This window comes from Telmatherina bonti (assembly GCF_933228915.1).
Source record: "Telmatherina bonti genome assembly, chromosome: 5".
NCBI lineage: Eukaryota > Metazoa > Chordata > Actinopteri > Atheriniformes > Telmatherinidae > Telmatherina > Telmatherina bonti.
In genome coordinates, this window is record NC_136623.1 from 42,489,129 (window position 1) to 42,561,217 (window position 72,089).

General features: G+C 45.1%; 1 protein-coding gene across 1 annotated transcript; it reads left to right on the forward strand.

The window, feature by feature from the left end:
• Positions 1 to 4,457: 4,457 nt before the first annotated feature.
• Positions 4,458 to 38,107, forward strand: cnih4 (cornichon family member 4). The gene is made up of 5 exons (XM_079240815.1): positions 4,458 to 4,564; positions 9,947 to 10,015; positions 12,468 to 12,580; positions 30,548 to 30,688; positions 36,860 to 38,107. The coding sequence occupies exons 1-5, from the start codon at positions 4,496 to 4,498 to the stop codon at positions 36,885 to 36,887; spliced, it is 420 nt and encodes a 139-aa protein (XP_079096941.1). The 5' UTR covers positions 4,458 to 4,495; the 3' UTR covers positions 36,888 to 38,107.
• Positions 38,108 to 72,089: the final 33,982 nt, after the last annotated feature.

Sequence of the window (72,089 nt, forward strand, 5' to 3'; positions counted from 1 at the left end):
TCTCGTTCTCGTTCTAAGCACAACTCGCTCAATTGTGACCCCCTTAGTTGTGAAACTTGGCACACACCTCAAGCCCGGTGAAAATTTTGATAATCTGGCATTCGTCGACACGCCAACGCAAAAATGCCTCGACAGCGCCCCCTAGAAACGCCAAAAATGGCCCCTAGAATGGGGTAACAAAAAGTTTAGTTTGATGTAGGACGACGAAATTCGGTACACATGTCTATCACATCAAGACAAGTAAAAAAGTCTTTGAAACACCTGTTTTCATGGCAATGGGCTGTCCGCCATCTTGGCGTTTGCTGCCATTTTTTTGCCCGTTTTTGTGATTTGGGCGCATCGCATTTGAACGAACTAGTCTGAGGCGATTCATGCTATTGGCTCCACATTCGCCATGGAGCTTCGTGACAAGATGGGGACCAAAAGTTATTCAAATCTTTCTGATAGGAGAAAGTGTGTTACCGTGGCAACCCATGGAAAAAAGCCGTCTCGCCATGAAACACGGTTCACTCATATCTTCGCAGAAATACATCCGATTGGAACCAAAATTAAAATCTTTCATATTTGGAGGGCCCTTAACGCATTGTTATATGTAGGGGGGGGGGGGGGGGGGGAGGCACATTTTCAGGGGGGCCCCTAGGGGCCTGATAGTCTACTTTGAGCTAGGGCTACCAAAATCGGTACACATGTATAAGTACCCAAGACGAGCAAGAAACTCAATTAACCACCTGTTACCATGGCAACGGGGTGTCTGCCATCTTGGTGTTTACGCCCGTTTAGCACTGTATGTGCACTGTTTTTAAACTAACTAGTGTGGGATTCATACCATTGACTTCACATCCACCCGCAAGCTTTGTGGGGAGTTCGGGTGGAGGTTTCGGCATGAGGCGAGGACCCGATGGATGCCGCTTGTGGCTTTAATTGTAGTTTTCCTGTTTTTCTTTATTATTATTCTCTATTTATTCTTACTTCTTCCGTACCTTTTTCGGCGCGTAATAACTTCAGCTGTGTTCAACTGATTTCAACAAATTTGGTATCAAAACGTTCAGCTCGTTCAGCTCATTCCTGCTTCTATTCAAATTTTTGATATCTTCAACCAATTTCAAATTATTGATCATTTTATTGGTTTTCAGCTCTCATTGAAATGAATGGGAAAAGCTGAACATTCCACAAAAACTTTAAACTCTTTCAGCCTTTATAACTTCCGCATACTTTCAGCTAGAAACTCCATTCAAACTTTAACCAAGTCACAAGAAATTCAGCTATAAAACTTCTATTCAACTTTTTGATATCTTCAACCGTTTTCGAAATATCGTAGTTTTAAAATTGTTCAGCTTTTTTGCCGATCACTTTTCGCTCTCACTCTAAAACTCCACTCTAAATTTTTAAAACTTTCCAGACCTCGAACAAATTCTCATAACTCCTCAAGATTTTGCCCTACAGACACATATTATACATCAAAACCTTGCAAATCTCCTTGGCTTTAACTCAGTCCAAGAATGAAAGGGCTGTGACCTACAGATTTTGAGCTACGGCCCTCCAAGCAACCAAAAGTCTGCTTTTTCCCCATTCAAGCTGCCATAGAGAAAGAAAACATGTCCTCTCGGCTGCACTTTTTTTTTTTTTAACTCGCTGTCATTTAAATTCAGTTAAGTCTACGATAAAATAAATTACATCCTGTGTTCCTCAAAGCCTTCTGCCGCTCACGGTGAAAGAACTATTTTGATATCTGTTATGGTTTTCGTGTAGCGTTGAGGAGTTCGGAGGGGTCACAGAGGGTCTGCGCAGCAAAAAGTCTCCCCCTCTCAGCCCCAGCGTGTCATTTTGGAACTGCAGTGGGTGAAGGGAGGGGCCGTTGTCATGACAACTAATAGGTCAAAGGTGTTCAGTGATGATTCAGCACTGTTAATACAGAGCTGTTTATGTCTCCTGTCCAGCTTAGGCCTCAACAAGAACATTTTAACCACGTTTAACTGTCTTTTACTCATTTTTCAACCGTCGTCAACTGTCTTGCACTCATTTCAGTTCAACTTTCAACCCTCTTCACCCCCTTTAAACACCATTTCAGATTTCAACACTTGTACTCATGGCTTGTACACTTCAGCGAAACGCTTCAACCAGCATTTTTCAGCCATGTTCTACTGTTTTCCACTCTTTTCAGTTCAACTTTCCACCCTCTTTACTCCTTTTAAACACCATTTCAGGCTTCAACACTTGTACTAATGGCTTCAGCTTCATATATAATTCAACTAAAGGCTTCAGCCAGGATATTTCAGCCATGTTAACTGTTGTGCACTCATTTAAGTTTCAACTTTCATTGCTCCAAATGAGATCATTGTCCACACTTCTCAGCCATTCATGGTATGAAGGACATCTCAACAGAAAAATAACGATCCTGTTGCCATTTCAATTGCTTTAACATTACACTAATAAATAAGACATTGCTGCAATCCTCTGACCTTTCTGCCACTGACTGTAAAAAGATTTTTTAGATCACTCTCATTGTTTTCTATCAGTAGACAGGAGCTCGGGAACATACGCAGTATAAATCCAGCAGGCGGTTTACTGAGCAATGGCTATTTTTAACCATTCAGGGTGATATGAAACAACCTAATTACATGCTTATACCTTTTAATTCCCAGATACATATTACACATCAAATTGTAGCTCTGTCATCAAGAAGCTGTGACTTTTAGTTTTTCAGCTACATCGCTCCAATAAGACCACTGTCTGCACCTCTCAGCCATTAATGTTGCTAATGACATCTCAACAGACACATATTTATCCTATTGGCATCTAAATTGTTTTAACATGACAGTGATAAATAAGACATTGCTGTGATCCTGTGACCCTTCTGTCACTCGCAGTTAAAAGATTTTTCAGATTTCTCTTATAGTTTTCTATCAGTAGACAGGAGTTCGGGAACCCACCCATTCTAAATCCATCAGGCAGGTTTCTCAGCAGGCTGCTTTTAATCATTCTTTTACTCATTTTTCAACCATTGTCAGCTGTCTTGCACTCATTCAAGTTCAACTTTCAACCCTCTTTCCTCCTTTTAAACACCATTTCAGGCATCAAAACTTGTACTAATGGCTTCAGCTTGAAAGTTACTTAGCAAAAGGCTTCAACCAGGACATTTCAGCCATGTTGAACTGTCTTCCACTATTTTCAGTTCAACTCTCAACCCTCTTTCCTCATTTTAAACACTATTTCAGGCTTCAACACTTGTACTAAAGGCTTCAGCTTCATAGATAGTTCAGCTAAAGGCTTCAACCACGATTTTTCAGCCATTTTTAACTGTTTTTCACTTATTTTTTGCCATGTTAAACTGTCATGAAAAGCATGAAAGCATTCACACCGCTGTTCTGCAAGAACAGCAATTTTTCTAGTTTTTATAATCTTCCTCTTTCTGCAGGTCTTCCTGGATAGAATCTGACTAAACCACCACCAGACTCTTTTCCTCTGTTGTTCCACGATGGTGGAAGGACCTGCTGAACTCTGTCCGACCTGCAGAGTCCTGATCTGCTTTAAGCTGCAGACTCAGATGTTCAAGCAGGATTTCTGCTCTTAGTTTAACCGTGTTTATCAGAGGAGCAGGAGAACTTAGCCCAGATCTTTAAAACAAATATTATGGTATGGTATGGCCGGGAGTAGCCATACTACTCAGCCAAAAGGTAAAAGGGAGTTTTTTCCTTCCCACTGTCGCCAGTGTGTTTGCTCAGGATGGGAGATTGAGTTGGACCTCCAACTCAATCTGTTGGTTTCCTTATATAGACTGTTATGAATTGGCTTTCATTATGTTTTCCTCTCTGTCTGTAAAGCGTGTTGAGATGGCATTGTCGTGATTTGATGCCATATAAATAAAGATTAATTGAATTGAATTGAATTGTATTAATTCTTTGCATTTTAACAGGTAATATTGTGGGGAAGAAGAAAAAAAAACCCAGCCTGTTGCGCTACATGTCAAGACCAGGTCCAGCTGGACTCCAGCAGTCCACCAGCACCGTCCTATGACGGTCCTACTGGTTGGAGTTCCTGCTTGTGTTGTTCTCACTCTCATATGCACATCGCTTTGGATAAAGGCGTCTGCTAAATTAATCAAATAGAATAGAATAGAATAGAATAGAATAGAATAGAATAGAATAGAGTGTGATTGAGACAGGAGTTGAAGAGGAGGTGTATGTCCTGTCGGTTTTTCAGCGGGGATGCTCTGGTTATATCTGTCCTTGCAGTACTCTGATTGGGTTTTGTATGTGGTGATTCCTGCTATTTACGGTGTAGAAAATAACCTACCTTGTTTATACCGACGGCTTGCCTGACGGTGTGTAGACTGAACACACCGTGATGGTTCGGCTATCCGCTGCTGGAAGTGTTCCGGGATGGCAGTAACTCCTCCTGTCCGCCAGGTGGCAGTAAGTCGTCTCCATATTCAATCCTAAACCAAACAATCAGTACCAACCCGGAAATAAGAATGTATGAATGAAGTTCAGGAAAAATGGAAGCAGCGGTGTTTATCTTGTCTCTGGTGGACTGCTGTGCTCTGATCTTCCTCTCTGTTTACTTTGTATCCTTTCACTGTTGATGTTTGTGTGTGAGTTGACTGACTTAACCTTCTCTTATTGTCTGAAACAACGGCGGTGTGCGGCTAACAGGCTATCATGCTAACAGGCTATCATGCTAACAGTTTCTGCAGACTGGAAACTTCAGCTGGACGGCTCTTTCCCGACCTGTCAGACCAGAACCGGAACCGAACTACTCTGCCTTGTGTCCCCTACAGATAGACCCGACGGTCAAGCTGTTTGGCCTCATATGGAAACGTCTTGATGCTTTAGGGGGATGCATAAAACCTTTCCTCTCCCTTGTTCAGGTCTGATGGCAGCATCATCACTTTCCTTTTGGTTCAATAATTATGGATCTTTATTGGTTCTTGTTGTCTAAACAGTGACGGAGATGCAACTCCGACATGTTTAAAAAACGAGGTGGAAATCTCCGGATGTCAGGTGGGAATTACGTCAAAAAACCCCCAACATTATTTAAGATCCCTGCATGATTTACACAAGTTCTGTATCCAGCTTGAGGATTTAATAAAAACACCGTCCTCAGATCCAGGGAGGAAAAAGCTTGTGGAGCTTTTAAAAAAGTTTATAGTTTTTATAACTTTGGTCTCAGGATTTCTGATGCATTCCTAAAATAGGTTACATTACCAGTTAACTCAAACAGGTTACATTACCTGGTAACTCAAATAGGTTACATTACCTGGTAACCAAAACAGGTTACATAACCAGTTAACTAAACAAGTTACATTGCCTGGTAACTAAACAGGTGACATAACCTGGTAACTCAAACAGGTTACATTACCTGGTAACTAAAAAGGTTAAATTACTTGCTAACTAAAGCAGGTTACATTACCTGGTAACTCAAACAGGTTACATTACCAGTGAACGAAACAGGTTACATTGCCTGGTAACTAAAAAGGTTACATTACAAGGTAACCAAAACCGGTTACATTACCTGGTAACGAAAAAGGTTCCATTACCTGGTAACGAAAAAGGTTAAATTACCTGGAAACTAAAATGGGTTACATTACCTGGTAACTCAAACAGGTTACGTTAGCTGGTAACCAAAACCGGTTACATTACCTGGTAATGAAAAAGGTTCCATTACCTGGTAACTTTAACAGGTTACATTACCAGTTAACTAAACAGGTTACATGACCTGGTAAACAAAACAGGTTACTTTACCTGGTAACTAAACAGGTTACATTACCTTTTAACTAAAACCGATTGTATTACCTGGTAACTAAAACAGGTTGCATTACCTGGTAACTAAACAGGTTCCATTCCCTGGTTACTAAACAGGTTTCATGACCTGGTAACTAAAACAAGCTACATTACCAGTTAACTAAAACAGGTTACATTACCTGGTAAAGAAAACAGGTTGTATTACCTGGTAACGAAAACAGGTTGCATTACCTGGTAACTAAACAGGTTACATTACCTGTTATCTAAAATGGGTTAGTTTACCAGTTAACTAAACAGGTTACATGACCTATTAACTCAAACAAGTTACATTACCTGGTTACTAAACAGGTTTCATGACCTGGTAACTAAAACAGGCTACATTACCAGTTAACTAAAACAGGTTACGTTACCTGGTAAACAAAACAGGTTGTATTACCTGGTAACTAAAACAGGTTACATTACCTGGTAAACAAAACAGTTTGTATTACCTGGTAACTAAAACAGGTTGCATTACCTGGTAACTAAAACAGGTTACATTACCACTTAACTAAAACAGGTTACATTACCAGGTAACTAAACAGGTTACATTATCTGGCAACAAACTTGGTTCCTTTACCTGTTAACTAAACAGGTTAAATTACCTGGAAACTAAAACATGTTACATTACCTTGTAACTAAACAGGTTCCATTACCAGGTAATTAATCGGGTTACATTACCAGTTAACTAAACAGATTACATTACCTGGGAACTCAACCAGGTTGCATTACCAATGAACTAAACAGGTTGCATTACTTGGTAACTAAAGAGGTTACATTACCTGGTAAGTAAAACAGGTTGCCTTACCTGGTAACTGAACAGCTTACATAACCTGGTAAACAAAACATGTTACATTGCCTGGTAACTAAAGAGGTTACATTACCTGGTAAGTAAAACAGGTTACCTTACCTGGTAATTGAACAGCTTACATTACCTGGTAAACAAAACATGTTACATTTCCTGGTAATCAAAACAGGTTACATTACCTGGTATTTAAAACAGGTTACATTACCAAGTAACTAAACAGGTTATATTACTTGGTATGTAGACAGGTTACATTAATTGGCATTTAAAACAGGTTACATTACCTGGTAACTAAAACAGGTTACATTGCCTGGTAACTAAACAGGTTATATAACCTGGTAACTCAAACAGGTTACATTACCTGGTAATTAAAACAGGTTATATTACCTGGTAACTAAACACATTACATTCCCTGGTAACTCAAAAAGGTTAAATTACCTGGTAACTCAGACAGGTTCTATTACCTGGTAACTAACCAGGTTCCATTACCAGGTAACTAAACAGGTTAAATTACCTAGTAACTAAACAGGTTACATTACCAGGTAAAGAGTCTATTATTTTTAAATGCCTTTTTATCTACTGTTTGTTTTTATTCTTATGACTTGATTTTATCCTGTAAAGCACTTTGTGTTGCCCGTGGCATGAAAAGTGCTCAAGAAATAAAGTTTGATTTCATTTTATTTGATTAATTAAACAAGTTCCATTACCTGGTTACTAAACACCTTTCATTACCTGGTAACTAAAACAGGTTAAATTACCTGGTTACTAAAGAGGTCACATTATCATTTAACTCAAACAGGTTACATTATCTGGAATTCAAAACAGGTTACATAACCAAGTAACTAAAACAGGTTCCATTACGTGGTAACTAAACAGGTTAAATTGCCTGGAAACTGAAACAGGTCAAATTACCTGGTAACTAACTAGGTTCCATTACCAGGTAACTAAACAGGTTACATTACAGGTAACTAAACAGGTTAAATTACCTAGTAACTAAACACGTTATATAACCTGGTAACTCAAACAGGTTACATCACCTGGTAATTAAAACAGGTTATATTACCTGGTAACTAAACACATTACATTACCTGGTAACTCAAAAAGATTGCATTACCTGGTCACTAAACAGGTTAAATTACCTGGTAACTAAAACAGGTTCCGTTACCAGTTAACTAAAGCAGGTTACATTACCAGTTATCTAAAACAGGTTACTTTAACTGAACCGGTTACATTACCTACTAACTAAAACAGGTTACATTACCAGTTAACTAAAGCAGGTTACATTACCAGTTATCTAAAACAGGTTACTTTAACTGAACCAGTTACATTACCTACTAACTAAAACAGGTTACATTACCAGTTAACTAAAGCAGGTTACATTACCTGGTAACTCAGACAGGTTCTATTACCTGGTAACTAACCAGGTTCCATTACCAGGTAACTAAACCGGTTAAATTACCTAGTAACTAAACAGGTTACATTACCAGGTAAAGGGTCTATTATTTTTAAATGCCTTTTTATCTACTGTTTGTTTTTATCCTTATGACTTGATTTTATCCTGTAAAGCACTTTGTGTTGCCCGTGGCATGAAAAGTGCTCAAGATATAAAGTTTGATTTGATTTTATTTGATTAATTAAACAGGTTCCATTACCTGGTTACTAAACATGTTTCATTACCTGGTAACTAAAGAGGTTACATTATCAGTAAACTCAAACAGGTTACATTATCGGGAATTTAAAACAGGTTACATAACCAAGTAACTAAAACAGGTTCCACTACGTGGTAACTAAACAGGTTAAATTAGCTGGAAACTAAAACAGGTCAAATTACCTGGTAACTAAACAGGTGCCATTACCTGGTAACTAACCAGGTTCCGTTACTAGGTAACTAAACAGGTTAAATGACCTAGTAACTAAACAGGTTACATTACCTGGTAGCTAAACACTTTACATTACCAGTTAACTTAAACAGGTTACATTACCAGTTAACTAAAACAGGTTACACTACCTGGTATTTAAAACAGGTTATATTACAAGGAAACTAAAACCGGTTAAATTACCTGGTAATTAAGCAGGTGACATTACCAGGTAATTAAAAAGGTTCAATTACCTTGTTACTCAACAGGTCACATTACCTGGTTACTAAAACAGGTTAAATTACCTGGTAACTAAACAGGTTCCATTACCTGGTAACTAAGCTGGTTCCATTACCTGGTAACTAAACAGGTTACATTACCTGGTAACTAGTGATGAGTATGGAAACTTTAAATGTGGTTGAATCTTAGGATCTATGGTGAAAACAGGATAACCAAACCAGATGGAAGTAAAGCCAGTAAATTAGTCCAGTATTCGGGGAAAATATTTCATACCCCAATGTGGGTACAGAGAAGATCTCTGCACGGTGAAACTGGATAAAATTGAACATGCTGTATCTCGGAGGGAAATTCCTGTACAGTGTTGCTCCAGAGTGCGATTCTGCTGCCAGGAATGATCTCCGGTGCTTTTCTGCTTCTGACTGGACAATGTCTCACACTGAACCTCATAAAAGTGGCTTGATGGAGGAGCTATGTGTGTGTACTGCTCTTCCTCCTGGTACTTTCTCCACTGTGTTGTGTTGAGGAGGCCAGAATAGTCTATTGCTGTCAGCATTCTTTTCTGGACATTCATCTCCTGCAGTTCTCCACCAGTTAAACCCAGCATGGATGGATGAATGATGGAATTTCCCGTGGTAAATTAAACCCTCATGGAAGAATCATGTAAAATGTTGTTTTCCTGGTGATGTACAGGCAGCAGTAAACCTCTCCCTTGTCCTTGCTTTGATCATAACTCTACTAGCTCAGCGATGGGTTTTCAATCAGCTCATTGATTTTTCCTGCATTTTTATGCTTTTCATGTTGTTAATTTGAAGGATGTGATGACAAAATATGTTTCATACCATATTCAGATTTCATTTCACATTCAGACTGTTAATCACTTCAACCAATTTCTGTGCATGTCTGGAAGTTCACCAGAAATATCCTTGAGAGTGCTTGAATTAGCCTTGAATAGATGTATGAGACCGGATTTGATCTGATCCTGGCAGAACGTTCCAGAAAGCAGGTGATGTAGAAACTATGTGAACTCTGAGTTGTACAAATCTCTGGCAAGTCTTACCCTGAGTATGTAACCACGGTAACGTGGGTCTGTTACCGTGGTTATGTGAAACCGTAACCACGGTAACGTGGGTCTGTAAGAATAGTAAAAGGTACTCTCTGACAGGGACCTATCCGAGAGTCTCCTCCACCTGAAACAGCTGCTTTCTGGAACGAGCCCCGAGTTAAACACCTGTGAGATGTTTACCTGTGTGTTCCACCTTGACCGTCAGATAATCACCTTGTCTGATCTAGAATGTGACTACATTAATGCCAGATCTTGCTGCTCCAAGCTGAACAAGGTGAGTTTCCTTCCACTGGATTCATCTCCAACACAAACTTGCCAACCATGATGTTCCAGTAAAGCTGCTGCTGCACATTTACTGGAACATCTTTATTGTCTTATCTCCATATTTACATGTTTCACACGTTTTAATTCATGTGTTTATGTTTATTTGATGTTTATTTTGTTTTATTGCTTTTATGATTTTTCTGGAAAATCTGAGAGTCGCCATGTTTGCTTCTGGTTGCCACGGTAACGTGAGTGGGTCGTGGGGTTTGGTTTGTGTAATATGTTGAGAAGAAACTGAACTGGGTTTGCTAAAAAAAATGTTTTAATATATTTATCCATGAAATACAACGACTGAACTTTGTCTCCATCGCCGCTAGAAGTCTGATAGAAGAGCCGTGTCTCAGGAAAGAGCAGTGCTGCAATTCACGACTTTATTTATTAGTCGACTCCTCAGTGACTATTGAAATATTAGGTTTTTTTATTTAGCATGATGTTGCTTTAATTATAAGGCGAATGATAATAAACACAAGAAAGATGGTACTTCGATAACAAAATGTCTCTTTTAATGAACTTTGTTGCTGAAAGGCGGGTTTACAGAAAGTAAACAAAATGTCTTGTATTATCTGACAGGAATAGTGCTCAGTCAGACATAAATCTATAAATATATCTATGTCCATTTTGTAAGGACAGGGAAAAGTTTTTTTCATTTATAATAAGGTTCAGTAAACACTTTTTAGTCTAACCCAAGGGCACATCAGCAGCAGTAAAACAGTAAATTAAACAGCATTTTAGTGAAGTACATTCAGTGGTCAGCTGCACAGTTATGCTAGAGAACATCCCAACAGTCTGAAATCTGACGGTTTTAATGACATTTATAGTTGAAAATAAAGAGTTAAGAATAGTCCAAACAAACTGAATGAAATGAGCAGATTAGCATATCCAGACTGACTTGAGGGCGGTTGCAGGGTCTGCTTTCCATGCAGAAAGGCTCCATGGTGGCTCTCTTCTTCGGACTGCATGCATTTAATCTAGAATACTTCAGTCAGGCAGTCACCGACGTTTTATTTGTGATGTCTCAGTCTGCTAGTACGGAAGCGTAGAGCTGTCATCCTCATAAAAAAAAAGTTTGGACCTTATCATGTTATAACGTGATAGTTTATTGTAAAAACGTGAAACGGATCACGCTATAACGTGATACGTTTCACATTTTTACAATAAACTATCACGTTATAACGTGATAGTTTATTGTAAAAATGTGAAACGTATCATGTATCTGAAACTTTAGATGAGTAAATTGTGTGCGGGGTGGATAGGAGATCACAAATGGCTCATTTACACGACTTGAAAGAGTTTTTCTTCATACTTGGGTTGAGACATTGTGAAATTATGGTGCTTTGGAACACTTTCGATCACATTGTAATAAATATGCGTAGTTTAAGGACCGTTTTAAAAGGCATGGGTCTGTACAGAAGGAAAAATGAGTCCCCATGACGTGGCATCATTTCTAATTAAAAACTTGAGCAGCGCGAGAATCGCTATGAATGCAAACATCATCTTAGGTGCATCCAAGTGCCATCTATCCATCCCTCCTCTACCGCTTATCGGGTTCGGGTCGCGGGGGCAGCAGCCTAAGCAGGGAAGCCCAGACTTCCCTCTCCCCAGCCACATTCGCCAACTGTGCTGGGGGGGTCCCAAGGCGTTCCCGGGCCAGCCGAGAGATATAATCCCTCCAGCGTTCAAGTGGTTATACGTTTATACAATAAAACATATCACGTTATAACCTGATACGTTTCCCGTTTTCACAATAAACTATCACGTTATAACATAATAAGGCCCAAACTTTTTATTTTATGAGGATGACAGCTCTATGCTTTCGTATGCTAGTTAGTGTAGAAGGAAATCTTACCGAGGCGAGTCAGACTTGCTTCCTCTTTAAATGCTCCTGCATCACCGACATGCTGCCATGATCACCTAGGTCTGCTTTGCAAACTTGAAGGAGATCTTTTTGTTTGCCTTGTCTAGGCTGAAACGTTCACCAACTTAAGATGTTTTGGTACGCGTTTTTGTTGCTGCCATTTCTGTGTACATTACTGCCCAGCAGAGACGCTGTTGTGCATGCGTGCGACTGACAGCAAAGATAGGATAGTGAGATTCCTCACTCCATTAGAAAAACGCATCTGGTGACAACAGTCAACAATAGAATTCATTGTCAACTATTTTATTGTCGATTTTTGTCAACAGCGTTGAGTAATCCTTGCAGCGCTTGTAAAGAGGACACTGAGTTTTGTGATTGTCTAGTGAAGAACTGATCCAGACATTAATTTTTAAGTTTTTGCCCTGAATTTAACAAAGAGCTTGTACACGTGGTTGTGCCTGGAGGCCCATTAGGACCATTCCAGGTCCTTTGTTGAGATTTTTGTTGTTATGTGTAAAGACTGATGTCTGAATGTCTTTGTATCCAGTGGGTCATTCCTGAGATGGTTGGCCAGTGTCTCTCCACGATGCTGATGCTGGTCTCCACGCACTGGTTCATCTTCCTCCTCAACATGCCCGTGGCAGCCTGGAACATATACAGGTATCGTGATACTCACACGGTTTCTACGTAGTGAATTCCTGGAAACTTCAATGGGTCTCTAATACAAACGAAAATTTCTGTCTTTCATGGTCTTCTATTTCTTAAATTTTACTGTTAAACTGCTTTTCTGGTGGTATAGGGGTATAATTGACATGCATAGTCATGTATGTGTCGACCAATGAGTAGATACTGCACCCGACATGTCAGTGGTATTTACGTGCCTATCTGATGAGAATCAGGTCATTTTCTGCTTTATGCTGCTAACTGCTTAACAAGGTGAAGGAAATCTGGGAGGATGTGTGCACTTTTTGGTTTTAACCCATAGCGGAAAATGCTATGGAGCTGTAGAAAAAAGCTGGATGAAAACAACATGGAGCCTTAATTCATGAAGATTGCCCCAGACTCCTGGTTTACAGAGATTCTCTGGGCGAGTAGAAGGTCAAATTTATGAACAGATTTTGTTCCCAAGAACAGCTTGATAAGTTGAGGTGAATAATTGTCAATTTAACACTAAACTCTGGTAAGTCAAACAGGTTACATTACCAGGTAAGTAATACAGGTTACATTACCTGGTAACTAAAGCAGGTTACATTACCAGTTAACTAAAGCAGGTTACATTACCTGGTAACTCAGACAGGTTCTATTACCTGGTAACTAACCAGGTTCCATTACCAGGTAAAGGGTCTATTATTTTTAAATGCCTTTTTATCTACTGTTTGTTTTTATCCTTATGACTTGATTTTATCCTGTAAAGCACTTTGTGTTGCCCGTGGCATGAAAAGTGCTCAAGATATAAAGTTTGATTTGATTTTATTTGATTAATTAAACAGGTTCCATTACCTGGTTACTAAACATGTTTCATTACCTGGTAACTAAAGAGGTTACATTATCAGTTAACTCAAACAGGTTACATTATCGGGAATTTAAAACAGGTTACATAACCAAGTAACTAAAACAGGTTCCACTACGTGGTAACTAAACAGGTTAAATTAGCTGGAAACTAAAACAGGTCAAATTACCTGGTAACTAAACAGGTGCCATTACCTGGTAACTAACCAGGTTCCGTTACTAGGTAACTAAACAGGTTAAATGACCTAGTAACTAAACAGGTTACATTACCTGGTAGCTAAACACTTTACATTACCAGTTAACTTAAACAGGTTACATTACCAGTTAACTAAAACAGGTTACACTACCTGGTATTTAAAACAGGTTATATTACTGTAGAGTTTTGTCCTCGTTCTCCCAGTTAAACCAAACAACCTGATTTTTAGACCCCATTCCCGCATCGCTCTTAAACACATTTTATGGTTTCTTTGAGCCGGAGCTTTTAATTATCGCAAAATACTCTCTTCAGACGGATCAGTGTGTATGAAACTAAACAAATAAAATTCCAAATAAGAGAAGTTCCTGAAAAAACAACTTTCATAGTGGCTTAACATACATAACACAGAAAATCTAAATAAAATAGCAAAATTTTGTAGCAAAATAAATATCACCAAAATAAATGACTGAAATTCAAAGTAAACAAAATAGTGTCTATTCTACCAATTAGAGGTACTCATTTTGATACATAGACAGACATCCTTATTACCATGACAGCCAACAAATGAGTTGTCTCCATAATAACACCTAAATAATCTCGTCTGAACATCAATTAAAGGAAACAACCTGAGCCCATCACTTCTAGCACAGAAAGGAAACTTAAACACAGTGAAAAGTCTGTCATGCAGATATGTTTGTGGTGTGTGTTGAGAAATTGCCTTCTCCTTGTCAGTAACATTCTTTAACATCGTGCTGGGCAGAGGGTTCTGCTCTCAGAGTGCTTTTCTAGTTTTATTTAATTTATTTTTATTTTTTTTGTCTTGTCCAGTTTTTAAGCTGGCAAAATGGATTATCTGGATGCTGTATTCTGCTGGGCAAATTTACTTTGCCAAGGGAAGCATTATAGATATAATGCTCCCCTTGATATTCTGGATTTTAGTTTTATTTTTCTATTTATTTTGCATAATTGTTTGTATTACAAAGTTTGTACCGCTGGACCGGACCGGAGAGGACAGAAGAGGGACAGAAAGAATCGAAAAGAAGAAAAACAGAAAACAACTTATAGAGGGAAAAAGAAAGAGAGAAAGAAAAAAAAGAAAGGATGAGAAAGAGAACAACCTACATACATTTGCGTGTATATAAGCACACATACACACCCACTTATATATACACACATCCATACAGCTATACACACTGGAGTTATGTTCCCCCTGCAGGAGGACGAAGCCATCAACTATCAGGAAAACCCAGAGCTCACAAGCTAGATCAGACACACAGGAAGAAAACCAGCTGCTGTTAGTAAATAAACCTGCAGACTGTGTCACATGCAGAACATACAGAGTGGAACGTGTTCAGAGAAGAGTGGTTATGCCAATGTGGCCCCGCCCACACGCAGGCAAGAGGAAGGCCCGGAGAACCCCGAGGCTCGAGCAGCTGGTGGCCGTCCCCAAGCACAGATCCCAAGCTCTGCCGGGCACCGGCCACCCAGGGCAGACAGAGTGCGGGCCCCAGGAGCCTGAAGGCAACCCCCCCCACCCCCACAGGCAGAAGGTACAGCCCACGCCGATAGACAGCCAGGACACCCAGACCGCCACTGAATGGCAGCCAGGCCGCGCCTCAGTGCACCGGTCGCGCTCCCCGGGCACCAAAGCCCTTTCACCCCGCCCACACACTCACACACTCACTCACATACATACGTGCGCACACATTCCCTCCACCCCCCACACGCTCACACCCCATAACATCCCGCCTCACACACTCCCCTCGACACACCCTCACACTCATCATACCCCCCCTACTCAGTCCCCATTCACACACTCTTCTGCTATACACTCAACCCCCCCCCTCCCCCCGGTTCCCCTTATAAACTGTCCCCTATACATGCCCACCCCTCCGACCCCATCCCTCCACCTCGCTCCACCTCTATACACCCACACACACACCATCACATACTCAACTCTACACACATACACACCCCCTAACCCCCTTCCATCTGGCCTCATATTCCTTATACAAAAGCACACTACATCATACACGGATCTATCTCATTGTGTCCCCCCTAACATGCCCCTTCCCATACCCCAGACATCCTCATCTGCTTCCCATTGCCCACCCACTTACCTGAATTATTTCACCTTGATGGCCTTTCTCACCACCCAGCACACCGTGCCCACCTCCCAACGCCCTACCTGTGTGTGATGGAGAGCGGGGAAGGAGAAGGGATTGGGGATTTTTGTCCGGAGGAAAGTGGGTTCTTCCTCCAGAAGGTGAGCCGCCAGTGGCACTAGGCACGCCCCCCATCTCCAGGGCCCGGAAGGACCAGGACAAACCGGGGACAGCCGCACTAACAACCAGAGCTCCCAGCAACCCAAACCAGGGAGCCGCCACCAACTCCAGAAGGCACCAACCAACCACACGCAAAGGGGGCGGGAAGGCAGGGAAGGGGAGGCGGACGGAAACCCCAGACCAAAGGCCCACACCCCCCACACCCGCAGGGACGCCACTACCCGAGGACATGCCACAGTCCCTCCTCGCCCACACACCAGCACATCCATACATTCCCACCATCGCCATGACACGCACTCACACACCAACACACACACACTCACAGGCACACACATCCACTTCCCAACCCATACAAGCCCACCCTCCAAAATCATCCCCCACACGTCCACACACTCCCCGATACCCAATCACACATGCACCAACTCACTCCTCCACACACTCATGCTTCACCAAACTCCCCCATACACACACTCCTACCCCACCCCAAACTAACGCACCTAGTTTTATATTTAATGAGCAACTTCATCCACGGCAGGACGGGTGGCAGATAAGACCTTCTACAGCCAGATTTCTAACCCTGTTCTCTACAGAGATTCACAATATCATAAATACAAGATTTCAGAGCAAAGTAGAGTAAAGTAGAAGGAGGCGAGGGAGTAGTAGTTTGTTCCTAAAAGATGGAAATTTCTGTCTGGATGCGGATTGGATATAAAAAGACTGACGTGGAACCGACAACAGACTAGCTCACAGTCCCAACAACAGACACCATCCATCCATCTTCTGCCGCTTATCCGGGGTCGGGTCGCGGGGGCAGCAGCCTAAGCAGGGAAGCCCAGACTTCCCTCTCCCCAGCCACATTTGCCAACTCTGCGGGGGGGATCCCGAGGCGTTCCCAGGCCAGCCGAGAGATGTAATCCCTCCAGCGTGTCCTGGGTCTTCCCCGGGGTCTCCTCCCCGAGGGACGTGCCTGGAACACCTCACCAGGGAGGCGTCCAGGAGGCATCCTGACGATGCCCGAGCCACCTCAACTGGTTCCTCTCGATGCGAAGGAGCAGCGGCTCTACTCTGAGCCCCTCCCAGATGACTGAGCTCCTCACCCTATCTCTAAGGGAGAGCCCGGCCACCCTGCGGAGGAAACTCATTTCAGCCGCCTGTATACGAGATCTCCTTCTTTCGGTCACGACCCACAGCTCATGACCATAGGTGAGGGTAGGAACATAGATCGACTGATATATCGAGAGCTTCGCCTTCTGGCTCAGCTCCTTCTTCACCACGACAGACCGGCGCAGAGCCCGCATTACTGCAGACGCCGCACCGATCCGTCTGTCGATCTCACGCTCCATCCTTCCCTCACTCGTGAACAAGACCCCGAGATATTTAAACTCCTCCACTTGAGGCAGGACCTGACTCCCGACCCGGAGAGGGCAATCCACCCTATTCCGACTGAGGACTATGGTCTCAGATTTTGAGGTGCTGATTCTCATCCCAGCCGCTTCACAGTCGGCCGCAAATCGCTCAAGTGAGAGCTGGAGATCACGACCAGATGAAGCCAACAGGACCACGTCATCCGCAAAAAGCAGGGACCCAATCCTGAGGCCACCAAGTCGGATCCCCTCAACCCCTCGGCTGCGCCTAGAAATTCTGTCCATATAAGTTATGAACAGAATCGGTGATAAAGGGCAGCCTTGGCGGAGTCCAACCCTCACCGGAAACGAATCCGACTTACTACCGGCAATGCAGACCAAGCTCTGACACCTGTCATACAGGGACCGGACAGCTCGTACAAGGGGGTCCGGTACCCCATACTCCCGGAGTACCCCCCACAGGAGCCCCCGGGGGACACGGTCGAATGCCTTCTCCAGGTCCACAAAGCACATGTAGACTGGTTGGGCAAACTCCCATGCCCCCTCCAGGACCCCAGAGAGGGTATAGAGCTGGTCCACTGTTCCGCGACCAGGACGAAAACCACACTGCTCCTCCTCAATCCGGGATTCGACTATCCGGCGGACCCTTCTCTCCAGGACCCCTGAATAGACCTTACCAGGGAGGCTGAGGAGTGTGATTCCCCTGTAATTGGAACACACCCTCCGGTCCCCCTTCTTAAAAAGGGGGACCACCACCCCAGTCTGCCAATCCAGCGGTACTGCCCCCGATGTCCACGCGATGCTGCAGAGGCGTGTCAGCCAGGACAGCCCCATAGCATCCAGAGCCTTAAGGAACTCCGGGCGGATCTCATCCACCCCCGGGGCCTTGCCGCCAAGGAGCTTTTTGACCACCTCAGCTACTTCAGCCCCAGAGATAGGAGAGTCCACCCCTGAGTCCACCAGCTCTGCTCCCTCATGGGAAGACGTGTTGGTAGGATTGAGGAGGTCTTCGAAGTATTCCCTCCACCGACCCACAACGTCCCGAGTTGAGGTCAGCAGCACCCCATCTCCACTGTACACAGTATTGATGGAGCACTGCTTCCCCCCCCTGAGCCGCCGGATGGTGGACCAGAATCTCCTCGAAGCCGTCCGGAAGTCTTTCTCCATGGCCTCGCCGAACTCCTCCCATGCCCGAGTTTTTGCCTTGGCAACGGCCGAAGCCGCATGCCGCTTAGCCCGTCGGTACCCATCAGCTGCCTCCAGAGTCCCACAGGCCAAGAAGGCCCGATAGGACTCCTTCTTCAGCTTGACGGCATCCCTCACTGCTGGTGTCCACCAACGAGTCCTGGGATTACCGCCACGACAGGCACCAACGACCTTGCAGCCACAGCTCCGGCTGGCCGCCTCAGCAATAGAGGCACGGAACACAGCCCATTCGGACTCAATGTCCCCCGCCTCACCCGGGACATGTTCGAAGCTCTGCTGAAGGTGGGAGTTGAAGCTCGCTCTGACAGGGGACTCAGCCAGACGTTCCCAGCAGACCCTCACAACACGTTCGGGCCTGCCAGCTCTGACCGGCTTCCTCCCCCACCATCTGAGCCAACTCACCACCAGGTGGTGATCAGTTGACAGCTCCGCCCCCCTCTTCACCCGAGTGTCCAAGGCATGTGGCCGCAGGTCCGACGATACGACTACAAAGTCGATCATCGAACTGCGGCCCAGGGAATCCTGATGCCAGGTGTACATATGGACACTCTTATGCTGGAACATGGTGTTCGTTATAGACAATCCATGACGAGCACAGAAGTCCAATAACAAAACACCATTTGGGTTCAGAGGGGGGGGGACCATGCCTCCCAATCACTCCCCTCCAGGTCTCACTGTCATTGCCCACATGAGCATTGAAGTCCCCCAGCAGAACAATGGAGTCCCCAGAAGGAGCTACCTCCAGCACTCCCTCCAAGGACCCCAGAAAGGGTGGGTACTCTGAACTGCTGTTCGGTGCATAAGCACAGACAACAGTCAGGACCCGTCCCCCCACCCGGAGGTGGAGGGAAACTACCCTTTCATCCACCGGGGTAAACCCCAACGTGCAGGCACCAAGCTGGGGGCTGATGAGAATGCCCACACCTGCTCGGCGCCTCTCACCATGAGCAACTCCAGAGTGGAAGAAGGTCCAGCCCCTCTCGAGGGTACTGGTTCCAGAGCCCAAGCCATGCGTCGAGGTGAGTCCAACTATATCTAGTCGGAACCGCTCAACCTCGCGCACAAGCTCAGGCTCCTTCCCCACCAGAGAGGTGACATTCCACGTCCCTAGAGCCAGCTTCTGCAGCCGGGGATCGGACCGCCAGGGTCCCCGCCCCTTGCTGCCGCCCAGCTCACATTGCACCCGACCCCTATGGCTCCTCCCGCAGATGGTGAGCCTACGGGAGGTGGGGCCCATGTAACCCTTTCGGGCTGAGCCCGACCGGGCCCCATGGGCGAAGGCCCGGCCACCAGACGCTCGCTCTCGTACCCCGCCTCCAGGCCTGGCTCCAGAGGGGGGTCCCGGTAACCCGCGTCCGGGCAAGGGAACATTCATGCCCAGGTTGGTCGTCATCATAGGGGTCTATGAGCCGTGCTTGGTCTGGTCCCTCCCCTAGACACCTGTTTGCCATGGGTGACCCTACCAGGGGCATAAAGCCCCCGACAACATAGCTGCTAGGATCTTCGGGACGCACAAACCCCTCCACCACGATAAGGTGACGGCTCAGGGAGAGGAACAACAGACACCGACACAACTAACTCATTCCTGCAGGAATCAGGATAAAGAATACAGAATAAAGAATAGAGTCAACGAGCAAAAACAGCAAAAGCAGCTTCAAGTAGAGACAAAAGCTCATAATAAACTCCAGACCAAATGCTGCAGCAGGTATTTATCTGTGGAACATCATCCGGCCATAGTTCCCCCAGATGTAAGGAGATCAGTGCTGCTGTTGCCAAGCAACATCTGACACATAACTGATGACTGACACAACATCACACAGTTTTATATGGTTATGGATATCCTTATAGGGACATAAGATGAGCGATATCAGGATATGAGATGTTGGTCATATTGCCCGGCCCTATTGTGAAGAAAGATTCATGTTCACAAACACACGTTTGTGTTTAAATAATGTGAATGCCCATGGGGCATTCACATTATTGAGTTCCTGTTCTTTATATCTTCTTCTTCTTCTTATTATTATTATATATTATTCCGCCAATTTTTGCAATGCTACTAGTCCTGCACTGTTCAAGTCACTTCAATCATTCAGATCTTAAACTGTGCAGTTCCTTCAGGACATGTGTGCTACGTTTTTTTCTATTTTAAATCTTTGTAGTTTTTAAGATATTTAGCATTTTGTAAAAATTAATTCAGCCTTGTGATTGGATGAAAGTCCTTCAAACCCAATCCAGATTGGACATTAAAAAAATTCAGCTTGGCGATTGGTCAGTTTTTGCATAATGAGCTGAAGACAGCTTCAACGGGGGTTTGGAGCTCTGCACCGGTTTGCAGTGTCCGGTTCGTCTTGGTTCCGGTCGCCAGTGTCTTTTCTTGCAAAATCTTTAAAATGCTACTCCTCCTACACCGTTTGTCTCACTTCAATCATTCAAGTATCAAACTCTTCAGCCCATTCAGGAGATATGTTCTACAACTTTTGGTCTTTGTAACATTTAAACTTTTCAAGTTGGTCATGTTTTTGTATACCACTATACACTTGTGTCGCAGTGGCCCTGATAAAGCAGTCCGCAGCTCATTATGCACAAAAATAAACCAATTTCTGAGTTGAATTTCTGTTTTCTCCAACACAGAGGAGACTGTGTTTTCTTCTTGCACAGAGACTGGACAGTAGACCTCTTCAAATTTGACCTTTTTCATCAAACATATACGAACTGATATTATTCCCATTCTCCAAGGTCTAAATAAACTAAATATATCATTTACTTTGATCTTGGACCTTGGCTATGCCTGCCTCATGAGCCATGTAGTTTTATTTTTGACGTTTTTCAAAAACAATGCAAAATTTGGGACATTATGTCCTTGTTTTCATTGTAGCTTCCCAGAGGTTGATGCTGTAGCACTGAAAGTTGTACCAAATGAAAGCTAATAAAATGTTCTTGCATATGGTTGTAAACACATTAACAACAATGTAAATTTGAACTAATTTTATTTAGGTGACACCTAAAGAGTAGTGAGCCAGTCACATTTCACTCCAAGAGCATCAAACAGAAAGTGAGACTCTGGGCCTACCAGGTCTGTAGCTGTGTTGAGGACAGGAGGTCCTCAACAGGAGGATCATAAGCTGGAGTTCATGTATGCTGTGTCAGCTGTGATTGTTACACAGTGACTTGTGGAGCCTCTGGGAAGCTGTAACTCGAGGGTGTTTCTGACACCTGAGCTTCTCCTTTGCAGATTTGGTCACGCTAACATGTGAACTGAACAAGTTGAATGACACCAGTTCCTTGGTCAGATACCAGCTACCATTTTCTTGAGAAAATGGTCATAGTCATGCTGCTTGTATTGTAGCACAGCATTTATTCATTTTCTGAATCCAAGTAAGGGTTCCAGTCCATGTCGTCAGTCTATCACAGAGCCAACAACCATTCACAATATAGAGTAATTGGTGGGAGGAAGCCCGAGTACCTTGAGAGAAGCACAGAAGAACAGTACAGAGAGAATAGCTGAGGATTGAACCAGGGATCTTGTTGCTGTGAGGCCACAGTGCTAACCACTACGCCACCGTGCAGCCCTTGTATGGCCGCGTGTTCTTCGTAAGCTGGAGGTCATGGACAGCTGTGTCAGCAGATAGCTGCGTCAGATGTGACGGTTACACAGTGGCTGGTGTAGAATAGCTTTTATTTGGTACAACTTTCAGTGCTACAGCATCAACCTCTGGGAAGCTACAATGAAAAAAAACAAGGACATAATGTCCCGAATTTTGCATTGTTTTTGAAAAACATCAACAATAAAACTACATGGCTCATGAGGCAGGCATAGCCAAGGTCCAGGACCAGAATAACTGATATATTTAGTTTGTTTAGACCTTGGAGAATGGGAATAATATCAATTTGCATATGTTTGATGAAAAAAGTCACATTTGAAGAGGTCTACTGGACAGTTTGTACAAGGGGGTCCGGTATCCCATACTCCCGGAGTACCCCCCACAGGAGTCTCCGGAACCAGAAATGGTCCAACTTCATTTGCAGGTCTGAAAAAGTTGGTTTCTGAATATTTTTTAAGGAATAACTGAATTATTTATCAGCCTTTTCATATAAAACCATAAGAGATGATGATGTTTGACTCACAACGACAAACATGTTTACTAGAAAATACTATTTACAGAAGAATTAAATAAAGCTGTGTTTGTAATAAACATTTTGTTTGATCACAACCATATTCAGTCAGGGCTCATGTCTTCAACATTTTTGCTCTGTTATATTTCTTCCTGTTCTGAAGACCCAGGTTTTCTTGTGGCCTCCCCCAGTTTGGATTTTCTCTGACAAACAAACAAATTAATGAATTATTTGATTTTTGTTCCCTGAAGAGATTACTCACGCATTTACAAATAACAATTTTTTTCTTTTCTCGTTCCATCATGCCAACATACAACCCATAAATATATATAGATGCACACATTGTCATCTATACAAATACATGCATACATACATACATGCATACAACACATACCTCAAGCTAGCAAAATAAATAACATGATGCATTTTTAGTCATTATTATATATAAGTTGACAAGTTTTCTTCTATTCCAAGTACTATATACATAATATGATATAGCAAACACATGGTTATCAAACAACCATTTAATAATATCACTGTCCAAATACATACTTAGTGTGTTGATACCATATCAAAGAGTTTTTTGTAAATTGTAAAAAGGACAGTCTGGATTGTTTTAAATTAAACAGTAACCTATGTCATAATTCCCAATTCAAAATTTAGTGGCTTTCCCATTTTCCAAATCAGTTTTGTCCAAACCATTAATATACTGAGCTGAGACTAGAATGTGTTCATGGTATCAGACAGTTCAACTTTTTCTCACAGCTGTGGATCTTTTTCTCCACGTGAACATAGCAGTAAGATTTAGTCAAATAAGGAAAATATGAAAGTCCTGGGTTGTTTTTTTAAATTATGACTTTAAACTGGGGGTGGGACTATTAAAAAGATTAATCTAATTAATTGTAGGCTTTGTAATTAATATCAATTAATTGCATTTTAATTGAATAATGTTTGCCCAAAAAAGCAACATGTTTTTCATTTAAATGGATTTTAAGGAATGAAGTCAAATGACAGTAAGAAATTAATATAATAAACTCAAACTCTATTACTGTCTGGAATTATCTATTCTAACTTTTAATATGGTAAAAAAAAAGAAATAGAAAACATCCAAAACTGAACAGACGTTTAAAAACTGAAGTTAAAGCATAATTTCAAATACTTTAACAGCTGCAGCTCCAGTTATTCTCTAATTAAAGCTGGAGTAGGTAATGTTAGGGAGCTAGCAAGATGTCAAAGTTCCACCCTGTCTTGGCTCCTCCCCCTTTGGTTTTGCTCCTGGGATGATCAGAAGCTTTTTTCTTACATCCGCCAAGGAGGTTATGTTTTTATTGGCGTTTATCTGTTTTTCTGTTTGTGTTCAAGATAACTCAATTTATTTAAAGGCCTTTGTGGAGGTTTAAGCTCTCTGAGTGTTTTTCTAGTTCGCAGCTTTTTCCACCAACGATTTTCTCTTTCTCGGCTGTTTAGCGGGAGGAGGCAAATAAACCTTCCGAGTTTGCCTTCCGAGTTTCTTCTTCACTACTTTGTATTTCCATCCTAACACGCTGTTTATATGCAGGGCGTGGCTATCAGGTATGCGCTGCTGGAGGGGGAGGAGGGGAGCCGGGAGAAGAAGCTACGAAATATAAGAACTGAACAACTCCATTTGGGTCGGAACGTTTGGATTGGTCAGAGTTTTTACAGATTTACAGTAAACTGAGGGGTCTAACTATATTTGTTATTGTTCATGATTACAGAATGTATAGACTACTATCAGGACGAGGAACCACTTCACCCAGAGGAACATGTCTCTCAGCTACATTACCTACTGGAGATATAAGAATCTACGACATGTTAGAATCATTTTAACTTTATAAATGTTTCATCCACATTAACAGACATTAATATCTGACAGTAAACAAGCATGAATTAACAAGCGTCTACTTCAGTCTGATCATGCAGCAGAGGTGATAAACTCCTGCTCTGACTGCAGTGTGGAGCTGCATGAGCACCGAGCTACATGTGTTATTTAGGACGGAGGAGGTGTTGCTAATGGAGAAAACTCGGCTGTGTCTCAATTCGTTAGTGCATAGTGTGCACTACGCACTTTTCTCTGTAGTGTGCACTACGGTGGGTTAGTACTGTCCCAAATGGAACATGGACGTAGTGCACTAACCGGTAGTGACGAACTCATATTTGACCACAATTATTCTGCCACCAAAAGTAAAACAAAGCGCTAAATTACGAGAATGAATTTGCTTCTCTCATGAAACTCCATCGTATTAAGGGTGACGAAGGGTCCTCCTCTGATTGGCTGAACATGAGTTGGTACGTATATTTATTTATTTCTAACGTGTATGACCCGCCTGCATACGTACCCAGAGTACCTGTTGCCAGTCCCGCTTCATTGTTGGCTCATCGTTTCAGAGACGGTTCGTCCCACTAAATTCTTTTTAGGAAGTTGTAATAAATAAATGAACAAATCCAGCAAACATAACTTTATGTATCATATCATCATATATTATGGCCTACACTAGAGTGATCCATCTCAGTTGTTAACTATATAAAGCAACATCAGACTGTCATGTGTCTCTGCATGTCTCCCTCAGGCTTATTAGTATAATAAAGTGCAAATCAAAACACTAATAAAACAGCTTTTAAATATGCACAGATATTTTCAGTATAAAATGTCCTTTACATGAAACACGTGTTTTAACTGGTGTTTACTCTGATGCTGTGCACATCTGGCAACAGGAAAGGGATTATAAATGATAATGTAGGGAATGTAATGCTGTAAAGAAGATGCTCAGACACAGAGATGCAGCAAAGTTGTTACAGAAACATTTTATTGAATCCTTTATTGAATCTCCTCCTGCTTGTAGCGGTCCATCTTCCTCATGACGCTCCTCAGGCAGCCTGTCTGAATCCACCTGCAAGCTCGCTTCACCTGCTGCCTGTCAGAAGCCAGGTGTGTGTGGAGAGGTCTTTCAGGATCCTAGAGACCAGGTGGAGGTCCGTCTTTCAGGACCCTAGAGACCAGGTGGAGGTCCGTCTTTCAGGACCCTAGAGACCAGGTGGAGGTCCGTCTTTCAGGATCCTAGAGACCAGGTGGAGGTCCGTCTTTCAGGGTCCTAGAGACCAGGTGGAGGTCCGTCTTTCAGGATCCTAGAGACCAGGTGGAGGTCCGTCTTTCAGGACCCTAGAGACCAGGTGGAGGTCCGTCTTTCAGGGTCCTAGAGACCAGGTGGAGGTCCGTCTTTCAGGACCCTAGAGACCAGGTGGAGGTCCGTCTTTCAGGATCCTAGAGACCAGGTGGAGGTCCGTCTTTCAGGGTCCTAGAGACCAGGTGGAGGTCCGTCTTTCAGGATCCTAGAGACCAGGTGGAGGTCCGTCTTTCAGGGTCCTAGAGACCAGGTGGAGGTCCGTCTTTCAGGATCCTAGAGACCAGGTGGAGGTCCGTCTTTCAGGGTCCTAGAGACCAGGTGGAGGTCCGTCTTTCAGGATCCTAGAGACCAGGTGGAGGTCCGTCTTTCAGGATCCTAGAGACCAGGTGGAGGTCCGTCTTTCAGGATCCTAGAGACCAGGTGGAGGTCCGTCTTTCAGGATCCTAGAGACCAGGTGGAGGTCCGTCTTTCAGGACCCTAGAGACCAGGTGGAGGTCCGTCTTTCAGGATCCTAGAGACCAGGTGGAGGTCCGTCTTTCAGGATCCTAGAGACCAGGTGGAGGTCCGTCTTTCAGGATCCCAGAGACCAGGTGGAGGTCCGTCTTTCAGGATCCCAGAGACCAGGTGGAGGTCCGTCTTTCAGGATCCTAGAGACCAGGTGGAGGTCCGTCTTTCAGGATCCTAGAGACCAGGCGGAGGTCCGTCTTTCAGGATCCTAGAGACCAGGTGGAGGTCCGTCTTTCAGGATTCTAGAGACCAGGCGGAGGTCCGTCTTTCAGGATCCTAGAGACCAGGCGGAGGTCCGTCTTTCAGGATCCTAGAGACCAGGTGGAGGTCCGTCTTTCAGGATTCTAGAGACCAGGTGGAGGTCCGTCTTTCAGGATCCTAGAGACCAGGTGGAGGTCCGTCTTTCAGGATCCTAGAGACCAGGTGGAGGTCCGTCTTTCAGGATCCCAGAGACCAGGTGGAGGTCCGTCTTTCAGGATCCTAGAGACCAGGCGGAGGTCCGTCTTTCAGGATCCCAGAGACCAGCTGGAGGTCCGTCTTTCAGGATCCCAGAGACCAGGTGGAGGTCCGTCTTTCAGGATCCCAGAGACCAGGTGGAGGTCCGTCTTTCAGGATCCTAGAGACCAGGCGGAGGTCCGTCTTTCAGGATCCTAGAGACCAGGTGGAGGTCCGTCTTTCAGGATTCTAGAGACCAGGTGGAGGTCCGTCTTTCAGGATCCTAGAGACCAGGTGGAGGTCCGTCTTTCAGGATCCCAGAGACCAGGTGGAGGTCCGTCTTTCAGGATTCTAGAGACCAGGTGGAGGTCCGTCTTTCAGGATCCTAGAGACCAGGTGGAGGTCCGTCTTTCAGGATTCTAGAGACCAGGTGGAGGTCCGTCTTTCAGGATCCTAGAGACCAGGTGGAGGTCCGTCTTTCAGGATCCTAGAGACCAGGTGGAGGTCCGTCTTTCAGGATCCCAGAGACCAGCTGGAGGTCCGTCTTTCAGGATCCTAGAGACCAGGTGGAGGTCCGTCTTTCAGGATCCTGGAGACCAGGTGGAGGTCCGTCTTTCAGGATCCCAGAGACCAGCTGGAGGTCCGTCTTTCAGGATCCCAGAGACCAGGTGGAGGTCCGTCTTTCAGGATCCTAGAGACCAGGTGGAGGTCCGTCTTTCAGGATTCTAGAGACCAGGTGGAGGTCCGTCTTTCAGGATCCTAGAGACCAGGTGGAGGTCCGTCTTTCAGGATCCTAGAGACCAGGTGGAGGTCCGTCTTTCAGGATCCCAGAGACCAGGTGGAGGTCCGTCTTTCAGGATCCCAGAGACCAGGTGGAGGTCCGTCTTTCAGGATCCCAGAGACCAGGTGGAGGTCCGTCTTTCAGGATCCCAGAGACCAGGTGGAGGTCCGTCTTTCAGGATCCCAGAGACCAGGTGGAGGTCCGTCTTTCAGGATCCTAGAGACCAGGCGGAGGTCCGTCTTTCAGGATCCTAGAGACCAGGTGGAGGTCCGTCTTTCAGGATCCTAGAGACCAGGTGGAGGTCTGTCTTTCAGGATCCTAGAGACCAGGTGGAGGTCCGTCTTTCAGGATCCCAGAGACCAGGTGGAGGTCCGTCTTTCAGGATTCTAGAGACCAGGTGGAGGTCCGTCTTTCAGGATCCTAGAGACCAGGTGGAGGTCCGTCTTTCAGGATTCTAGAGACCAGGTGGAGGTCCGTCTTTCAGGATCCTAGAGACCAGGTGGAGGTCCGTCTTTCAGGATCCTGGAGACCAGGTGGAGGTCCGTCTTTCAGGATCCCAGAGACCAGCTGGAGGTCCGTCTTTCAGGATCCCAGAGACCAGGTGGAGGTCCGTCTTTCAGGATCCCAGAGACCAGGTGGAGGTCCGTCTTTCAGGACCCTAGAGACCAGGCGGAGGTCCGTCTTTCAGGATCCCAGAGACCAGGTGGAGGTGCGTCTTCCTAAAGGCTCTGGAAGGAGGTGAAGTACATCCACCGTCCTCCACAACATCTGCATGAGCAGCGGTGTCCTTCTGGAGCCAGATGATGATGATGATGATGATGATGATGATGAAGATGTCAGGAGGGCAGCTGGGGAACAACCAGCAGGAGAACCAGCAGCATCTCCAGGAACCGTCTGTGAGGCTGATGAGAGGCAGAGGATGGTAATGATGTGTTACTCCCCAGATCATGACTGCATTTATATCTAAACAATAAATAATTTGGCGAATGGGAAACAAATTGTGTGTCTCTATATGATGAAGATCTACAATGAACTTCTCTTTACATTTTTCTAATATAATTATATATTTGTAATGATTCATTTATTACCATACACAAAACACACGAAACATTCAGTAAATATTACATGACACCAACTACAACGTAAACTAAACACACACACACACACACACTCACTCGATGGATTTTCAATCAGAGACAGACGAGGTGGAGCCATGCAGAAGAAAGTTACACACTTTGCATTCTAATAATCAAACCAACTAAATTCACTACTATGTTTATTTTATATCTATATTTTCTCGTTCAGTCTCAGCAGTTCAGATCTGACGATACGATGCAGATTTATGGCATCAGTGGTAACCATAGTAACGGACCGCTCTCTAAAAACTGGCGCTATATCGGTATTAATAGTTTACGGTATAAACACCACAATGCTTCATCTGGACGTTCAACAAGGATGAATGAACATACAGAACCTATAACATTCATCATTTATAACACATATAACCTGTATACGTCCACTACAGCAGATAAAAACTGCTAACAGTGTGCTAAGCTACGGTGCTAACTACCGAGTCTGACAAATGGTCAGATCCATAACTGTCGTCAGGCTGCAGTATACATCACAATCATAACGGAATAATTTAATACTTACATTTATACAAATGAATCCTCACTTGGACCGGTGTTAAACTCCGCCATTATTTACCTGGTAAACTGATGGAAAGTCCATCCTCTTCCGCTACGTCAGCAAAATGGCGTCCATTTAGTGTGCGAAGTGTCCATCGTTCCACACTGCATTTATGGGCGGGTTTAGGGCAGCATCCGGGTACTTTCAGTGCACTGAGTTTTTGCACAAAAGTCAGTGTAAACGCACTGAAATATAGTGCGTGAAGTCGTGTTAGTGCGCTGAATGAGACACAGCCCTACACTTTCTTATATTGTTACTCACCAGGAGTCCTGATACCGCCATAAAAAGACACTAGGCTTGTTGTTGCTCATTTTGTCTTTAAAGGGCTCCTATGATGGTATTTGGAGTTTTCTGAGCTTTCTACAGTGTTACAGTGTTGAATCCTCATCAGACATGTGAACGACACTTTTTTGTCACCTAAACGCATGTTTGAGTTTGAGTTTGAGTTCCAGCACTCTCTCTGTTTGGTTTCCATGGCGACGGAAAATGCGTCATTTTAGAGTTTTTTCTACGTGGAAATCCTTGTGACGTCCCGGGGGATAAGGTTCGGTGATTGGTTACCTTCTACTGGTTAACAAGGGCATGTACAAATACATCAGGCGGGTGGAAAACGTGGGATAAAGTTATTTCCAACGATGGCTGGTGATTTTACCAAAGAGAGACATCCTGCTGCATTCGTTGCTGTGGGTTGCTGTTTTCCACTTCGTTTTCAGGCTCTGATTCAGGTTCCAACATGTAGGGCTGTATGCTATGTGTTGACATTGTAGTTTGGGTTTTTTATTGAGTTCATATGAGCCTAATCCTTCTGTTTATGAGACGTTACAATGACGGTGAAAGCAGGTGCGGTGCGCGCTCCCGATGTAGTGCAGTGGCGGGAGGCGGGGCTTAATGCGGAAGAGTCTCAATCCACTCGTTTTGCCCACAGGCTGATCTGACAGCCTACGGAGAGGGTCGGTCTGAAGTAAATAAAGCCATTTGTGACAATAACTCCATCAATCCCAGCCCTTCTGGTCTCAGAAATAGAAATAAATTAGCCTGAAATGCACAGAATAGTTCCACTTTAAATAAACTCACTGAAGGGTCGGAAAGATCTCTAAATATAGTGCCAATTATATTTTGAGACATCAAGGAGGTACCGTGTGCATCAACATAATCGGTGTACCAGGAAATTGTGACAAAGGTTCCAGGATTAAATTCTGTAATTTTTGAACGTGTTAATGTTTCTGTAATTAAATAATTGTAATTAGCTTGTTAAAGTCCAACCCCTTAATTTAAACTTTTCTAAAGTTATCTGTTGCTGCTTTAATCAAACCTTCCAGAAATCATCCAGAGAGCCACATCTCTGGTTCCTGTAGACAGGAATATTGTCTCACCAGTTGGACTCTTCTCATTCCTGCAGATACGTAAAGGTTCCTATGGGAAACATGGGCGTGTTTGACCCCACTGAGATCCACAACCGAGGTCTGCTCAAGTCCCACATGAAGGAAGCCATGATTAAACTGGGCTACCACCTGCTCTGCTTCTTCATCTATCTGTACAGGTAACCAGTCTCATTCACACAGACGATAAAGTCTGGAGCCAGTCCAAAGTCTCTAGAGTTGTACTGTAAAGTGTAGAACTTTATTGTAACATTAGACCAAAGTTAGACCAAAAACAGTTTAAATTTCTTTGTCTGAGCTATTATTTCTTTATGTAGTATTCAGGAATAATTTTCTCGGGTCCTTTAAAGACTTTCCAAAGCTCTTCTTTGGATGTTTCTATTCTATTCTATTCTATTCTATTCTATTCTATTCTATTCTATTCTATTCTATTCTATTCTATTCTATTTCTATTCATTTAGCAGACGCTTTTATCCAAAGCGATGTGCATTTGAGAATGAGAACAACACAAGCAGGAACTCCAACCAGTAGGACCATCATAGGACGGTGCTGGTGGACTGCTGGAGTCCAGCTGGACCTGGTCTTGACATGTAGCGCTACAGGCTGGGTTTTATACCATAATATTTGTTGTAAAGATCTGGGCTAAGTCCTCCAGCTCCTCTGATAAACACGGTTAAACTAAGAGCAGAAATGCTGCTTGAACAGCTGAGTCTGCAGCTTAAAGCAGATCGGGACTCTGCAGGTCGGACAGAGTTCGGCAGGTCGTTCCACCATCGAGGAACAACAGAGGAAAAGATTCTGGTGGTGGTTTAGTCCCACGTAGTCATGGTAACGGTAGGCGTCTTCCACTGGTAGAGCGTAGCTGTGGAGAGGGAGTGTAGCTCTGGATGGAGGAGTGAAGGTAGACAGGAGATGTTTGACTTATTGTTTTGTAAACCAGAAGCCGAGCTTTGAATCTGATGCTCTGCAACTGGAAACCAGTGAAGTGTGATTAACAGCAGAGTGACATGAGCCCATTTGGACTGGTAGAAGACCAGACGTACATAGGCCTGTCGCAATAAGTCAATTATCACACGATAAGAAAAAATGTGCGCAATAATTTTGCTAGATGCAATAATTTTAATTTTTCTCTATTTTCTTTCTCCAGTGCCACATTTGTTTTGATACAATATTAACTAAACATGGCAACACAACAAGCTTCCTTCTGCACATCAACTGCAGTGACCCCAGCTGGGGAAAAAAGACCTTAACAAACTTCCTGACAGTCCACAATCTGTGTTTAACCAACAGATAAAATAGAGGTTGGGACGGCGTGGTTGGTAACCTGGGACGGCGTGGTCGGTAACCTTGGACGGCGTGGTCGATAACCTGGGACGGCGTGGTTGGTAACCTGGGACGGCGTGGTTGGTAAATTGGGACGGCGTGATCGGTAACCTGGGACGGCGTGGTTGGTAAATTGGGACCGGGTGGTCGGTAACCTGGGACGGCGTGGTCGGTAAATTGGGACGGCGTGGTCGGTAACCTGGGACTGCGTGGTTGGTAACCTGGGATGGCGTGGTTGGTAAATTGGGACGGCGTGGTCGGTAAAGTGGGACGGCGTGGTTGGTAAATTGGGACGGCGTGGTCGGTAACCTGGGACAGCGTGGTCGGTAACCTGGAACGGCGTAGTCGGTAACCTGGGACGGCGTGGTCGGTAACCTGGGACGGCGTGGTCGGTAACCTGGGACGGCGTGGTCGGTAACCTGGGACGGCGTGGTTGGTAAATTGGGACGGCGTGGTCGGTAACCTGGGACCGGGTGGTCGGTAACCTGGGACAGCGTGGTTGGTAAATTGGGACGGCGTGGTCGGTAACCTGGGACCGGGTGGTCGGTAACCTGGGACTGCGTGGTCGGTAACCTGGGACGGCGTGGTTGGTAAAGTGGGACGGCGTGGTCGATAACCTGGGTCCGGGTGGTCGGTAACCTGGGACGGCGTGGTCGGTAACCTGGGACCGGGTGGTCGGTAACCTGGGACGGCGTGGTCGGTAACCTGGGACGGCGTGGTCGGTAACCTGGGACGGCGTGGTTGGTAAATTGGGACCGGGTGGTCGGTAACCTGGGACGGCGTGGTCGGTAAATTGCGACGGCGTGGTCGGTAACCTGGGACGGCGTGGTTGGTAACCTGGGACGGCGTGGTTGGTAAATTGGGACGGCGTGGTCGGTAACCTGGGACGGCGTGGTTGGTAAATTGGGACGGCGTGGTCGGTAACCTGGGACAGCGTGGTCGGTAACCTGGAACGGCGTAGTCGGTAACCTGGGACGGCGTGGTCGGTAACCTGGGACGGCGTGGTCGGTAACCTGGGATGGCGTGGTCGGTAACCTGGGACGGCGTGGTCGGTAACCTGGGATGGCGTGGTTGGTAAATTGGGACGGTGTGGTCGGTAACCTGGGACCGGGTGGTCGTAACCTGGGACGGCGTGGTTGGTAAATTGGGACGGCGTGGTCGGTAACCTGGGACCGGGTGGTCGGTAACCTGGGACAGCGTGGTTGGTAAATTGGGACGGCGTGGTCGGTAACCTGGGACCGGGTGGTCGGTAACCTGGGACGGCGTGGTCGGTAACCTGGGACGGCGTGGTTGGTAAAGTGGGACGGCGTGGTCGATAACCTGGGTCCGGGTGGTCGGTAACCTGGGACGGCGTGGTCGGTAACCTGGGACCGGGTGGTCGGTAACCTGGGACGGCGTGGTCGGTAACCTGGGACCGGGTGGTCGGTAACCTGGGACGGCGTGGTCGGTAACCTGGGACCGGGTGGTCAGTAACCTGGGACGGCGTGGTCAGTAACCTGGGACGGCGTGGTTGGTAACCTGGGACCGGGTGGTCAGTAACCTGGGACGGCGTGGTCGGTAACCTGGGACGGCGTGGTCGGTAAAGTGGGACGGTGTGGTCGGTAACCTGGGACCGGGTGGTCGGTAACCTGGGACGGCGTGGTCGGTAACCTGGGACGGCGTGGTGGTCGGTAACCTGGGACAGCGTGGTTGGTAACCTGGGACGGCGTGGTGGTCGGTAACCTGGGACCGGGTGGTCGGTAACCTGGTACCGCGTGGTTGGTAACCTGGGACGGCGTGGTGGTCGGTAACCTGGGACGGCGTGGTCGGTAACCTGGGACCGGGTGGTTGGTAACCTGGGACGGCGTGGTTGGTAACCTGGGTCCGGGTGGTCGGTAACCTGGGACGGCGTGGTTGGTAACCTGGGACCGGGTGGTCGGTAACCTGGGACGGCGTGGTTGGTAACCTGGGACCGGGTGGTCGGTAACCTGGGACCGGGTGGTCGGTAACCTGGGACCGGGTGGTCGGTAACCTGGGACGGCGTGGTTGGTAACCTGGGACCGGGTGGTCGGTAACCTGGGACCGGGTGGTCGGTAACCTGGTACCGCGTGGTTGGTAACCTGGGACGGCGTGGTGGTCGGTAACCTGGGACGGCGTGGTCGGTAACCTGGGACCGGGTGGTCGGTAACCTGGGACGGCGTGGTTGGTAACCTGGGACCGGGTGGTCGGTAACCTGGGACCGGGTGGTCGGTAACCTGGTACCGCGTGGTTGGTAACCTGGGACGGCGTGGTGGTCGGTAACCTGGGACGGCGTGGTCGGTAACCTGGGACCGGGTGGTCGGTAACCTGGGACGGCGTGGTTGGTAACCTGGGTCCGGGTGGTCGATAACCTGGGACCGGGTGGTCGGTAACCTGGGACGGCGTGGTCGGTAACCTGGGACCGGGTGGTCGGTAACCTGGGACGGCGTGGTCGGTAACCTGGGACGGCGTGGTCGGTAACCTGGGACCGGGTGGTCAGTAACCTGGGACGGCGTGGTCGGTAACCTGGGACGGCGTGGTCGGTAAAGTGGGACGGCGTGGTCAATAACCTGGGACAGCGTGGTTGGTAACCTGGGACCGGGTGGTCAGTAACCTGGGACAGCGTGGTTGGTAACCTGGGACGGCGTGGTCGGTAACCTGGGACGGCGTGGTCGGTAAAGTGGGACGGCGTGGTCAGTAACCTGGGACAGCGTGGTTGGTAACCTGGGACCGGGTGGTCGGTAACCTGGGACCGGGTGGTCAGTAACCTGGGACGGCGTGGTCGGTAACCTGGGACCAGGTGGTCGGTAAAGTGGGACGGTGTGGTCGGTAACCTGGGACCGGGTGGTCGGTAACCTGGGACGGCGTGGTCGGTAACCTGGGACCGGGTGGTCGGTAACCTGGGACGGCGTGGTTGGTAACCTGGGACGGCGTGGTGGTCGGTAACCTGGGACCGGGTGGTCGGTAACCTGGTACCGCGTGGTTGGTAACCTGGGACGGCGTGGTGGTCGGTAACCTGGGACGGCGTGGTCGGTAACCTGGGACCGGGTGGTTGGTAACCTGGGACGGCGTGGTTGGTAACCTGGGTCCGGGTGGTCGGTAACCTGGGACGGCGTGGTTGGTAACCTGGGACCGGGTGGTCGGTAACCTGGGACGGCGTGGTTGGTAACCTGGGACCGGGTGGTCGGTAACCTGGGACCGGGTGGTCGGTAACCTGGGACGGCGTGGTTGGTAACCTGGGACCGGGTGGTCGGTAACCTGGGACCGGGTGGTCGGTAACCTGGGACGGCGTGGTTGGTAACCTGGGACCGGGTGGTCGGTAACCTGGGACCGGGTGGTCGGTAACCTGGGACCGGGTGGTTGGTAACCTGGGACGGCGTGGTTGGTAACCTGGGACCGGGTGGTCGGTAACCTGGGACCGGGTGGTCGGTAACCTGGGACGGCGTGGTTGGTAACCTGGGACCGGGTGGTCGGTAACCTGGGACCGGGTGGTCGGTAAAGCCATGCTGCCCTTTGATGTTGTTAAAAGGTTTCACAGCCGGTATGAATCGCCTGGATGAACATTCATGTTACAAACAGCAATTCCACAACTTTACGACATGAAAAATGACATTTTACTATTCTACCTCTGGTCAGGTCCAAACATGTCCGCCTATATGACCACAGACTATGTAACTGTGTTACATTTAGAGAGCAGATGTTCCAGATAACCACGTTGCCAACCCCCAGGGGAAAGCCTGATGTGTTTCAGCAGACTGGGGACTGGATAAGTCTTGTCTGCACATCCAGCTAAATTTTGTTTAGAAACTAGAGTGTGTTGATCTTTGAAAGGGGGTGAAAATGACAACAATAATTGCTTGACACAATATTATCGTTTATTGCAATCATTTCTGAAACAATTAACTGTGTCGCAAAATTTGTCACCGTGACAGGCCTAGACGTGCCACACACATTCTGGATCATCTGCATCTGTTCTGCCGTTTGTTCTGTTCTCTGAACAAATTATTCCACAATGCTTCAATAACATTGCGGTCGGGCTTTTTCATCTATGAGATTGAAATCAATCTCATCAGACATTACAGCTAACTTATTTAAATGAACACTAGATAGTGTTAGGATGAAGGGTTTTCCACAATATCAACAAAACCAACCTCAGTTGGTTCACACTACAAAACCTTACAATAACCAAAAAAAAAACCAAAAAAAAACCAAACAACAAAGGCCAACTGCAACGTTCAATAACCGCAGCCACAACAAGACTCTTTCCAGTCATAAGAATCCTAGAGAGCAAGCTGGTCTACACTATCTACAGCTGCCCTTAATGTTCATTAGGAGCTTGCTTAAATAGTGAAGCTCCAGTTGGCCAGCCGAGGAGTGGGCCAATCACAGTCAGGTGTATCCTGTGCAGTCAGCCAATCGCGGAGGTGTGATGGCACAGTTTGTAGAAGTCTGGTAGAGTCAGTCCTGGATTCTTTACATAAGAGGCAGAGGCCTGGGGCCGTAACAAATGCTTTTAAGTCTTCCCAGGTTACACTAAGTAACCACCTTGTAGTTCAAGCATGCACAGACAGAACTTTCTCATCAGAATGAGTGTATACATGATTATTTATTTATTTATCTTTAAAAGATGTAAATCACCCCTCTACATCAATGTTCTGATTGAAGCCAATGGGATTAGCTGATGCATTTTTATTCTGATTAGACATCAACTGTAGGATAAAAAAAAATGCTGCATGTAAACATAGCTATTGATGCAATGGCTACTTAACAAACACACGATTAGAACCAGTGTTGTGTTTGATACATGATCTTGACTTTAGGCCAGGGATACATGCTGAGAAAAAGGAAGAAAAATGACTCAATCTCTTTCTCATCTATTTTTGTTTGTTTTTTCCAAAGAAAAAACAAACAAAAAGACTTTATAGCTCCAGACTTTAGGTCTCATCTGTGTAATGATAATAATAATGATGAAGATGATAACAATATTAACACATATATGTTTTCTTGTACAGCATGATCCTGGCTTTGATCAATGACTGAAGCTAAAAGTGAAACGTCTCACTCCAGCTGCCATCGCCTGAATCTGCTGATCTTCTGCTCCAATCAAATCCCTCAGAACACCAGCAAGAAACAGTCTGTAAAAAATCAGTTTGGGCACAATGATATGCTTTATATTTCATCTTTCAGCACCTAAACTCCCTGGACATAAAGAAGCCACTATCTTCTATACAAGTACCAGATAACAGCCAGCCAATCAGACTGATTGGACATACGGAACATTTTGGACTTACTTGACGGCAATTCCTTGTCAGAACATCCTGGTAGAAATCTAAAAAGTAAAGACGAATTACATCTAACGGGAAACTTGGAACCATCATAGCTGAACTTTATAATGGTAAATTTTATTGATCAGTCACATGGTGTCATGGTTGTCATGGTAACATCCCAGTGAATCTGCAGTCTGAACTGGGATGATTCAGAACAATTTTGCCAACAGTCACAGAGTGAGCATTTTTGTCTTCAAGATGAGATAGATGTTGTGTCACAGCAATGTTTCCGTAGTAAAACCAATAAACAGCTTGTATTTGTGTGTTCGGATCTATGAATCTAACAGCATTTTATAACCCTTCCCTTATCTTACACACACACGCTCCAATCTGTGATCAATTAGGCCAATTTTCCCCTTGCTCTCCAGTCAGGAAACATATGATCAGATCAGTATTTTCTGTACATTCAAGCTTTAACACTCCATTTTTACCTTTTCCTGTTTCATCTCTTCCCTGCTCTGACATTTTACCACTTACTCCAATGTTGGAAAGAAAAACGACAGAAAAATTAAAAGTAAACTTTCACATGAAGTCCCTAAGAGATGTGATCTAAGTAGCCTGTAATATGATGCTCTGTATGTTCTCAGGTGTTTCAACCAGACCAGTCTGTAACATATGTTCAATTCTTTAGTCTACTGGAAAAAAAACCCAGTCTCAGGATGATCTACTGAGTGCAAACCAGTTTTTTACTAAAAGAAAATCAGCTTTCTAGTGGGGAAAAAAACAGGTTTCTACTGGATGTAAATCTATTTCAAACATATACTGGGAACAAAATAACTTTCCACTAGAAGAAAACTAGTTTTAATGGTGTACTGAAAGAAACAGGTTTTAACTGAAAGAAAACCAGTGTCTAAATAATCCACTAGGGAAGAAAAACAGTTTGTGAACAGCTCGTGTCTGGTTTTGTGTTATTGGACAGAAAAGTTTCTAAATAAAAACATTTGAATTTCTTTATGTGTTGATTAATGACTCCAATCTATTTATCGATCCATCGATTTATTTAGCTGGGGGCTTTAGGCAGACCAACATAAAAACAGTTCTCCAACATTTCCACCAGTATATTGATTTTGTAACCACGGAGAAGAACACATTGGCTTACACCAACATTAAAGAGGCCCCCCACCTGGGCTCTTCAGACCACCTATCTGTCATGCTAAAACTTACAACACAGGCCCTTGCTGATCAGCATAAAGCCTACAGTGTAGAAGAAGATTTGATTCTCTATTCTGTTCTATTCTACTGTCATTTAGAAGACGCTTTTATCCAAAGCAAATTACATATGAGAGTGAGAACAACACGAGCAAGAAATCAAAGAGTAGAGGACATCATAGCAAGGTGCTGGTGGACTGCTGGAGTCCAGTTGGACGCCCGGCTTGACATGTAGTGCTACTGGCTGTTTTTTTCCCCCAACCCCACAATATTACCAAGGTTAAAATACAAAGAATGAATATTTGTTGCAAAGAACTGGGTTAAGTTCTCCAACTCCTCTGACAAGTATGGTTAAACTAAGGGTGTATTCACATAAGGATAGTCTGCTAGACTGTCTAATTGGGGACTTTGTAGGGGGTGTATCCATGCAGACCGAGATCGTGTTCATGCTGCACTTTGGTCAAACTAGTCAGACCATTAGAATAATATATTCCCATTCTCACCAGAGGTGGCGCTGCACTAGTATTTAACAAAAGAGAGGACCAGACCGGCGTGAAGAAGAAAACTCTTGTTTCCTCCACCTGCCAGTTAAACATGGAGACCAAACTATGGCTGTTTTGGGTTTTTATTGTGTCTTATGCAAGTATACTGCAGAAATCCACTGCAACAATGGACGCAGTATGAACACCAGACGAGGCAGAGGACCCTTAACGCCATCGCTATGTAGTTACCCATAATGCAATGCTACGCCAAATGCAGGAAGGGACTTCTAGTCTGCTTCCAGTATTTGGTCTGCTTGAAACGGGCCAAGACCTGCGTTTGTAGGCCGACCAAGTCTGCTTCTTTGGTCCCAAGCGAAGCAGGCTTTTTGAGCAAACAGACTCTGATTTGAATCAAAAAGGCTGATGTGAATGTGCCTTAAGTGCAGAAGTGTTCCTTGAAGAGCTAAGTCTTCAGCTTGCTCTTAAAAGTAGGTAAGGACTAGGCAGATCTGCAGGTACGTAACATGCTAAAAGTACATTACTCAGCCTTCAAGTCTGGCGATGAGGAGACAATGAGGAACAACTTGAATCAGGCTATCAGACTGAGTGTGCTCACAGTAATAATAAAAAAAAAAAAAAAAATCCAGGAACATTTCCATGATTCTACCAACTCCAGGAAGATGTGGAATGACATACAGGCTATCTCCAACTACAAGACAGCTCTTTTGCCTGCAAATGAAACTGATGAGAACTTCCTAATTTAAATAACTTCTCTTGGAGGTTTGAGGCACTAGACCAACCAACTCTGAATCCAAATTCTTCCGAAAACAGTTTCAACCCAACTATGTTCCTATCTGAGCAGAAACAATCTGAAGAGTTCCAGTCAGGATTTAGAGCTCATCATAGCACAGAGACAGCACTGGTGAAAGTCTAATGATCTTCTCATGGCCTCAGATAAAGGACTTCTGTCTGTACTCATTCTTTTAGATCTCAGTGCTGCATTCGACACTATTGATCACAATATTCTGCTACAGAGGCTGGAACATGTTATTGGGATTAAAGGGACCGCATTAGACTGGTTCCAGTCATATTTATCTGATTTCAGTTTGTAAATTAAAATGATGAGTCTTCCTCACACACCAGGGTAAGTCATGGAGTTCCTCAGGGCTCTGTACTTGGACCAATACTTTTCACATTATACATGCTTCCCTTAGGAAATATCATCAGGCAGCATGGTATAAATTTTCATTGCTATGCAGATGACACTCAGATCTACCTCTCCATGAAGCCAGATGAAACCAATCAGTTTCTTAGATTACAAAGATGTCTTACAGACATCAAGACCCGGATGACTGAATTTTCTCCTTTTAAACTCAGACAAGACAGAGGTCATTATTATTGTGATTTAATAATTATCTCGTTGGAGTATTTGAGGTCACACAGCATAAGAAACAGTTATGGTCAAGATGACATAAAACCAGATGTAACTGGTTACAATGGTAAAGCTGTCAGCCTCTGGTGATAAACAACATTCTAGACGAGTCATGAGTTATTATCACAGGCAAAGCCCTGTCTGGGAAAAAGTGTACTTTCATTTAACTGTGTGTTAGTAAGCAGGACAGAGGAGGGGTATGAGAGAGTATTAGAGAGAGGGACAGAGAGCAGGTAGGGGCTTTTTGGCCGGGTCTGCGTCGTCTCCCCATGTCCTGTAAATATGTAAAATAAGGGCAGAAACCCTGATTATAGGTAGTTCCATAGTCAGAAACGTGGCACTAGAGACACCGGGGACCATAGTCAAATGCATTCCTGGGGCCAGAGCGGGTGACGTCGAATCGTATTTGAAACTGCTGGCTAAGGCTAAACGTAAATACCGTAAGATTGTAATTCACGTCGGCGGTTACGTTACGCCAACGTGAATTACAATCTGGGGTTACCATGGCTGTGGTTTGATGCACTGGCCTACTGACTTGGGAGATATTATGAGGTATGTAGTGATAGTGGAATAACCAGTCAGTTCCTGGAACGGAAGTTGAGTTCTGCGAGGGAGGGAAAAACATCTGCCAGCCACTGTTCCCAGCAGGGAACAGTTCAATTCCCCAGCGTGGCAGGCAGTGTCATCCCCAGGGAGTTCGTGTGAGGGATGTTGGCGCAACAAATGCCGTTAACTGACAATAAAATGTAATATTGTTTATTGAAAAAGGGGGAACTGAGGAGGACAATGAAGACAAACTTAGGTGTATGTGGGTCAACAGTGTCAGCGACAAAGTGGGCCTGACATCCACCAGCCACGGGATAGGGAACAGTTCAATTCCCCAGTGTGGCAGGGGATGCCAGCCCCACAATGCCGCACACAAATCTGTTTGGGGGTGAGTGGAGGGTGACAAGCTATTTAGAAGGAAAAAAAAAAAAAGGGAAAGAAATTTTTTTATGGGTCTATGTTGAGGCCATATGGAGTCAGTGTTAGTAATGTGTGAATCCAGTGTTTTTATGCTCTCTTCCGCTGTCTGGTGGTCCATCTATCATTGGATTCCAGTCCGGAGATTGTGAGGTATTGTATGGAGTGAGATTGAAAATGATTTACCAGGGGAGTGGACAGTCTACCTTCCCTAATGTTATAGGGTTATGGTTAGGGTGAAAGGATTGGGCCCCCCCTTTCTCTCTGAAGAGGTTGGGCAGAGCCATCCCCCGGCGGAAAGCACCATAGGGTTAGGGTTGGGGTTGGGGTTCAGGGTTACCATGTTTATGGTTTACGACACTGACCTACTGACTTGGAAGTTATTGCAAGGGGTATAGTAGTTGTGTAGTGGTTAGATATTGAATACTAGGTAGTGTGGTTAACCATGTTGGTGGCAAAATGGGGTGGGAATCCACTGGCCAAGCGAGAGGTTCAATCTCCTGGTCTGGCGGAGGATGCCCGCCCCGAGAATGCTGGAAAAGAGTGGATGGCAGTGCTGCCATTCAGAGAGAGGGCAACATTTTTATTTATTTATTGTTTTTTTGGAAAACAGAAGAGAAAAGTAAATTATCACTAAAGACAAGGTAGTTCCCTCCAAGGACTCCAGAAAGGGTGGGCACTCTGAACTGCTGTTCGGTGCATAAGCACAGACAACAGTCAGGACCTGTCCCCCCACCCGAAGGCGGAGGGAAACTACCCTTTCATCCACCGGGGTAAACCCCAACGTGCAGGCACCACGCTGGGGGCTGATGAGAATGCCCACACCTGCTCGGTGCCTCTCACCATGAGCAACTCCAGAGTGGAAGAAAGTCCAGCCCCTTTCGAGGGTTCTGGTTCCAGAGCCCAAGCCATGCGTCGAGGTGAGTCCAACTATATCTAGCCGGAACCGCTCAACCTCGCGCACAAGCTCAGGCTCCTTCCCCACCAGAGAGGTGACTTTCCACGTCCCTAGAGCCAGCTTCTGCAGCCGGGGATCGGACCGCCAGGGTCCCCGCCTCTTGCTGCCGCCCAGCTCACAGGGTGCTCCTTCTGGGGACTCCATTGATCTGCTGGGGGACTTCAATGCTCACGTGGACAATGACAGTGGGACCTGGAGGGGAGTGATTGGGAGGCATGGTCCCCCCCCCTGAACCTAAATGGTGTTTTGTTATTGGACTTCCATGTTCACCGTCAAGCTGAAGAAGGAGTCCTATCGGGCCTTCTTGGCCTGTGGGACTCTGGAGGCAGCTGATGGGTACCGACAGGCTAAGCGGCATGCAGCTTCGGCTGTTGCCGAGGCAAAAACTCGGGCATGGGAGGAGTTCGGCGAGGCCATGGAGAAAGACTTCCGGAGGGTATTCTGGTCCACCATCCGGCGGCTCAGGAAGGGGAAGCAGTGCTCCATCAACACTGTGTACAGTGGAGGTGGGGAGCTGCTGACCTCAACTCGGGACGTTGTGGGAATACTTCAAAGACCTCCTCAATCCTACCAATACGTCTTCCGATGAGGAAGAGCTGGGGGACTCAGGGGTGGACTCTCCCATCTCTGGGGCTGAAGTCGCTGAGGTGGTTAAAAAGCTCCTTGGCGGGAAGGCCCCGGGGGTGGATGAGATCCGCCCGGAGTTCCTTAAGGCTCTGGATGCTGTGGAGCTGTCCTGGCTGACACGCCTCTGCAGCATCGCGTGGACATCGGGGACAGTGCCGCTGGACTGGCAGACTGGGGTGGTGGTCCCCCTTTTTAAGAAGGGGGACCAGAGGGTGTGTTCCAATTACAGGGGAATCACACTCCTCAGCCTCCCTGGTAAGGTCTGTTCAGGGGTCCTGGAGAGGAGGGTCCACCGGATAGTCGAATCCCGGATTGAGGAGGAGCAGTGTGGTCTTTGTCCTGGTCGCAGAACAGTGGACCAGCTCTATACCCTCTTTGGGGTCCTGGAGGGGGCATGGGAGTTTGCCCAACCAGTCTACATGTGCTTTGTGGACCTGGAGAAGGCATTCGACCGTGTCCCCCGGGGGCTCCTGTGGGGGGTACTCCGGGAGTATGGGGTACCGGACCCCCTTGTACGAGCTGTCCGGTCCCTGTACGACAGGTGTCAGAGCTTGGTCCGCATTGCCGGTAGTAAGTCAGATTCGTTTCCAGTGAGGGTTGGACTCCGCCAAGGCTGCCCTTTTTCACCGATTCTCTTCATAACTTATATGGACAGAATTTCTAGGCGCAGCCGAGGTGTTGAGGGGATCCGGCTTGGTGGCCTCAGGATTGGGACCCTGCTTTTTGCACATGACGTGGTCCTGTTGGCTTCATCTGGTCCTGATCTCCAGCTCTCACTTGAGCTATTTGCGGCTGAGTGTGAAGCGGCTGGGATGAGAATCAGCACCTCCAAATTTGAGACCATGGTCCTCAGCCGGAAAGGGTGGATTGCCCTCTCCGGGTTGGGAGTCAGGTCCTGCCTCAAGTGGAGGAGTTTAAATATCTCAGGGTCTTGTTCACGAATGAGGGAAGGATGGAGTGCGAGGTCGACAGACGGATCGGTGCGGCGTCTGCAGTAATGTGGACTCTGCGCTGGTCTGTCGTGGTGAAGAAGGAGCTGAGCCAGAAGGCGAAGCTCTCGATTTACCAGTCGATCTACGTTCCTACCCTCACCTATGGTCATGAGCTGTGGATCGTGACCAAAAGAAGGAGCCGTATACAGGAATGGGTTTCCTCCGCAGGGTGGCCGGGCTCTCCATTAGAGATAGGGTGAGGAGTTCGGTCATCCGGGAGGAGATCAGAGTAGAGCCGCTGCTCCTCCGCATCGAGAGGAACCAGTTGAGGTGGCTCGGGCATCTGGTCAGGATGCCTCCTGGACCTCCCTGGTGAGGTGTTCCAGGCACGTCCCTCTGGGAGGAGACCCCGGGGAAGACCCAGGACATGCTGGAGGGATTATATCTCTCGGCTGGCCTGGGAACGCCTCGGGATCTCCCCCACAGAGTTGGCAAATGTGGCTGGGGAGAGGGAAGTCTGGGCTTCCCTGCTTAGGCTGCTGCCCCCGCGACCTGACCCCGGATCAAACGGCAGAAGATGAAGATGAAGATGAAGATGAAGACAAGGTAGTTCACCATGTTGCTGGCAGAATGGGGCAGACATCCGCCAGAGGGACCTGGTTCAATCCCCTGGCACAGTGTAAGATCCCCCCCCCACACCAAAACAAAGGGGAGTACTGCCATCCAAAGAAAGAAATGTTTTATCTGGAAAGAAGGGGAGGGGAATTATAATGTGGGTGAATGTGGTACAGTGAGTAATGTTGCTGGCAAAATGGGGTGGACATCCACCAGGTGAGCCAGAGGGACCATTTCAATCCCCCAGCTCAGTGGCAGACGCCCACCCCATAGAACTGTGACTGAAGGAGAATGCTGTCATTTGGAGGAAGAACCATTTTATTTGAAGACATAAGGGGAAGAGGTAAAGTATTGCTGAAGATGCTAATGCGAGTAGTGTTGCTAACGAAATCAGGCGGACATCCGCCAGGCAAGCCGGAGGGGCCTGGTTCAATCCCGTGGCACGGTGGGAGGTGCCTGCCCCAGAGAACTGTGATGAGAAGGGGAGCGCTGTCATTTGGAGAAAGTAACATTTTATTGGAAGACATAAGGAGAAGAGGTAGAACATGACTGAGTATGCTATAGTGAGCAATGTTCTTGGCAGAATGGGGAGGACATCCACCAGGCAAGCCAGAGGGGCCTGGTTCAATTCCATGGCATGGTGGGAGGTGCCTACCCCAGAGAACTGTGATGAGAAGGGGAGTGCTGTCATTTGGAGAAAGTAACATTTTATTGGAAGACATGAGGGGAAGAGGTAGGATATGACTGAGTATGCAACAGCGAGAGAAGGTGCAAACAAAAGGAAGAAGTTTGGGTGGGGAATTGGGTTTGTGAGGGACGGGGCCAAGTTCTCGTGCTGTGGAATAGCCAGGAAGGGTAGGGGCAATAGGGGTAGATTGTGTTGAGGGGTAGGATGAGTCCAGGTCAGGTTCTACAAGGGAGAGGTCAGTGGTGAGGTGCACAGATGGTAAAGGAGGGGAATAATTGGGGTTAGGGGAGGAAAGAGGGAATGGTTAGAGTTAGAAGCGGGGGGCAGGTCAGGGGAGTGTTGGGGGATGGAAAAGAGAGGGGAGGGAGAAAGGGGGTTAGGGGCGGATGGAAGGGGTGGGGAATGATTGGGGTTAGAAGAGGGGGGCAGGTCAGGGGAGTGTGTGGGGATGGAAAAGAAAGATAAGGAAAACAGAGGGTTAGGGTTTGGGATAGAGGGAAGGGGAGGGCTATGAGAAACCATAAATACAGATGTATGTGTGAAAGGGTCAACAATGCTGGTAGCAAGGTGGAGTGGACGTCCGCCAACCACGCAGGTGGGAATGGCTTGATTCCCCTGCGTGATGGAAGACGTCCACCCCAGAGAGCGTGAGGCCATTTATGAAGAGGATTTTTACTTTTTTTTTGGAAGTGGGGGGCTGATAAAGACAATGACTATAGAGAATGTGTGATCATGTCAATAATGTTGGTCGCAAGGTGGAGCAGACATCTGTCCACCATGCAGGAGGGAATAGATTGATTCCCCAGCATGATGGAGGATGCCTGCCCCAAAGGAGGGAAAAAAGATGGGGGGGGGATGTCCAGCTTATTTCGGAGAAAACAAAACAAAAAAAAATGGGATTGGGGGCCATGTTGAGGCCATATGGTGAGTGTTACTTGTGCATGAATCCAGTGTCTTTCTGCTCTTTTCAGTTGTCTGATGGTCCATCTATTGTTAGATTCCAGTCCAGAAATTCTGAGGTGTTGTGTGGAGTGAAACTAAAAGTGATTGACCAAGGGGTTGGACAGTCTACCTTCCCTAATGTTGTAGAGGTGTTGTTTGAGACGGATGAGGATGGAATGCTGTGTTTCGCCAATATAGAGTTTATTGCAGAGTGTGCAAGTGATGACATAAACCACGTTCCTGGAGGACAATGAGTAGGTAGCTGATATTGGGAGGCTTTTACCACTATGGGAGTTGGTAATGAATTTGTGTGGTGTATAAGTGACTGTGTTCATGATGAGTACGTTTATTTTCTGTAAAGGCGGAGTGAAACAAGAATGTCCTGGAGGTTTGGATTTCTTCTGTATGCTGTGATGAAGCTGTGATTATGAAATGGAGGGTGTTTGAGTCTTAAATTATAGAAGTTTGTTTTGATTCTCCTGTGGAAAGGGGTGAATAGATGGGAGAAGGTGCTGATGAAAGGGAGGAGTCTAGGCGATGAGTTGGGTTGTTCAGGGAAAGGGTGGGTGTCTTGTTGAAGGGTAGGGATAGAAGAGGTAGGGTTGATAGAGGTAGGTGATATGAAGTCTGTGGTTTGGGAGTAGGGGGAAAGATGGATTGACAAGGAGGGTAGTGGTAGGGAAGGGGAGTGGTTAAGGTCGGGAGAGGAGGGCATGTTGGGGAAATGGTTAGGGTTGGAAAGCAGTGGTAAGTGCAGAGAAGGGGATTGGAGTATTTCTCGATGACTCCCCCTGAATCAGTTCATTAACCGAAACAGTTTGAGTAGGGAGCCAAAGGCAATGCATGGGCCATCGCTTGTCACTCTGGGCTCCATTTCTCTGTGTGGTTCAACAAGGCGCATATCATGGTTGTGTCGGACTTGCTTTTTTGTTTTTAAGAAGTATAATATACAATATTTTGGCCAGTATAAGGTGAGTTGTTTTTTTTTTTTGGGGGGGGGGGTATTTTCTCTGTTTTAAGGTTCTTTTTCCATTGCTTGATATTGGTAAGTATTTTTGGTCTTTTGGTTTAGTTTTTAGTTATTAATATTGGTTTTCTTTTACATTCATTTTAGGACACATCATCAGTAGTGGACCTCGGGATCACAGGGTGTTTCAGCCATTATCACTAGACACCCTCCCCCAAGGAAGTCCCTGCCGAGGTTGATCAAGCCCCGGAGTGTGTCCCGTCGCCAATTGGGGTGAGAGTTGTTTTAAATTTTCACATTTTCTTGTGTTGCTTTAAAGTCTTTCAAATATACATTTGTATCTTTTTCTTAGTTTGCTCAAGGATTAATACTTAGGGTTATGCAAACGTTACTTGCTAGGGTAACCAATTGAAGAAAATATGTTAGGTTTAGGGAAGTATTACAGGGTAAGAGCGTAAGTTCTAAAAAAGTTTATTAGGGTTAGGGTTAGGGGGCATCCATTGACTTAACATTGAATTTGGAAGAAAATTCCAGATTTGTATCTAGCCCATGCATTTTTTTTAGTTCCAAATTCATAACTTGGAAGTAAAAGTTGAAATGAATTTTTTTGGCCTGTAGGTGTCAGTGTCCACCAATCAATGAACAAATGTAGAAGGAAACTTTAAGGGGGGTGTTTTAGGGTCCCGGGGTACGATTTTGATGGGGATTTTTTTGAAGATCCTCTTGGGACCCCCCCAGAGTAGATCTGGCAGGGAAAGGGACCTTCAGGGGCCCTTGGGACACCCAGGGGCCCCAGGTGCTATTAGCTCAAAATTGATCAGTGGTTAGGGCCAATTTGTTTTTGGGCACTCAGAGGGCTCCATCAGAGGGCCCGGAATGTGAAAATTTTTTTCCGCTGGATTTGCTAGTTTTTCCAGGAGGAGCCGCCAAAATTGCGAAAAAAATGGCAACACCCGAGCTTGAAGCCGAATGGGTCTTCTGGATGGGGATGCCACTTTTGGGCATTGCTCAGGGCCCTCTTGAAACCCCTTCAAGAGTAAGCCGGCGGGCTTGGTCCCAAAATTTTTTTTCTTTTTCCCAGGTTTGCACTCCAAAGGGTGTCAGAGTCTGTAAGTCTAAGGACTTAGGGCTAGGGTCCAGGGCAATTTCAAATTTGGCCCCTGGGGGCCATTGATGTGTGGGTGCTGAGAGGGTCTCAGGAGATAGTCGAGAACGGTGGTCCTGGAGTACTTAGTTTGGGAGCTCGAGGGCTCCAAAGTTGCAGGGGCCAAACTTTGCAGGCCTGTAGCTCGGACACGGAGTGGGGTTTTTGGATGCAACCTGTCACAGTTGACAGGTTGCATCGCATGCAACACTGGCTTGTAGTGCTCCAGGGTCCCTCTGAGTCCTGTCCTCGGCTGGGGCCCTACGGGCCCAGGGGCTGAGATATGAGGGTCCAAATTTGGGCCGGTAACATTGCGGGGGAGGGGCCCGGGGCCCCGGGACCTCGGTTCCTGGTAGAGGTGCCCTAGTGGGTCTAGAATGCACTGGAACGGGTCCCCTGCCGCACTTGCACTGGAAACCCAGGGCCTCCAAAAATCTCAATGCCAACTTGTCAGGGGAAAAAGAGTTCTTTCTGACCTCTGAGCTGCCCAAGAGGTGCAGTATGACTCCCGGACAGGAGGTGGGATGTGTGGCCCAACGTTTTGGCCAAAAGAACGAATTAATTCCTAGAGCGAACAAGTACTTCCTCCTTCATTCCCCATATGGGGTGTTGTAGTTTTTGCCCCCAGGGATGGACTTCCAAATTTGTATCTACTGAATTTATGTGGAATAGATACAAATTTGGAAGTAAGGTTCGGGGGTCTTTGAGGGGTGGGGGTCCACTTCTAAGGTCCAGATGATGGGGTCTCGGAGTCAAAGGGCACGGGCTACTACTTCCAAATTTGTATCTATTCAATGGATGTGCAAAAGATACAAATTTGGAAGTGAGGTTAGGGGGTCTTTGAGGCGTGGGGGTCCACTGCTGAGGTCCAGTCGATGGGGTCTCGGGGTCAAAGGGAACGGGGCTACTACTTCCAAATTTGTATCTATTCAATGGATGTGCAATCGATATAAATTACGAAGTGAGGTTAGGGGCTGTGTGGAGCACTCCCCCTCTACCCCCCCATTGAACTGCATCGGCACCCTATTGGTCCTCACAATACTGCAGCATAGAGCATTTTGTCTTCCCACCAGTAGGTGGTGCATGTGAGTCACCTCTCTGCACACAGGAGGGAGGGGGGGTCACATCCTGGAGGAGAGTAAGCACTTCCCCTTTTCAGTCAGCCGAGCACATGTTGAAGAGCAGAAGATGGCACGTTGTCTGGAGCCAGAGACGACTGGAGCCAGAGAGTGTTGGCACTGCCAACACTGCCCCCAACATCCCCACAAGACTTGAGAGGAATAATTTGGACGTGAAGGACAACATAGGAGGTGAGTTTTATCTGTTTTTCATACTTTGAACATATTGTTTGACTGCCACAGGCAACATATGCTAGCTTGTGCAGGCCTGCTAGCCTGAGCAGGCCATGTGCAGGCTCATAGCTTAATTATGTGGCTTGCCTTTGAACCTTAAGGACAACATAGGAGCTGAGTTTAGTCTATTTTTCATACTTGGAACATATTGTTTGGCTGCCACAGGCCACATGTGCTAGCTTGTGCAGGCCTGCTAGCCTGAGCAGGCCATGTGCAGGCTAGTAGCTGAATTATGTGGCTTGCCATTTGCCACTACCACTTGCTACTACTACTTTGTTAGTCTGCTGCTTGCTCCAGACACAGCCCTGGATGTCCAAGCTGAGCTGTGTATCTTCACACTCAGAGATACTCCCAGCTCGGACCTCCAGGCCCTGAAACAGAGCTTGGTACCCAGAAAAAGAGCTCTGTTCCTGGGTAAAGAGTTCCTCACCTCAGCCTGGAGCTCTGGGCCCCGGAGCAGAGCCTCATGCCCAGAAAAAGAGCTCTGTTCCTGGGTCAGGAGTTTCAGATGAAGGCCTGAACCTCCACAGGTCCTCCAGTTGTCCTTCACGGCACCTCCAGAGGTCCAGACAAGGACAACTTGAAGTCGCATGGTAAAAGATAGGAATCTGGAAGTCAATGTTAATAGATAGGAATCTGGAAGTCAATGTTTACAAATTTGTTTACGAATATGTCCAGAGGTCCTGGCCCGGACCTCCAACAGTCCTCCAGACATCCTCCAGATACTGAGCTCTGCTACTTTGCCAACAGGTTCTTTTGAAGACTTAAATCTGTTCTCCCACTTGCCATTTTCCCCACAGGTCTAATGAGTCAGCGCACCCTTCTACCATCCCCCACTTCCTCCTGCTCCCCCAATACCTCCTTGTCGAACAACACGAGCTCAAGCCCGGAAATGAGTCCGGACAAACCGGGCCGGGAACCGGTTGAGATGAGTGAGGAGGATGCCAGCAAGACCACCAAACAGCAGGCCCCTGAGGGGGATGCCAACAACACCAAACTGCATGGCCCTGAACCGGATCGTAAAGTGGGTGAGGAAGACACCGTAAATACCACTGGACCATCTTGCCGCTATAAGACTGTAATCTGTCAAACTGGTTTGATGCAGAAGAGACTGGGAACCAAGGAAACCAAGGACCAAGGAAAGCAGCCCTGATGCCGAACAAAACTCACCACCACTGCAGTCCCTTCATGAGCCCGAAGAAGGCCCGAACCACGTTCAGCCAGGTGGTTGACAAAACAGCCCCATTCAGCCAGGTGCTCGACCAAACAGCCCCGTTCCAGTCGTTAAAGCAGGGGATGGAGGGTCAAAGAAAGATGGGAAAAGGTCTCGGTAGAGTCAAACATGACCCGGCCACAAATCCACCTTGGTGAGTGCAGTTTTCTTTAACTGTGACTTCGAAATATTCTGCATGTGCAATGAAATCTGAAAGGCCTAGATTTGAATCTCCATCATTACATACTTTGGTTGCTAGTGAGCTAGCTGGCTGGCTAGGTTGCTATCTGAGCAATGTTGGAGATATATGGAAATAGATGGTATTTTGGAAGTCAGTGTCAATAGATACAAATTTGGAAGTGCCATTGCATACCCTGGTTTTTAATGAGCTAGCACACTGGCTGGATCGCTAGCTGACGAATGGTGGAGCTGAAAATGTGTCCTCGTTCCAGGTTTGAATCTCCATCATTGCATGCCTTGGTTGGGAACAAGCTAGGTTGCTAGCTGAGCAATAGTGGAGATGAAAATCTGCCCTTCCTTTGGAAATAGATGGTGTTTTGGTCGTAAATGTTAATAGATACAATTTTGGAAGTTCAATGTTAATACAGTTTTGGAAGTTCAATGTTAATAGATAGAGTTTTGGAAGTTCAATGTTAATAAATACAGTTTTGGAAGTCAATGGTTTTTCAATGTAAATAGATACAAATTTGGAAGTCAATGTTAGTAGATATTATTTTGGGAGTCTTAGTTTGTCAATGTAAATAGATACAGTTTTGGAAGTTCAATGTTAATACAGTTTTGGAAGTTCAATGTTAATAGATACAGTTTTGGAAGTTCAATGTTAATAGATACAGTTTTGGAAGTTCAGTGTTAATAGATACAGTTTTGGAAGTTCAATGTTAATAGATACAAATTTGGAAGTCAATGTTAATAGATATGATTTTGGAAGTTTTAGTTTTTCAATGTAAATAGATACAAATTTGGAATTTGGAAGACCCCGATGGGCGAAACGGGGCCCTCAGAAGCAACTTTTTGGTCAGCATGCCCGAAAAGGCCCCCCGACGCGACCCGCAAACCTCCGGCCCGGGTGGCGCCCGTGACGGTGCCGGCGGACCCGTTGGAAGAGCCAGTGGACAGTCCTGTTTTTGCTGTGTCTTTTTGGACAGGGGGGGACAGAGGAGGGTCCCAGAGGGCCCAAAATGCTTCTGTGTCATGCTGAAAGGATGCTTATCGCAACTGAGGTGGAGCGGTGACCGTAACGCCTTCTTGGGGGCATTGAGAGGGAAAAACACACTCGACCAGTGCAAAGGGATTGGAAATGTCCAAAGTGTCCACTTTGAATCCTTTGCGCTGGGCACGGGCCCCTGGCCTCCAGGGGCTCACCTTTGGGTCTAGGATGCTGAAATTTGGACACGGGGATCCTGATAACATGCCCGACCAGCGTGCAAAGTCTCGTCCAAATTGAAAATGTTGACGATTTTGGATCATGTCAGGACATGGTCAGGGGCCCGTCAAAGGGACCAAATTTTCAGCGTTGTGCAAACTCGACCAAACTCTGGTAGGAGGAAGAGGGCCTGTTGGAAGGCATGTATGCCAGTTTTGAGGCAGGTTGGACAATCAGGGACCAGATGGGAGCGTGATAAGGGAAAACGTTAAATTTCCATCCACTTCCAATCCCTTATCATTGGGGGCCAGGGTGGCCATGTGGACAGTGGCCATTTCTCAGCCATACATTGTCCTAGGAGGCTGAACCTCATGGGGTAGACTCAGGAGAGCTCCACCAGGTTGCCCTGTGAATCCCAGCTTCCTAGAACACAATGTGGCTGAGAAAAGGATTCTGTCCACAAAGCTTCCCTGGGCCCCAGTACTAAGGGATTGGAAGTGGACAGATTTGGACAGTTACCCTTACCAGTGTCCCATTCTGTCCCCTTTGGTTCTGGAGAGCTGTAATTTGGACAATACACTCCATTTAGTGTGCAGATAGTGTGGTTAAAGTTACACTGAAATCAGAAAACTTTGAAAAATTGACCCAATATTCACCAAGTCACAAGGGTCAATTTTTTAAAGTTGTCCAAACTCAGTGAAACTCATACAGGAGGACACAGGCACATAACAGAGTCCCAGTGTCAATTTTGGGCCCTCTAAGACAACCAAGGACTAGATGGGAGCAAGGTAAGAAAAGAGGTCAATTTCTGTCCACTTCCAATCCCTCATCATTAGGGGCCAGGGTGGCCATGTGGACAGTGGCCATTTCTCAGCCATACATTGTCCTAGGAGGCTGAAACTCACAGGGTAGACCCAATAGAGCTCCGCCAGGTTGCCCTGTGAATCCCAGCAACATAGGAATAACTGTGACTGAGAAATAGCCTCTGTCCATTTGGACCCCCTGGGTACCAATACTATGGGATTGGAAATGGACAGATTTGGACAGTTACCAATGTCCCATTCAGTCTCTTTGTCCAAGAAGGCTGACATTTGGACAAGAGACTTCATTTGGTGGTCAGATTATGTGGTCAAAGTTATAAGAAAATCAGACAACTTTAACATTTTGGCTAAAAGTTGACTAAAAAGTGCTCAGGTCCTCAGAAGAGTCGAATTTTCCGAGTTGTCCAAACTCAATTAAACCCATAGAGGACAACAGGGGCCTAGAGCAGAGTGCAAGTGCCAAATTTGGGTCCTCTAAGACAACCAGGGACCAGTTGGGAGCAAGGTAAGAGAAGAGGTGTATTTCTGTCCACTTCCAATCCCAATGCATTGGGGGCCAGGGAAGCTTTGTGGACAGAGGTCATTTCTCAGTCAAAGTGTGTCCAAGCAGGCTGAAACTCATGTGGTCCTAGAGGGTCCACCCTGTGAATTTCAGCTCAGGATTCACTTAAATGATGGAGAAATAGCCCCTGTCCACAAAGTCTCCCTAGTTCCTAATGTTGAGGGATTGGTAGTGGACAGATTAGACATTTGCCTTACCACTTTGTACAAGAGTATGTACATACAATAATCATACAAAGACAATCTGTTCCTCATTTAACATTTATTCACACAACTTACTGTAAATATAACTTTACTATTTAACAACAAACACTAGCTATACACACTATTTAATAACTACAACTAACTATATACACTATTTATGGTATCTCAACCTTCTTTTTGTCATTTCAGTCTTTTTTTGCAGCCTGCTGGACCGCCTAGTATGGGCTGATACGGACGGAGCAGGCCCTGCTCTTGCGTAGCTGTGGACCCTCCTTGCGGAGCTGCGGTGGACCCTCCTTGCTGGTGGTGCTGCTGCTGCCGCCGCCACCTGACTTCTTGTAGGGGATTTCCCCCTCCTCACTGCTGCTGCCGCCGTCACTGTCCCTCTGCCGCTTCAGTGATTTGGTGCCAGATGGACCGGCCTGCTGCTCCCCCTCACCTGGGCTTTGCTCCAGAGAGTCCGCAATAATTTTGCGAGCCTGTTTATAGCCACACCCAGGAACCGGGCATCTTGACTGGTGAATATTTATGCGCCCTGATGCCAGGCTGCATAAAATTTTCCTTTATGTGACATTGGTCACAGACTCCGTTTGCTTTAGGTGTTTTGGGAGGTTGCTATATGCCCGGTGGCACAAAGGACAGGTGCTCGACTGAAAGGAAAAAAGCACACATTGAGCAACCTTTACATTCCCCATTCTGTTGGAAAAAAGGAAGCCTTGCACTTTCAGAAACTGTTGGAATTATTCTTTTAAGCCAAGAAATCACAGAGTTGCGCGCGAGGAGCTGTCCAGTGCTGAGCACCTCGTGCGCTTGAGCGGTGGGGAAAAAAACTAGCCCAATTTACTGAATTTCCACAGTCTGTCCTGGTCAAACCTGAATGTTCCTCATTCTGTTGGAAAAAAGGAAGCCTTGCACTTTCAGAAACTGTTGGAATTATTCATTTAGGCCAAGGAATCGCGGAGTTAAGGTGAAATGAAGTTGCGTGTCCAAAACGCATTTCGAGACATTTAATCTTTAAAGCCCCTGTGCGTTCTCTCCTATTACGCTACAACATGTCAAAAAACTTTTAAAAGTACACATGATAAACTTTTGAAAAGGTCAGAAAATCAAAGAGACAACACTTAACCATGACTGCTCACTCGGACGTCTCCTCCAGAATGCTCCTATCCTCTTCGCGCACTTCCAGAGTCTGCTCCTCCCCTAATTGAAACAGCAACAGATAAGACAGTTAGCCAATCATATTCGAGGGGTTCATGTGAACACTGCATGAGCACAGCATGAACACAGCAGAAATATGACATCATTTCAGCATGTCATTTTGAAATCAATTTTGAAGCAATTAAAGTTCTGGAAGGGAAAACACTGACCAGTGGCATCCATTATTTTATAGATCCTCCTCCACTTTCTCCTCTTAACCCAGCCATTACGCTGGAAAGTGGTCTCAGTATACCATCCTTAACATGAGGTACCAGGAACCCTGTTGTTTCTATTGTTAAATTGTATTTATTTATTTAATTAGTATAAGCCCTAGACAGCTCCTGCACAAAACCACAAAGAGTTAATGCAGAATCAAAAGTGAGGGGTATAAATTCATAGCACCCAACGAGACACAGGTGACTTAATGAACCCAGCTGAACTAATCAGCACAGGTCAAAGAGTGAAGGAAATTGCCCTGGGAAACTTTGTCCAATGGCAATCCATTTCTATTAATTTTAAGCATGATTTCCACTATCAGAAGGGATTACAAGTGGACAAAGTGTCCATAATCAATCCCTTTCTATGACCATTAAAAGGGATTGCCATTGAACACTTTGTCCAATGGCAATCCCTCTCCATTCATAGTCGGATGGATTTTTCACCATTAAAAAGGATTGGAAGTGGACACTTTGTCCACTTTCAAACCTTCTCTAATAAGTTTGAGGTTGTTTCCACAAACAGAAGGGATTGGAAGTGGACACATTGTCCATTTTCAATCCCTTTTAATGATGAAAAGCCATCCGACTATAAAAAGAGAGGGATTGGAAGTGGACAAAGTGTCCACTTCCAATCCCTTTCTATTACTATTACAAGGGATTGCCAATGGACACTTTGTACAATGGCAGTCCCTTTCTATTCATAGTCGGATGGATTTACACCATTAAAAGGGATTGCAAGTGGACACTTTGTACAATGGCAATCCCTCTCTATTCATTGTACACTAGCTGTCCCGCTCTATTGATTCGAGGGGGACTTCCACCATTAAAAGGGATAGCCAGTGTACAAAATGTCCACCGGCAATCCCTTTGTATTGCCATTAAAAGGGATTGGAAGTGAACAAACTGTCCACGGGCCATCCCTTTGCATTGCTGTTAAAAGGGATTGGAGGTTGACATTTTGTCCACCGGCAATCCCTTTGACCTGTCGGTAAGGGGGGATTGCAAATGGGCTCAGGCGTCCACCCCGAAACATGAATGGGAGGTATTTGGGGGGTGTCAAAGCGTCCATCTCTGAGCCCGTTGGAAGTATGCCTCCCGGTGTAATTTGCACGCTACTGAAGACGGTCGGGATGAAGTTTTTCATTTTTAACTCCCTGACTGTACGACCTTCGGGTTTGGTCCATAGACCGACGCGTGCGCAGAAGCAAGACGCACGCGTAGACCCCCTTGTTCGATTTTTAGGACCTTCGGGGGCCGCGGCAAGCAAGGTTTTGTGGTGTCCAAAAACCCTCCCTTTACCCCATTGAAAGGGATTGCTCGTGGACGGTCGTCCGGGCCAAAGTGCTAAGAGGGGGTTAAGGGTTAGGGTTAGGGGCTGCCCATGTATTTATGAGAATCTGACATAGGGCCCACATTTTCATCAATTAGACGCGGTCATGAATTCCAAAATTTGAATTTTCACGTACCAGCAGGGGGCGACAGAGACCACGTTTTTTAAGGCTTAGATGAGAATCTGGAGTCAAGGGCAGCTTTGGCAAGGCAGTTGCGGTTTTTGCGCAGTTTTTTTTTCTTCAGGACCGTAGCTGGGGCCTGGTAGAGGACTCGTGGGCCCACTGGGGCCCATTTAGGGCCCCGGCGCAGGATTTCAAATTTCGGACGTTTGAATTCCTGAGTTTGGCCTGTGGATCCCGGTAGAGGCCTGTGAGTCGATCGGGCCTCTGCAAAATTGCGGTCCTCTGACCCACGCCCTCGGCGCTAGGGGGCGCCAAAGGTGCGAACGATGGACCTTTGAAGGGCCGTATCTCGGGACCGGAAAGGAGTTTTGGGACAGGTCCAATGGATTTTGGCAATGCTCTAAGGCCCCTCCGAGACATGACCAACAACCGGGGCCCCGAGGTCCCAGAGGCCAAGATAGCGACCCTAATTTTGGAGTTGGGGTTGGGGAGGGGGTCTGGAGACTCGGGGTTTGGGCTATGGGTAGTGCTCCTTGATGGGGTCTTGCTCCCCAAAAATGAAGGCTGTAGGGCCCTCGGTCTATGAGCTAGGCGGCGCCAAAAAGTTGGCAAAATTGGACCTTTGAAGGGCAACACCTCGGGACCTGGAAGGAGTTTGGACTTGGGGTCCATGACTCTGGGGAGTCCTCGGGGCCCTGTTTGAGGCCCCAACAACATGTTGGAAGTTGGACAAATTTGTTTTTCTGCCCTGTGCCTCGACATGGTCTCAGGGCCTTTGGACCTTCATCCTTCGTTTTCTGCATGGACCAAATTTGAGGTACCACACAGGAAACGTCCAGAGCCCTGTGATTGGAGGTCCTGGTAATGCCTCATGAGAGGGTCTCACACCCTAAAAATCAAGGCTCTAGGGCCGTTGGTCTAAGGCCTAGGGGGCACCAAAAGTGCAAAAAAACGGACTTTTGAAGGGCCATATCTTGGGAGTGGAAAGGAGTTTTTGGATGGTTCCAATGGGCCCCTGCAAGTTTCCAAGTCCCCTCCAAGACCCGACCACCAGCCGGGGCCTCTGGGGCCCAGATCCTAACCCTAATGTCAGGTTCAGAATCAGGCTTACAGAGGTGTCTGGGAACCTGGGCTTTGGGCCTCTGGTAGGGCCCTGTGAGGGACCCCAAAAACCAAGGCTCTGGGGCTGTTGGTCTCATAGCTAGGGGGCACCAAAACTGCAAAAAACAGACTTTTAAAGGGCCGTATCTCTGGACTGGAAAGGAGTTTTTCAATGGGTCCTATGGGCCCCAGCAAGGCTCGGAGGCCCTTCTGAGAACCACCTGTGAGCAGTGGCCCCAGGGCCTCTGGGGCCCAGATCCTTAGATCAGGGTCAGCATTGGGTTCTCAGCATTGCCGCTCACTGCAGTTTTTTGAAGTGGCCAGAGCCAGGCAATGTAAAAAGATGGAAATGTGTCCTGCTTCCAGATTTCAATCTATAAATAAAGGCCTTCCATAGATGAGAATCTGGAACACTTCCAGCCTCCCTGCCTGCTTGAGGTGAATTTTGCCTTCCATATTTCAATCTAAATGAATGGCCATGTAAATAGATGGAAAAGTGTCCTCCTTCCAGATTTCAATCTATAAATGAAGGCTGTTGTGTTAAAGATGCCCCTCTGCTCCCCCAGCACTATGAGTACTGAGACCTCACCCACCTCTTCTTCCCAACCTTCAAACTCCTCCTCCTGCTCATCCCCGTCAACCACCACAACCAGCCTGGACAGCTTAACAGAAGAGGATAAACGCAGAGAAGAGAACACACTCCTGCTGGAGACCGGCAGTGATGCCACAGAGCCTCCTCCGTCCTACTCATCTCAACAATCTGACATCTCAGAGGGTGACTTTCAAGACTGGGAGGAAAAGCCCAGCCCCCCCCCCCCCCCCCTTCGGCAGGAGACCAGCTCTCCCAACTTAAAGCGATGGGGGATCATACAGCTGCCTTGCAAGGTAACTGAGATGAGTTCGTCCTCAACCGCAGTGATCCCGCCTAACGAGGAAGGCTCATCCCAAGCGGACATGGAGGGAGGCAGCGAAGGCCTCGCTCGCCCCCAACGAGAGATCACCCTCTTGCCCTGGAAGAAAAAATTGGTGAAGGAGCGTGGCCTGCATGACAATGACCCGGAAGAGGATGATGAGTGCACTTTCAGCATCGATGGGAGCCAGCCTTGTTAAATTGTCAGCTCCGTGCTAAAAAGTGCTCATTCGTGTTGTTCTTATTCTTTTATATATGTAAGAAAGTTTTGGATATTCAGCTGTGCCTGTGTGGCCAGCGACACATGTTGTGTGAAAAAAGCTTTAAATAAAAAAACCTTTGCTAGCACCGATGTTTGACTTTGGCAACACTAAGCAAGTGCAAGCCTCCCAGCCTGCAGGGGGCACAGGTGAGTTTGTCTGCTTCCAGATTTCAATCTATAAGAATGGACCATCGTAATAGATGAGAATCTGTCCTCATTCCACATTTCAATCTATGAGAATGGGACCATGTAAATAGATAGAAATGTGTCCTGCTTCCACATTTCAATCTATAAATGAAGGCCTTCCATAGATGAGAATCTGGAACACTGGCATCCCTGCCTGCAGGGGGAGCTAGTGAGTTTTCCCCCATTCCATATTTCAATCTATAAGAATGGCCTATGTTAATAGATGAGAATCTGTCCTGCTTCCAGATCCCAATCTACAATTGAAGGCATTCTGTAGATGGGAAAATGGAAGCTAGCCCTAACCTTAGCTAATTGACTAACCAATTGGTTTTGAGCCAATGAGCCCCTCCCTGTGACTCTTGGCTCCTGGACATAAGGGGGCGCCGGTTATTTCCTGTACCCAGATCTGCACCTCCAACTCCCCGCCAGCAGGGAGTGCCATGGGTTTCCTGTACAGAGGTGTGCACCACCAGCCTCCCACCAGCAGGGGGTGCACCTTAAATTCCAGTGAGGAAGACAAAGCACTTCATTTCCTGTTCGCCATGTGAGCACATTGTTGGATGGAGGCAGGTGGCCAGGAGAACGGAGAGTGCCATAGAACTGAAAAAGTTAAGGACAACGTTAAGAAAGGGAAGCAGCTGTATTTGATTCGACAGAGGTAAGTTTTTGAAGTATTTTGAGGTGATAGTTTGATGTTTATTGGAAGAGTTGATGGTGGGCTAGAATGTAAGCTAAAATGCTAAAGCTATCAGGCTGATCAGTATGATAGATGAGAATCTGTCCTGCTACCAGATTTCAATCTATAAATGAAAGCAGTTTGTAGATGAGAATCTGGAAGCATTGCCTTCTCCGGCTCTGCAAGGGGCAGCAGCGTCTAGTTATGCTTGCAGGCCTCCCAGCCTGCAGGGGGCACAAGTGAGTTTGTCTGCTTCCAGATAACAATCTATAAGAATGGCCCATATTAATAGATGACAATCTGTTCTGCATCCAGATTTCCATATATTGCATTACATACTTTGTTAGCAGCTAACTGGCTGGCTTAGTGTGCTAGCTCAGTATTGAAATAGATGGAAATCTGTCCTGCTTCCAGATGTCGCTATATTTGAATGGGCATGCAAATAGATGGAAATCGGTCCTCCTCCCAGATTTCGCTATATTTGAATGGCCATGTTAATAGATGAGAATCTGTCCTGCTTCCAGATTCCCATATATTGCATTACATACCTTTCTGGCTAGCAGCTAGCTAGCTGGCTTAGTGTGCTAGCTCAGTATTGAAATAGATGGAAATCTGTCCTGCTTCCAGATGTCGCTATATTTGAATGGGCATGCAAATAGATGAGAATCTGTCCTGCATCCAGATTCCCATATATTACATTACATACCTTTCTGGCTAGCAGCTAGCTGGCTGGCTAGTGAGCTAGCTTGGTATTGAAATACACTATTCACAAAAAGTTAGGGATATTCAGCTTTTGGGCGAAATTTCACAACAAGCCTAAAATGCATTCAAACCTGTACAGGTGAACTTAATGTGATCTTCTCTAAGCTTTTAAATGCACATGTCCAACTGTTAAATGTTTCAATAAATTTTGCACAAGTTGCTGTTCTCTAACAAGGAGCTTAAAGGCAAAAATCACGGCAGGTGTGTGATCCTTGAATTGACCAATAAATGTCTTGGTTCAATTAGAGCTGGTGTTTAAACAGTTGTCCTCATCATGCTGTTCACATTTTGACATCATGAGACCATGATGACACCTAACAATGGAACAACAGTCCCTTGCCATTGCGATGCTTCAAACAGGACGTTCTCAGACAGAAGTGGCCACTGAGCTTGGAGTGTCACAGAGTGTCATCAGCAGGTTGCAACAGAGATATGGAGAGACTGGAAGAGTCACAGAAAGGCCTAGAAGTGGACGTCCTTTGGCCACATCCCGTGCTGATGACCGCTACATTGTGAACACTGCCCTGAGAAACCGGATGATGAATGCCACTCAACTCCAGGTACGTTTAAGAGAGGTGAGAGGCACCCAAGTGTCACGTCAGACCATTCGAAACCGTTTACATCAGCGTGGTCTGCATGCTACACGACCTGCACGGGTACCTGACCGCACCACCAGGCACAGGCATCATCGTCTTGCATGGGCCAGGGAGCATTTACGCTGGACAAGGAACCAGTGGGCCTCAGTGATGTTCTCTGATGAAAGTCGATTCACACAGAGCAGAAATGATGGCCGGCAACGATGTTGGAGATGTCAGGGAACTAGCTTAGTAATGAAATAGATGGAAATTTGTCCTGCTTCCAGATTTCACTATATTTGAATAGCCATGCAAATAGATGGAAATCTGTCCTCCTCCCAGATTTCGCTATATTTGAATTGCCATGTTAATAGATTAGAATCAGTCCTGCTTCCAGATTTCCATATATTGCATTACATACTTTTCTTGCTAGCAGCTAGCTAGCTGGCCAGTGTGCTAGCTCAGTATATAAATAGATGGAAATCTGTGCTCCTTCCAGATTTCGCTTTATTTGAATGGCCAAGTTAATAGATGAGAATCTGTCCTGCTTAAAGATTTCCATATATTTCATTACATACTTTGTTTGCTAGCAGCTAGCTGGCTGTCTAGTGAGGTAGCTTAGTATTGAAATAGATGGAAATCTGTCCTGCTTCCAGATTTCACAATATTTGAATAGCCATGCAAATAGATGGAAATCTGTCCTCCTTCCAGATTTCGCAATATTTGAATAGCCATGTTACTAGAAGAGAATCTGTCCTGTTTCCAGATTTCCATATATTTCATTACATACTTTGTTTGCTAGCAGCTAGCTGGCTGTCTAGTGAGGTAGCTTAGTATTGAAATAGATGGAAATCTGTACTCCTTCCAGATTTCGCTATATTTGAATGGACGTGTAAATAGATGAGAATCTGTCCTGCTTCCAGATTTACATACATTTCATGACATACTTTGTTTGCTAGCAGCTAGCTGGCTGGCTAGTGTGCTAGCTCAGTATTGAAAGAGATGGAAATCTGTCCTGCTTCCAGATTTCGCTATATTTGAATGGCCATGTTAATAGATGAGAATCTGTCCTGCTTACAGATTTCCATATGTTTCATTATATAATTTTTTCTTTTCTGGTAGCTAACCGGCAGGCTAGTGAGCTAGCTTCGTGATGAAAAAGATAGAAATCTGTTCTGCTTCCAGATTTTGCTATATTTGAATTGCCATGTTAATAGATGAGAATCTGTCCTGCTTCCAGATTTCCATATATTGCATTTCATACCTTTCTTGCTAGCAGCTAGCTGGCTGGCCAGTGTGCTAGCTCAGTATATAAATAGATGGAAATCTATGCTCCTTGCAGATTTCGCTATATTTGAATTGCCATGTTAATAGATGAGAATCAGTCCTGCTTCCAGATTTCCATATATTGCATTACATACTTTTCTTGCTAGCAGCTACCTGGCTTGCCAGTGTGCTAGCTCAGTATATAAATAGATGGAAATCTGTGCTCCTTCCAGATTTCGCTTTATTTGAATGGCCAAGTTAATAGATGAGAATCTGTCCTGCTTAAAGATTTCCATATATTTCATTATACTTTGTATGCTAATAGCGAGGTGGCTGGCTAGTGAGCTATCTTAGAATTGAAATAGATGGAAATCTGTCCTGCTTCCAGATTTCACAATATTTGAATAGCCATGCAAATAGATGGAAATCTGTCCTCCTTCCAGATTTCGCAATATTTGAATAGCCATGTTACTAGAAGAGAATCTGTCCTGCTTCCAGATTTTCATATATTTCATTACATACTTTGTTTGCGAGCAGCTAGCTGGCTGTCTAGTGAGGTAGCTTAGTATTAAAATAGATGGAAATCTGTACACCTTCCAGATTTCGCTATATTTGAATGGACGTGTAAATAGATGAGAATCTGTCCTACTTCCAGATTTACATACATTTCATGACATACTTTGTTTGCGAGCAGCTAGCTCGCTGGCTAGTGAACAAGCTTAGTATTGAAATAGATGGAAATCTGTCCTGCTTCCAGATTTCGCTATATTTGAATGGCCATGTTACTAGAAGAGAATCTGTCCTGCTTCCAGATTTCCATATATTTCATTGCATACTTTTTTTTGCTAGTAGCTATCAGGCTGGCTAGTCAGCTAGCTTAGTAATGAAATAGATTGAAATCTGTCCTGCTTCCAGATTTAGCTATATTTGAATGGCCATGTTAATAGATAAGAATCTGTCCTGCTTCCAGATTTCCATATATTGCATTACATAATTTTTTTGCTGGCAGCTTCCTGACTGGCTAGTGTGCTATCTTATTATTGAAATAGATGGAAATCTTTTGTCCTTCCAGATTTCACTATATATGAATGGCGATGTTAATGGATGAGAATCTGTCCTGCTTCCAGATTTCGCTATATTTGAATGGCGATGTTAATAGATGAGTATCTGTCCTGCTTCCAGATTTCTATACATTGCATTACATACTTTTTCTGCGAGCAGCTAGCTGGCTGGCTAGTGTGCTAGCTCAGTATTGAAAGAGATGGAAATCTGACCTGCCTCCAGATTTCACTATATTTGAATGGCCATGTACATACATGAGAATCTGTCCTGCTTCCAGATTTCCATATATTTCATTACATACTTCTTTTTTTTTTTATCTAGCAGCTAGCCGTCTAGCTAGTGAGCTAGCTTAGTAATGAAATAGATGGAAATCTGGGCTCCTTCCAAATTTAGCTATATTTGAATTGCCATGTTAACAGATGAGAATCTTTCCTGCTTCCAGATTCCCATATATTGCATTACATACTTTTCTTGCTAGCTGCTAGCTGGCTGGCTTAGTGTGCTAGCTCACTATTGAAAGAGATGGAAATCTGTGCTCTTTCCAGATTTCGCTATATTTTAATTGCCATGTTAATAGATGAGCATCTGTCCTGCTTCCAGATTTCCATATATTGCATTACATACCTTTCTTGCTAACAGCTAGCTGGCTGGCTAGTGAGCTATCTTAGAATTGAAATAGATGGAAATCTGTCCTGCTTCCAGATGTCCATATATTGCATTATATACTTTGTTTGCTAGCAGCTAGCATGCTGGCTAGTGAGCTAGCTTATTATTTAAATAGATGGAAATCTGTCCTGCTTCCAGATTTCCCTATATTTCATTACATACTTTGTTTGCCAGCAGCTAGCTGGCTGGCTTAGTGTGCTAGCTTAGGATTGAAATAGATGGAAATCTGTGCTCCTTCCAGATTTTGCTATATTTGAATGGCCATGTTAATATTTGGAAATCTGTCCTGCTTCCAGAGTTCGCTATATTTGAATGGCCATGTTAATAGACGAGAATCTGTCCTGCTTACAGATTTCCATATGTTTCATTATATAATTTTTTTTTTCTGGTAGCTAACCGGCAGGCTAGTGAGCTAGCTTCGTGATGAAATAGATAGAAATCTGTTCTGCTTCCAGATTTCGCTATATTTGAATTGCCATGTTAATAGATGAGAATCTGTCCTGCTTCCAGATTTCCCTATATTTCATTACATACTTTGTTTGCTAGCAGCTAGCTGGCTGGCTCACTGTGCTAGCTCAGTATTGAAATAGATGGAAATCTGGCCTCCTTCCAGATTTAGCTATATTTGAATGGCCATGTTACTCGATGAGAATCTGTCCCGCTTCCAGATTTCGCTATATTTGAATGGAAAAGTTATTAGATGAGAACCTGTCCTGCTTCCAGATTTTGCTACATTTGAATGGTCATGTTAATAGATGAGAAGCTGTCCTGCTTCCAGATTTCCATATAACTCATTACATACTTTGTTCACTAGCAGCTAGCTGGCTGGCTAGTGAGACAGCATAGTATTGAAGCAGATGGAAATCTGTTCTGCTTCCAGATGTTGCTATATTTGAATGGGCTTGCAAATAGATGGAAATCTGTCCTCCCTCCACATTTCGCTATATTTGAATGGCCATGTATATAGATGGAAATCTGTCCTGCTTCCAGATTTCGCTGTATTTGAATGGCCATGCAAATAGATGGAAATGTGTCCTGCTTCCAGATTTCCATATATTTCATTATAGTTTGTGTGCTAGCAGCTAGCTGGCTGCCTAGTGAGCCAGCTTAGAATTGAAATAGATGGAAATCTGTCCTGCTTCCAGATTTCCATATATTGCATTATAGACTTTGTTTGCTAGCAGCTAGCATGCTGGCTAGTGAGCTAGCTTATTATTTAAATAGATGGAAATCTGTCCTGCTTCCAGATTTCCATATATTGCATTATAGACTTTGTTTGCTAGCAGCTAGCATGCTGGCTAGTGAGCTAGCTTATTATTTAAATAGATGGAAATCTGTCCTGCTTCCAGATTTCCATATATTGCATTATATACTTTGTTTGCCAGCAGCTAGCTGGCTGGCTTAGTGTGCTAGCTTAGGATTGAAATAGATGGAAATATGTCCTGCTTCCAGATTTCGCTATTTTTGAATGGCCATGTTAATAGATCAGAATCTGTCCTGCTTCCAGATTTCCATATATTTCATTACATACTTTTTTTTTTTTTATCTAGCAGCTAGCCATCTAGCTAGTGAGCTAGCTTAGTAATGAAATAGATGGAAATCTGTCCTGCTTCCAGATCTCGCTATATTTGAATGGCCATGTTAATAGATGAGAATCTGTCCTGCTTACAGATTTCTATACATTGCATTACATACTTTTTCTGCGAGCAGCTAGCTGGCTGGCTAGTGTGCTAGCTCAGTATTGAAAGAGATGGAAATCTGACCTGCCTCCAGATTTCACTATATTTGAATGGCCATGTACATACATGAGAATCTGTCCTGCTTCCAGATTTCCATATATTTCATTACATACTTCTTTTTTTTTTTTATCTAGCAGCTAGCCGTCTAGCTAGTGAGCTAGCTTAGTAATGAAATAGATGGAAATCTGGGCTCCTTCCAAATTTAGCTATATTTGAATTGCCATGTTAACAGATGAGAATCTTTCCTGCTTCCAGATTCCCATATATTGCATTACATACTTTTCTTGCTAGCTGCTAGCTGGCTGGCTTAGTGTGCTAGCTCACTATTGAAAGAGATGGAAATCTGTGCTCTTTCCAGATTTCGCTATATTTTAATTGCCATGTTAATAGATGAGCATCTGTCCTGCTTCCAGATTTCCATATATTGCATTACATACCTTTCTTGCTAACAGCTAGCTGGCTGGCTAGTGAGCTATCTTAGAATTGAAATAGATGGAAATCTGTCCTGCTTCCAGATGTCCATATATTGCATTATATACTTTGTTTGCTAGCAGCTAGCATGCTGGCTAGTGAGCTAGCTTATTATTTAAATAGATGGAAATCTGTCCTGCTTCCAGATTTCCCTATATTTCATTACATACTTTGTTTGCCAGCAGCTAGCTGGCTGGCTTAGTGTGCTAGCTTAGGATTGAAATAGATGGAAATCTGTGCTCCTTCCAGATTTTGCTATATTTGAATGGCCATGTTAATATTTGGAAATCTGTCCTGCTTCCAGAGTTCGCTATATTTGAATGGCCATGTTAATAGATGAGAATCTGTCCTGCTTCCAGATTTCCCTATATTTCATTACATACTTTGTTTGCTAGCAGCTAGCTGGCTGGCTCACTGTGCTAGCTCAGTAATGAAATAGATGGAAATCTGGCCTCCTTCCAGATTTAGCTATATTTGAATGGCCATGTTACTCGATGAGAATCTGTCCCGCTTCCAGATTTCGCTATATTTGAATGGAAAAGTTATTAGATGAGAACCTGTCCTGCTTCCAGATTTTGCTACATTTGAATGGTCATGTTAATAGATGAGAAGCTGTCCTGCTTCCAGATTTCCATATAACTCATTACATACTTTGTTCACTAGCAGCTAGCTGGCTGGCTAGTGAGACAGCATAGTATTGAAGCAGATGGAAATCTGTTCTGCTTCCAGATGTTGCTATATTTGAATGGGCTTGCAAATAGATGGAAATCTGTCCTCCCTCCACATTTCGCTATATTTGAATGGCCATGTATATAGATGGAAATCTGTCCTGCTTCCAGATTTCGCTGTATTTGAATGGCCATGCAAATAGATGGAAATGTGTCCTGCTTCCAGATTTCCATATATTTCATTATAGTTTGTGTGCTAGCAGCTAGCTGGCTGCCTAGTGAGCCAGCTTAGAATTGAAATAGATGGAAATCTGTCCTGCTTCCAGATTTCCATATATTGCATTATAGACTTTGTTTGCTAGCAGCTAGCATGCTGGCTAGTGAGCTAGCTTATTATTTAAATAGATGGAAATCTGTCCTGCTTCCAGATTTCCATATATTGCATTATAGACTTTGTTTGCTAGCAGCTAGCATGCTGGCTAGTGAGCTAGCTTATTATTTAAATAGATGGAAATCTGTCCTGCTTCCAGATTTCCATATATTGCATTATATACTTTGTTTGCCAGCAGCTAGCTGGCTGGCTTAGTGTGCTAGCTTAGGATTGAAATAGATGGAAATATGTCCTGCTTCCAGATTTCGCTATTTTTGAATGGCCATGTTAATAGATCAGAATCTGTCCTGCTTCCAGATTTCCATATATTTCATTACATACTTTTTTTTTTTTTTATCTAGCAGCTAGCCATCTAGCTAGTGAGCTAGCTTAGTAATGAAATAGATGGAAATCTGTCCTGCTTCCAGATTTCGCTATATTTGAATGGCCATGTTAATAGATGAGAATCTGTCCTGCTTACAGATTTCCATATGTTTCATTATATAATTTTTTCTTTTCTGGTAGCTAACCGGCAGGCTAGTGAGCTAGCTTCGTGATGAAAAAGATAGAAATCTGTTCTGCTTCCAGATTTCGCTATATTTGAATTGCCATGTTAATAGATGAGAATCTGTCCTGCTTCCAGATTTCCATATATTGCATTTCATACCTTTCTTGCTAGCAGCTAGCTGGCTGGCCAGTGTGCTAGCTCAGTATATAAATAGATGGAAATCTATGCTCCTTGCAGATTTTGCTATATTTGAATTGCCATGTTAATAGATGAGAATCAGTCCTGCTTCCAGATTTCCATATATTGCATTACATACTTTTCTTGCTAGCAGCTACCTGGCTTGCCAGTGTGCTAGCTCAGTATATAAATAGATGGAAATCTATGCTCCTTCCAGATTTCGCTTTATTTGAATGGCCAAGTTAATAGATGAGAATCTGTCCTGCTTAAAGATTTCCATATATTTCATTATACTTTGTATGCTAATAGCGAGGTGGCTGGCTAGTGAGCTATCTTAGAATTGAAATAGATGGAAATCTGTCCTGCTTCCAGATTTCACAATATTTGAATAGCCATGCAAATAGATGGAAATCTGTCCTCCTTCCAGATTTCGCAATATTTGAATAGCAATGTTACTAGAAGAGAATCTGTCCTGCTTCCAGATTTTCATATATTTCATTACATACTTTGTTTGCGAGCAGCTAGCTGGCTGTCTAGTGAGGTAGCTTAGTATTAAAATAGATGGAAATCTGTACACCTTCCAGATTTCGCTATATTTGAATGGACGTGTAAATAGATGAGAATCTGTCCTACTTCCAGATTTACATACATTTCATGACATACTTTGTTTGCGAGCAGCTAGCTCGCTGGCTAGTGAACAAGCTTAGTATTGAAATAGATGGAAATCTGTCCTGCTTCCAGATTTCGCTATATTTGAATGGCCATGTTACTAGAAGAGAATCTGTCCTGCTTCCAGATTTCCATATATTTCATTGCATACTTTTTTTTGCTAGTAGCTATCAGGCTGGCTAGTCAGCTAGCTTAGTAATGAAATAGATTGAAATCTGTCCTGCTTCCAGATATAGCTATATTTGAATGGCCATGTTAATAGATAAGAATCTGTCCTGCTTCCAGATTTCGCTATATTTGAATGGAAAAGTTACTAGATGCGTATCTGTCCTGCTTCCAGTTTTCACTATATTTGAATGGCCATGTTACTAGATGAGAATCTTCCCTGCTTCCAGATTTCCATATATTGCATTACATAATTTTTTTGCTGGCAGCTTCCTGACTGGCTAGTGTGCTATCTTATTATTGAAATAGATGGAAATCTTTTGTCCTTCCAGATTTCACTATATATGAATGGCGATGTTAATGGATGAGAATCTGTCCTGCTTCCAGATTTCGCTATATTTGAATGGCGATGTTAATAGATGAGTATCTGTCCTGCTTCCAGATTTCTATACATTGCATTACATACTTTTTCTGCGAGCAGCTAGCTGGCTGGCTAGTGTGCTAGCTCAGTATTGAAAGAGATGGAAATCTGACCTGCCTCCAGATTTCACTATATTTGAATGGCCATGTACATACATGAGAATCTGTCCTGCTTCCAGATTTCCATATATTTCATTACATACTTCTTTTTTTTTTTTTATCTAGCTGCTAGCTGGCTGGCTTAGTGTGCTAGCTCACTATTGAAAGAGATGGAAATCTGTGCTCTTTCCAGATTTCGCTATATTTTAATTGCCATGTTAATAGATGAGCATCTGTCCTGCTTCCAGATTTCCATATATTGCATTACATACCTTTCTTGCTAACAGCTAGCTGGCTGGCTAGTGAGCTATCTTAGAATTGAAATAGATGGAAATCTGTCCTGCTTCCAGATTTCCATATATTGCATTATATACTTTGTTTGCTAGCAGCTAGCATGCTGGCTAGTGAGCTAGCTTATTATTTAAATAGATGGAAATCTGTCCTGCTTCCAGATTTCCCTATATTTCATTACATACTTTGTTTGCCAGCAGCTAGCTGGCTGGCTTAGTGTGCTAGCTTAGGATTGAAATAGATGGAAATCTGTGCTCCTTCCAGATTTTGCTATATTTGAATGGCCATGTTAATATTTGGAAATCTGTCCTGCTTCCAGAGTTCGCTATATTTGAATGGCCATGTTAATAGACGAGAATCTGTCCTGCTTACAGATTTCCATATGTTTCATTATATAATTTTTTTTTTCTGGTAGCTAACCGGCAGGCTAGTGAGCTAGCTTCGTGATGAAATAGATAGAAATCTGTTCTGCTTCCAGATTTCGCTATATTTGAATTGCCATGTTAATAGATGAGAATCTGTCCTGCTTCCAGATTTCCCTATATTTCATTACATACTTTGTTTGCTAGCAGCTAGCTGGCTGGCTCACTGTGCTAGCTCAGTATTGAAATAGATGGAAATCTGGCCTCCTTCCAGATTTAGCTATATTTGAATGGCCATGTTACTCGATGAGAATCTGTCCCGCTTCCAGATTTCGCTATATTTGAATGGAAAAGTTATTAGATGAGAACCTGTCCTGCTTCCAGATTTTGCTACATTTGAATGGTCATGTTAATAGATGAGAAGCTGTCCTGCTTCCAGATTTCCATATAACTCATTACATACTTTGTTCACTAGCAGCTAGCTGGCTGGCTAGTGAGACAGCATAGTATTGAAGCAGATGGAAATCTGTTCTGCTTCCAGATGTTGCTATATTTGAATGGGCTTGCAAATAGATGGAAATCTGTCCTCCCTCCACATTTCGCTATATTTGAATGGCCATGTATATAGATGGAAATCTGTCCTGCTTCCAGATTTCGCTGTATTTGAATGGCCATGCAAATAGATGGAAATGTGTCCTGCTTCCAGATTTCCATATATTTCATTATAGTTTGTGTGCTAGCAGCTAGCTGGCTGCCTAGTGAGCCAGCTTAGAATTGAAATAGATGGAAATCTGTCCTGCTTCCAGATTTCCATATATTGCATTATAGACTTTGTTTGCTAGCAGCTAGCATGCTGGCTAGTGAGCTAGCTTATTATTTAAATAGATGGAAATCTGTCCTGCTTCCAGATTTCCATATATTGCATTATATACTTTGTTTGCCAGCAGCTAGCTGGCTGGCTTAGTGTGCTAGCTTAGGATTGAAATAGATGGAAATATGTCCTGCTTCCAGATTTCGCTATTTTTGAATGGCCATGTTAATAGATCAGAATCTGTCCTGCTTCCAGATTTCCATATATTTCATTACATACTTTTTTTTTTTTTTTATCTAGCAGCTAGCCATCTAGCTAGTGAGCTAGCTTAGTAATGAAATAGATGGAAATCTGTCCTGCTTCCAGATTTCGCTTTATTTGAATGGCCATGTTAATAGATGAGAATCTGTCCTGCTTCCAGATTTCGCTATATTTGAATGGAAAAGTTATTAGATGAGAACCTGTCCTGCTTCCAGATTTCGCTACATTTGAATGGAAAAGTTATTAGATGAGAACCTGTCCTGCTTCCAGATTTCGCTACATTTGAATGGCAATGTTAACAGATGAGAAGCTGTCCTGCTTCCATATTTCCATATAACTCATTACATACTTTGTTCACTAGCAGCTAGCTGGCTGGCTAGTGAGCCAGCATAGTATTGAAGTAGATGGAAATCTGTTCTGCTTCGAGATGTTGCTATATTTGAATGGGCTTGCAAATAGATGGAAATCTGTCCTCCTTCCACATTTCGCTATATTTGAATGGCCATGTATATAGATGAGAATCTGTCCTGCTTCCAGATTTCGCTATATTTGAATGGCCATGCAAATAGATGGAAAATTGTCCTGCTTCCAGATTTCCATATATTTCATTACATACTTCTTTTTTTCTTGCAGCTAGCTCTGTGGTTCGTGTGCTATTTTAGTATTGAAATAAATGGAAATCTGTCCTCCTTCCAGATTTCGCTATATTTGAATGGCCATGTTTCTAGATGAGAATCTGTCCTCCTTCCAGATTTTGCTATATTTGAATGGCCATGTTAATATATGGAAATCTGTCCTGCTTCCAGATTTCATTATATTTATTGGCAAGGTTAATGGATACAAGTTTGGAAGTCAATGTTAATAGATACAAATTTAGATTTCAATGTTAGTAGATATGATTTTGGAATTCAATGTTAATAGATATAAATTTGGAAGTTCAATCTAAATAGATACAAATTTGGAAGTCAGTGGTTTTTTAATGTAAACTGATACAAATTTGGAAGATATTGTTATTAGATACAGTTTTGGAAGTGAGTGTTTTTTAATGTAAGTAGATACAAATTTGGAAGTTAATGTTAAATTGATACAGTTTTGGAAGTCTTGCTTTTTCAATGTAAATAGGTCCAAATTTGTA

What these genes read in the sequence shown, in the direction of transcription:
- cnih4 (XM_079240815.1), top strand. Translation starts at nt 4,496, where the DNA reads ATGGAAGCAGCGGTGTTTATCTTGTCTCTGGTGGACTGCTGTGCTCTG. An exon ending in TCTTCCTCTCTGTTTACTTT is followed by an intron (nt 4,565 to 9,946) that starts GTATCCTTTCAC and finishes CTTGACCGTCAG; the next exon opens with ATAATCACCTTGTCTGATCT. An exon ending in GCAGCCTGGAACATATACAG is followed by an intron (nt 12,581 to 30,547) that starts GTATCGTGATAC and finishes TCATTCCTGCAG; the next exon opens with ATACGTAAAGGTTCCTATGG.